Consider the following 70578-nt stretch of genomic DNA (forward strand, 5'->3'; position numbering starts at 1 on the left):
ACTAGTCCTTGCTGTGGGGAAGGGGAAAAACACAGCAAGGAATAAACTTCTACAGAAAACCGAAGTAGGGCAGGATGCATTTTATTTCAGTGTTGGGAAATCAAGGAGAAATTCCTTGGATGAGAGGTGCTGTGAAAGGTGGGCAGAGGAGAGAAAACAGCAAAGACAAGAGCCCAGGATAGTGGTTGATCCTCCCAGATGACCTAGGTGAGAGTCACAGATTGCACTTCAACATGAGAAAGTTGTTAAAGATGCTGGTGAGTTTTGAACGAGGAAAATAAGTGGTACTCATGTCAAGTTGGTAAATTTAGGTGGCTGAAGGGGTTTAGTCCTTGATTATTTTCAGTGTGAAATGTTGTCAGCAGATAAAACTGTCCTTTTGGTTACAGTTATGAAATTTCTGTTTGTGAATGATACTACTCACACACCTGGACCCTACTCTTCTGGCTGCAGTATATTGGCACAGTCATTGAAATAAACAGAGTGATGATTTGGCCAATATCTGTCCCCTTGCATGTATATAGTGCTTCCCACTCAGGGATCGAGGTGTACCAAAGAGAAATGCTTTTTTCAGGCCTCTCTTGTTGATCTAATGTAAGGCAAATTTAGCCTTTTAGTTAATTTATTAATAACAATCGCTGGCTGTCATGAGTCTTTCCCATCACCAGGTGATCCTGTTGTGACAAATCCAGGGAGTGTATTTGTGCTCTAGTCTCAGGCTCTATATTTAGCTGTGTGATACTGGGAAAGCTTTCTGTGATTAAGTTATGTTGACCGATACTGAAAGTAATTACAGCCACGACATGCAGCAGGTGAGGTGTGTTACCAGAACCGGATATCGCTATGTCCAAAAAAGGGTCTGGGATACAAGAATGAATTATGAAAGTGTACATGAATCACCAGTGCTGTTCTTTTGGGGGAAACAAGGAAAATGGGGTAACCATTTAATGTTTAAACCAGAGGACTGTTGGTGAGACACAGGGCATTATCTTTTCCCTGTTAGGTGTTTTCTTTTCAACACTATTTTTCATGAACGATGTGTAACACACGTTGGTATTAGGCATAAAATTTTAAGAATTGATTTTTGAGACTCTGAAATAAATTATCTCGAGTTAGAGTGATATCTCCCTCACAGATGCTCTCAGATGGCAGGTCAGAGCTTTATGAGAAGTAAAGTGGCTCTGCTTTGGATGTGGGAATGGACTGGATGACTTTCCAAGCTCCCTTCCAGCTTGCTTGGTTCTCTCAAAAAGGCAGAAATGAAATAATCCCTAGGAGCCAACCACTCTGTTCACAAAAGAGGTTAGATCTTCTTCAGAAGCAGCTTCACAGGGAAGCCCATCTACACACGAGACCCAGCATCTGGGAGAGACCGAATGGTCCTTGAACAAAGGTGAATGTAGCCAGATGATAGTGACGCACTTCTTCATGCTCCCTGATGACCTTCCACTTCTACCACCTAAATGTCACCCCACCAGGCTCCATTTCTTCTGACGGTCCTTCCGGGACCCTCCACATGCTATGTGTGAGTTTGGCACTGCCAAAACAGGTCTCCTCATCTCCTCCCTCCCATGGAGAGCATCTCTCCAGCGACATCCCCCTCTCCAACTGCAAACAGGTTGCCACCAGTAGAAAACTGGACTAGGAAGGAAGTGGTGAGGGATGTAGCAGAGAGGGCAAAAAAAGACACTACCCAGCAAAGTGATTTTCTGCGATAAGGTCTCTTTGTGCTTTTGTCTTAGTAATACATAGCAGCATGTCTGCCTTGCCCTCATTTGTTGTCCTTCCAAACAAGTCACATTAATATATGGATGAGGGAAATAAAGCAATAGCGAATGAGGATCTACTTCTGTTTCTATTTATTTTTTTCCTTGCTCTGCCTGCCAGACTTGGTCCTCACACAGCAAACTGCAGGCTCACACCATTCACTTCTCAGAACTGCTGCCTTTTCTGTGGGCTCCCAGCTTGACCTCACCCAGCAAAAAGGTCCATCTGAACATCAGTGCATGGTCCTTTGCTATATGCTATCCTCTTTTATCCACTATCCTTTGCTTAAATGTGTTGGTTGAGCAAACATCCCCAGATATAGGCATGCTAATTAATGCTCAAAAGCATCGTCCCTGCCAGGAAATTATTTGGCTCTCCATAATTTTTATGTTTCATCCAATTTAAACATCTCTGTGCTTAGTCTCCTGGAGCGCAGAGTTTTTTTCTGCAGAAGATCTCCACTGTCTGTTTCAGAGGTACCTGCTGGTCACTCTCTGCCCTGTGCTGGCTGCACCTCTGCCTGGAGGGAATAAGGTAAACAAAGAGCAAGGCGTTCACGCCGTGCGTAACAAACGGCTCTTGGTACTGAGCAAGGAAAATTATCTCACCGAGACAAATAAAGGGAAAGGGTAGGTTTGTATGGTGAAGACCAGACCTCTCCTGACTCCCGTCCGTGACGTAGGCTGTGCCTCCAGCTAAAAGTCCCTTCTGTCCTGGCTGCCTGCCGCAGACGTGGCTTGTGGAGGCTTGTGTGTGCCGAGGACCTGCCTACCGAGCGCTTGGCGCCATGTCTGTGACGATATGCCAGTCCATGGGCTTTGTGGTGTCTGCTCTAGGAATAGGAGGCATCATCGCGTCAACATGCATGGACCAGTGGAGCACCCAAGACCTGTACAATAACCCGGTGACGGCAGTGTTCAACTACCAGGGCCTCTGGCGCACATGTGTCCGGGAGAGCTCCGGCTTCACCGAATGCCGCAGCTACTTCACCATCCTGGGGCTGCCAGGTAGGGCTTGCTGGGTGCGAGGGCAGAGCCATGGGCATGTGCCAGGAGCTGTGCTTGAAAGGTGGTGATGGGTAAGTTTTAGTGCAGAGTGGGGAACCCAAATTTTAGCCAAAAGGGGTCTGAGGTGCTCACCCTGTTTGGATGATAGGTCCCTTGGAGGGGGACCTATCTGAAGCTGATCCCCCTCCCATGGCCGAGCTGAGGTTCACCAAAACTCATGACAGCTGATTATGCATCAGGTTCCTGAGGTGTTCTCCAGGCAATACACCTGGAGCAGTGTCTGCTCCATGGGGTGATTCATCCCCCATACCATGGGTGGCTTGCGTATATGCTTCTACCCCAGCTGCATGGCTGTGCGTGGCTTCCCACCAGAAACCACTAATATTCTTGGCATCAGAGAAGATTCTTTTCTAAGAGGATATGTCACAGTTCAGCTCACTCTATTTCTGTACAGGCTAACATCACCAAGCTGGATTTCTCCCTAATTCTTCTTTGGTTCCAGTTTTTTCTTCCTCGGGTATCATTCCTGTCCTGGTTGTGCCCAGAGTATCTAGGGGTGCAAACAATTAGGTTACAACAGGATTATCTGTGTTTTCTTCTTGCCTTAATACAGTGAGAATAAAAGGCACTTAGACTATTATATTCATCTAGCGTCTGTGCTTTGACACAGCAAGAATGGGTGGAAGAAGCCAATTATATCAGCGAATCATTGCAGAACTTCTGCGAAATGGCATTTTGAAAACACACAGAAATAAGCACTGTGCACAAAAATGGTCTCTTTCACAAGTAGTCTATCTTTGTGCAAATCAAACCAGTATGACCCAATGCAGTTGTGGCCTCAGACACCAGTAGGAGAGATGCTTCATTCCTTGAGCTGTATTTCCATGTCATCCGTCTCTGGATCCTGGTTCCCAGCTGGTGCCTGGCGTTAGCTGTGCTGCTGCGTCCCCATGCCTGTGAGCATCTTCTTCCTGCTGGAGTCATGGCTTTGAATGCCTCTGTTGTCCACACAGGCTCTGGGGTGCAGACATACATTTTTTGTAGAAGGACATGGGCCTGATCCTGCCTGGGCATCCAGTTGTGCTGCCCCTAGCAAAAGCTGCGTGCGGTGGCAGGTATGAGCGAATGAAGGTGACATCCAAAGAAGGATGTTTGTGCAGGGCTATCGCAGTCAGCAAAGCTGAGCAGTTTCACCAAGGGAAAATGCGTGCAGCAAGGGGCAGGACAGGTTGGTAAAACTTGACTCCCGCAGGCTAATTGCTTGTAGGTAAAGAGATTAAAGTTGCCATATAGGGAACAAATAGAGGTGTAAAAAGCAAATCCTCCCCACGCACGCAGTACACCCATAACACTCAGTTCTTCAGCTCTAAAAGCTTAAAATTACAGAAAATGTAAGTCTATAGCAGAAGCAATTAAACTTTTCAAGTGTTCAGCTCTGGGAACTACTTTAATCTTTGAAGAAACCAGAGTACTTGAGATCTGGGGGGTTTTGTTCTTTCAGAATGCCTCCATCATAAAAACAGTGGGTTTTTTTTTCAATTCCCAAGCTTCCAGACTGGTGTCTATAGCATGGGTATTAGTTTTCTAAAATAGAAATGCACAGCAATGTTGGGGGGATGGATTTCCTTCATTTAGCAGATGGGCTGTGGGAGACTGGTCCATTTCTACAGGTCCCAGCTACATCCAGCAGCCTCTGTGCCTCCCTCCCAGTTGCGGACAGAAACAAACATGTTATCCTAAATGTCAGGGTTTCTAATGAACCGGTCATCTTAGAGTGGAATTACCATGTGTGTTTGCTGGGCTTACTGCAGTCGCCCACAAAAAGGGATTTAAAAAAAAAAAAAAAATCCAAATAATAAAAACACAATCTTTAAAAATAAAGGTGGGTGGAACTCTGAACCCCCCAAAGTTGCTGTCCTCATCCTCAGTGGTGTTGGAGAGTCTGTATCTTCCCTGCCGGTGTGTAGGTATATGAATATTTATGTGCTTTTGTTCCAACAAGATCCTTTTAGTGACCGGAGCCATCAGCACTGTCCTACAAAGTGCGGTGGGTTTTTTTTCCTCTCCTTTCCTTTCTGTTTAATGAACAGGGCTTGCTCTTCTGAAGTCACTCCCTTGCTCTATCCCCCTGTCTCCCTGTTTTTCCCTCCTGTTATATATTGTCTGACACTTCCAGTCTCTGGAGAAGCTGGTGCAAAAACAAGTGCACCACTGCTGTGCTTTATAGATTGGCTCCGTCTCCTGAATTTATCTGCTCCTATGGGCATTTCTCCTCACCCACCACCAGCAAAGGTCATCTCTATCCCAACCAGAGTGGGGAGAAAACAATGCTAAAAGTCAAATTAGTAATTTGCTAAGATATTTAAATGGATCATCCCAGTGTTTATTTTAACTGCTGCACCTTGATCTCCATTAAACCCCCCTTGCTAACCACACCATAGTTAATGGTTTGTCAGCATTTCCATTATAAACCCCTATTTATTATTCTGACAATGGCAATTTATATTGGGAACAATAGTGCCGGAGTGAATAAAAATAATAGGACTCTAGCAAAGCAGTGAGGTGACCTGAGTACATCAATGAAGTTTTCGGTTCTGAGGACTCTTTTTTCTCAATCCCTTGCTCCCATAGCAAAGATTAAACTTGTCTTGCCCATCATCTATCTTCAATTTAGTTGAGAATTTTAATTTCAAATAGATTGAGGAAATATCAAGATAATAGATGAAAATGAGAAATAACACAGGTAGTTTATGGCTCTCACGCTCGCTGCTCAGCTATAAACATTCTCTGGTGAAATATGTCACTTGAGAACTAAGCCTGTTTGTTCTTATTTTGCTTTCTCTTATTATTTTTTGCCACTTGCTTTGGTGTGTCGGCAGACCTTACTGTGATTGTCTGGAGGACACGATCTGAATTTGAACACACCGATAATAGACAAATAGCAGGAGCTGAGCTCTGGCAAGGCTGGTAGATTCACCTAGTGCAGAAGTCACAAGGCACTTTCTGCTAAAAGGAACATTTCTCAGTTGCTTACAAGTTTGTTAAAACACAGTAACATGGGCAGTAATTTTCCTGTTGTATGGCTCGGTCCCTTTTCCCCAGACCACTTCAGGTAGACCGGTTCAGCCATTTTTTAAAGGACATTTTGTTCTCAAGTTAAAACCCCTTTTGACCCTTTCAGAAGGCTGAGGCAGCTCTCTGCTCTGGACCAAAAGGCTGGTGACTTGAAAAATAAGAATATTTTTGCTTTTCCAGCAGCAAACTTTGAAAGTCTGAGAACATCCTGTAAAACTTCTCCAACTAATAAAAGGGTATGTGTTGCTAGAGAGGTCAGAGTAAAAACAGCCCATGGGAACGTAACCATGACTGTCCAGACTTTGGCATAAAACAACTACTTTCAGTTTTACTGGTGCAGAGTAACAGAGATGTGTAGCTGTTCCCTGAAGAGAATTCATGTCTGGTAAGTCTTAATGTTGGTGTCTCTGTTTTTTTTCTTCTATATTGATGTCCTGACAAGGTTTTCTTTTATTTCATAGAACCAACACACATTTTGTAACATAACCTTAGTAAAACCCTTGGTCTAGAAATTTTGGAGACAGGGAAGCTCGCTGGCCAAGGAAACAGCATCTCTGCTCCCTGGAACCATTTCACGCCCAAAGTTTGTAAGGATTGGGACTGCTGATTGCTGTGTCATGATCCTCTGCTGGTCATGGCCACCACAAAATCTCTTCCAAGCTCTGCTTGCTATTTAAAATCCTTTAACCTAGTCCGTTCAGATCAAAATTTTGAAATGTCTGCAGGAAACTGCTGTAACCTGCTTAAAGTCTTTTGGGACCAAGTTTCATGCACCAAAGGGCTGTGCACAGGTGGCTCAAGTGGGATGGAGACTTGATATAACCTACCAAGGGCGTGTGTGAGGCTGCCGTGGATTTGTGCTCACAGCAGGAGCTGAAGGAGGTGTGGGGATGGGGAAAGCGCTAATGTGAGACTCAGAGAGTTCTCGAGCACCCTGATCCCCAGTGAGTCTCAGGGTGAGGAGAGGTGGCAAAGGGCCCTGCAGGGGATATTAGAAAGCTAGATGCATGCATCGCATCCTTGCTACTGTCTCATGCCTTTACACCACAAAAGGATGAGACACATGAAAAATAATCCTAAAGGATCTTGGCTGAGGGACAGAAGAGGAACAAGGCAAGAGGCTGTGGAGATGTGGGGATGGCTCACAGGCATGTAGGGAAGGACGCAGCTTTATGCACCCCAGCTCTGCTGAGGGACCTCGAAGGCCCCTCTGGACTACCTGAAGACCAATGGGGTAGAGTGGGTCTGAGATGGGACGGGGGCCTTCCATGACACCCTTTCCCTGTTGAGTTTCAGAAAGGTCGGTCAGCCCTTCTCATGCTATGGACTGGTGGACCATACACTCCTGGAGGCTGTGGCCATTACAGCATGGGAGGGACAGAAAGAAAAGGGTGGCTTTGCTTTGTTTCAGTCTGAACAAGCTGGAATTGACTGGCAGGGTGTGAGCTATATTTGCAAATTTTAAAGTAAACATGAGCTGTAGGTGATTTTTATGGGAGAGGCAGTGATAACATTCAGGTGTTGCAATGGGCCCAGTGAACAGTTTTGAGATAATATAGAGTCAATGCCTGGATAGATAAAGCAAGTATGAGCTGAAATAAAGGTTGCAGAGGGGAGCAGTCACAAAGTACCCTTCCTTTTCCTAGTTTGGGTAAGCCCCTGGAGATCTCCTAATACTCAAAGTGGAAGCCTGTTCTCTGCTCCTTGGTGAGGAAGCTTGGCCTTTGCAAGAGCTGTATCCCCACCATGTCCCCTCCTTAGGTACTACTCAGCATTACCATGTGGTGTGGCAAGCCCCTTGGCCCAAGTCTTCAACCACCTTGCTGGAGACTGAGCAAGCGGCACGTGCTTGGAGAGAGATCCCCATCCTTCAACCACTCCTGGCTGTAGACATCTCCCAGGAGTGGCTGGAGATGAACATCAGGTGTGGTAAAGATGCTTAGACATGCTCAACAGCTATCCTATCACCCAACTACTTTTCAGGTTGTGCTCTGAGCTAAGAGTTCAGGTAAAACTCCCGGTGATCTGCTGTTATTGGACTGGGTGCTGGGAAAATGGGGTGATGAGGTTTTTTTTCAAGGAGAAATGTATTTTCCCCTATCATAAGTGGCTCAGAAACAGCCATTGAAAATAAGCTTAGAATAAGAACATTTCAGAAAGGCAGAGAAAATGCGCTAGGGGAAAGGTTGGGATGGACACAAGTTTGAGTTTTTTCTCCAAGAACTTTGCTTCAACCGACCACTGAGGAAGATATTTGTGGAAGCTTTGAGTTCTCAGTGTTTACAAGTGTGATGCTAGTCAGGGCATGAGAAATAGCAAGCAGCTAATGCTAGAATAGCTGGATAGCACCTTAGGCAATATTTTTAGAGATGAGCAAACAGAAACCCCACAAAACACAATAATCCTTCAAAGATGACAACATCTGGAGTGCTGAGCATGGTTGGGTGTTTGCTTACCTCTTAGCTAAGGACTGCAGCATGACCCTTGCTGCTGAAGCTGCTCTCTCAGCTCCATTTTTTGGAGACCACACATGAGGTTTCAGGGGAGAATATGCAACCCTGTGCTGGTTTATCCTCTTCAGAGACATGACTTAATCTGGCCCTCAAAATCAAAGACAGACTGGTTCACTCGAACTTTCTTGCATATCTGGGGTCTGTTGATGGTTTTTTGATTCCTCCACCATTGCTCTGGGGTTATGATGCCTCTGAGTAAGAGGGATGATGAGAAGCAGGATCCCCCATTGGCAGGAGGAAACTGTATCCCCAAGGAAAGGTTGGTGAGGCAGCACTGCCTGGGTGCAGGCTCCAGCTCAGGGCACAATTAGAGGCAATCCAGAGGATGATCATTTTTCCAGTAGGTGTGTTGGGGGGAGCAATGGGGCTTGGGGGTGTGAAATGGTGGAGGGGAGAGGAGAAGAGATCACTGTTGACTTGAAGAGCTGCTCCAGCTGCACGCAACCAAAACCAGAAGAAAGAGTTAGAGGAAGGAGTGGTGGCTCCCCTCCCAGCAAAGCAAACACACGGGCATGGTGCCTGGGAGGTCCACCTCCACTGGTATTCATGCAACCACACAGATGTTCAATTTATCAGAAAAAAAAAAAAAACAGTAGCTGAAAAAGTGGTAGAGGGTTTTGGAAAAAAAAAGTATGGAAAAAAATGTTTGCCTTTTGTATTCTCCCCCACTTTTGTTTTTCCTCCCAGTGGGTATTTTTTCTGTGACTGATCCATGGGTCCATTTTTCTGTGCAGCCCTGCAAGCTGCTGCACACTAATGATACAGGGTGACACCACTCCTGGGAATAGGAGGAGTATGTGTCCCTGGGACATAGTTTGAAGTGGTCTAGGCTGGAAAAAGTGATGTGGTCTCCTACCATTAGATGGCAAGGAGACCAAGTCCTGGGGCATGAAGGAGAAGAGTCCTGGAAAGCTGATGAGGACCATAAGGACTTGCTTGGGTGGGGTGCAGCCAGATCTTTTGGACTGGGACACAATTCGCTGTGAGACAATGAAGGATGGGCTGGAGAGCTGGCCAAGTTACTTGTTTTAGCACTTAATTGTCCTCCCAGCTTCTTGTTCCTCCCCAACCCTTGTTGTCCTCCTAGATTCTAGGTCCTATCTAGCCCTGATTTATCACAAAGCATTATCCAAGATGAGGAATGTTAGTCAGCATGCTCTCTTCCTCACTGAGGATGAGCAGCTCTTACCACCTCTGGTTCTCGAGGGCTCATTTTCAATGTTTTTTGTTCATGCTATTATTTTTGCTGGCAACTTCTGACCTTTACACATGTTGGAGCTAGCCCTTCCTCTGATATAAACTTGCCAAAGTCAGTGAAAATGACTAAATTTTATTCAAATTGCTGGAAGCAAAGACATCTTGTGCCTGACCCAGAAGGTCTTTGGTGGCTGTGATTTGTCGCCCTTAGAGGTGTAAACTGTGCTCTGGCTGCTACAGCAGAGTCCAGTGCAAAAACAACTCTGTCTGCTGCCCACCAACTTGCTGCACAGCCACGGAAGCAAAAGGGGTGTCCTGGGTGGTCATTCTCCAGAAGGCAGAAGCAATAGGCAACATGTAATAACTCCATTGTAACTCATCCATCCACAGAAATCAGTCTCTCCACTCTTCCTGGTGCCTTTCACATGACTTCACAAACAGGCGATGGTAATGACGGTGCCTGTGGCACAGAGTGGTATCGGGACTGGTTAAAGCGGGAATTTGTTTCTAGGTCAGGGCTGAAGTAAATCAGTCGGAGCAGGGTATTAGATGAGAATGGATGAGCGTGAAGTCCGGAAGGTCCTTGTAACTCACTGCGCTCTGTCGGCAGAGTGGCATGGTGAATTTATATGGCTCCCCTGAGCCCAGCACTTCTCCACTGTGCAAAGAGATAATTAATTTTGAATTTTTATATCCTCCACCCCTTTTATCAGGACCATCCCCCCAGCCACAGGCAGATAAGCACTTGTAAAAAAGCACTTTCCAAACAGTCCCTGCACTCTCCCTCTCCTCCCCACACGGGTGTCAGTGGGACCAAGTGGTGGCCAATGGGGATGTGGGTGGGAGGAGAACAGGGTTGCAGGAGCTTTGATGGATCAGCTTGGGACTCTTGGCTTGGTGCCCTGGGTTGTGCCCTGGTCAGCATCCAAGGCAACCTCAGTGGCCACAAGGACCAGCCATATGCCTGTTTGTTCCCTGGATTGAGCTGGTGGCCCCGCATCCTCCTGGACTGCTCCCCGTTGGCATCCCTCTCTTGTGCAGAGGCCTGCATGGGTGGCCGGGTGTAGAGAAGTCCCTATCTTGGTCGGATGGCAGATCTCCTCCCACTCTGCATAAGCAGAGGGCCGGGGAGGCGGTAAGCTGGGCTAGGTGCTGAGTTCCCCTGGGAACTTTCCTCTGCCCTTCTGAGCACATGTGCACTGTGCCAAGCACACAGAAAAAGCCCAATGGAGAGCAAAGGGTTTCAGTGGGGGGACGACACATGTTCCAAGTGGGTTGCCTAACACTTGACGGAGCATGGCTGCTTAGCTGGGGAAGGACAAGCACTTCTAAAGGACAAAAGCTCATATCTCTGGCCCTGCCAGCACAAACCTACCCAGCGAGAGTGAAACTGGACTATCTTGCAAAAACACTTTGAGCAAACACACTGCTCAATGGAAAGCATCTGATAAGGGCTGCTGTATTTCTGGTGGCTCAGTCAAGAGGACTTCGGCGCTCCCATTAGGTCTGCGGCTCCATCAGGGCTGTCTCACATCCTCTCTCCGGGGGAGACAACATGTCCACAACCATCTGTCAGGTGATGGGGTTCATCGTTTCATCACTGGGTGTTGCGGGGTGCATTGTGTCCACTGCCATGGATATGTGGAGCACGCAGGACTTGTATGACAACCCGGTCACGGCCGTCTTCCAATATCAGGGACTGTGGAGGAGCTGCGTGCGGCAGAGCTCTGGCTTTACAGAATGTCGACCATATTTCACCATTCTTGGGCTGCCAGGTAGGGGCAAAAGATGTACCAGGTTTAACCCAGGAGCTCTCCTGTAGCTCTGCATCATTTTCATCCAAAAGCAGGAGCAGATATCTTAAAGCACTTTGCGAGGAATAAAATTTCAGGCTAGTCAGTGTATGAGCATAAAAATATGTGCATATTTATTACCAAAATAATACCTTTACTCAATGGAGGCTACAACTTGGAGCATGTGTAGGTGATCTCTGGATGAGCATCATGGGTTCAGCTCTGTTGCTGGCATAAATCAGCACAGCTCCACTGATGTGAGGAGGGTGACAATGTTTAAACCCACAGATATTATCTCCCTTTGAATCAAAATACAAGGAAAACAGTTGTGTGTAATTTTGCATTGTTATTAGAATAATGGTTTCTATGGAAAACCACTGATTTTTTATTTTTTTTTTCCAAAGAGAAAACTGGAATTAAAGAAATCTGCCTGTGAGCAGCGTGTGTAGGAAGGGTGAGAAGGGGAAAGGTGTGCTCAGTTGCTTTACATTACCTGGGGAGTTTTAGCGGTTGCAGAAGTAGATTCCAGAGGGGTATTACTTTCTCATTTGCTTACTTACTTTACAAATAGAGCTGTTTTTCCCACCCCACTGCATGCAAGAGTATTCCAGTGGTCTCGAGCTAGCTGGACCCATGGGAGGGTAGCAGCCAGCCTGGCTTGCCATGCCTCCCTTTGACCTGTCGTGCCCATGCCTTGCCAGCTAACAATAAATATGACCCTGGGAGTGTTTTTCACTCTTGGCGCACAATTGCAAATAGGTACAAGCAGGCACTAATGTACATAGGCCTTTTGCCTCTGTTGATTGGTGTAGAAAAGAGTATGATGTAGGCTCTCAGCCCTGCATCCTCAGGGATGCCAACCTTACTTCCCTACTGTGAGGCAGGAGGGAGTGCTTTGCTGAAGACCGGTGCGTTGGCTGTGGTGTTTGCTTGAGAAAAACCTGTGACCGTTACGAGGGGTGTGATGGAATAAATGTGTTTCTGTGTACTTCAGGATTACTATGCGACTTCTTTTTCATTTGGAAGAGCAAAACTGATGTTTGAAGTCACTTCTTCTATGGGACCATTTGTTTTAAAGAATAAAAAGATGCATATATTAAACTACATATACAAATGTGGCTTAATAGCTATACATATCCTTATAATGCCATGAGTAGGTGATTGTGTTTTTAAAAGAGCAATGAAGCAATGGCAACCATCATTTTGATGCAAATTTATCATAATGAAGATTTTACTTTTTATGTTATTTCTAGGTAATATAGCAATAAGGGAGCATGCAAAGCTATCACAGACATTTTCTGTTGTGTCTTAGAGATATTCTATTAGTTTTGTTCTCTTTATGTGTCCGTTTAGTTGATGAGTACCTTAAAGCATGAAGAAGGAATGTCCCTACTTCAATTTGGTTAACTCAAACCCCAGATTTTTCCCCTAAACTTTCTATATTCCATTAATCTTAACTAGTCATAAAGTTAGATTTCCACCTTTGTATTTTGTATTAGTAACAGAAATGCAGGTGATGTTAGTTTAGATGACTTTAAGTTGTTTGACTTCACTCACCTCTCACTACTTATAGCAACGCTGCGGAAAGAACTCTCCAGTTTCACTTACATCTGAAAAACAGTGATGAAAACTGTGCTTTCAGATCACCGACATTTATTTTGGTGAATAAGTTTGCATTTTTATTATTTTCTGTGTGCACCATCCCTTTGTATGAAAATCAGATGTGCAAAATGAGCAACCGTATGTGTGCAGGTATGAAGCAGAGTTATCTGACCTCATGCAAAATGTCTATGTAAAACAGCAGATAGTTTCTGTGCTTTACTTTAACTATAGGGTTGTTTGCTACCTAGTGCTCCTGATGCAATTTTTTTCCTTAGTCTCCTTGTTTGTCTAAGCCCTTCCACTCCTTCTTTCTAGGTGAGGTCATTCACCTTTGGAAAGCAGCTTTATTGAGAGGACTTTTGATGGATGCCCAAATTCACTTGAAACTGCAGTGCTCTTGTTCCAATCAGCTCTCACTTTCAGTCCCATGAGCCAAGTGAAGAGGCTTTCATGCCACAGCAGACCTGGGAGCACTTTCTTCTCCTTTCTGTCCCTTTGTGGAGATGGTGCATAAGTCAGCCTCATGGAGAGAGAAATTGCTGGTGGCTATTTTGTATTTTTTCTGTTGTGCCCTGCTGTGCTCCTCTCTCTCCTCTTTCCAACAGCTGCAGATTACTCCTTTTCAATGGAGATTCACCACACTGGCACACAGTGCTCCAGCAGAGGTGCAACATCCCAGGAGCTGTTTGGCTTGGCCTGCCTGTAGTGTCCTTCCATGGGCACCCAAGCCACTGTGAACATCTCTCCTGGGAACCCACAAAAACTCTGTGAGATCTTAGCTTAGGGTCTCTGCTTGAAGGGTTGAGACCACCGCAGTGATGGCATCTAGGAACCATAAGATTTGTAGGAAGCATCCCAGGGATGACTGTCTTGGGGACAAGGACCTTCTATCAAGATCTGTAGTGTCTTATGCTACCCTGGAGTATCAGCCTCTCCTGCCTGCCATGAAACAAGAGCAGTTGCAAAGAAACTTAAGTGACTGTAAAGACAAATGAGTATTGTGATATTCTTCTCTTTGCAGCTTTCTGCTTTGCATCAGGTGCTGCACGAACAACCTTTGAGGGCTGATAAGGCGTATCCGCCAGCTTCTTGTTCTCTGATGAATAATAACTAATGAGCTTGCACCTGGGGTCTGATGAATGGGAGATTGAAAATCCCAGACTCGTTAGCACTTGTTATCAACTGATAAGGGCAAATTGAGTCATAAGAGTAGCAGCCCCAGTGGGATTGCCACATGGGAGAAGGTGATGTATTTCCAGCCTCTAGGATGGCAGATCGCTGGCTTCCTTGTGTGTGGTGGTGCCAGGCAGTTCTGCTTGGGGTTGTGATACTCCACAAACAAGGAGACCCACATGGGCACCCCAACATTCATCCTTGTCCTCCTGTAGAGGGTTTATAAACCCTTCTCCCAACCTGTGCAAGGCCAGCAAGGTCTGGTCTCTGCTCTCTTGCTCCAGTCAGGCCCTATGGGATCCTTGGGCACTATGGTCATCCTGGCCAGCCCAGGAAAAGGGGTGACAGGCAGGCTGAGTGAAGTCCCTGGGGCTGTAGGATATGTTGCCTGCCCTTCTCAGTTGGTCATGAGCCCACATCATTTTCCCTGAAGCATCAAAGCCAAACCCAGGGCTGCAAGAGCTCATGGCAGGCCAAGAAGACCAGCCCTTGAAATACTTTTGACCACCCCCTCCCAGTGTTCTGCCAGCGCTGCCACCTTCCTGTCTCTGCCAGGGACATGTGCAAGAAGGGATATGTGCTACCTTATTGGAAAATCACCCTGATATTCAAATGCATGGCCTTTTCCATTTACTTCTCCATTTTAAATGGTGCAAGTTTCCCTTTGCTTTTCTATCTCCCTTTCTACTCCAGGCAAAAGGAGTCTGGAGGGCTTTTTGTTGCCTTCAGCTGATTGAGAGCAGTGCTCAGCTTCCACAGGCATGTCCCACCAGCATCACAGCCTGCCTCGAGCCAAGCATTCCCACCTTGAAAGCAGTCTGCTAAACAAATTCAGTGCTAGGGTATTTGTGTGTTGTATTAATGAATGTGGACAGATTTATACAGGACTGATATCACAATTAACCATGGAAAGGATATGCTGGGGGAGGTCATTGCCAAAGCTTTGTTGCTCTCAGTGTATGCATAATATTTGTCAAGGTGCTTTTAGTCTTCTCCTGTGATATGAGTCTTAGTGTAGAGCAGGAACATACAGAACTCCATTTTTGAGTCACACAGTAGTTGGAAATACCACGAATAATTGGGTGGAGCTGTCTGCTTTCATTGCCTCTTGGGGAGGAAAAAAAAAACTTTCTCAATCAATTAAGTTATGAAACATTTCATGCTTATCCAAGCTGTACACCAACTCCTCTCCATGAATTCCAGCTGAATAAATTGTGACTAGTGCAAATTTACAAAAAATTATGTCTAAGCCATCAAACTCTGTGGGAAGATGAGGCAACGAGCCACATTTCCAGAAGTGTCCCAGGTAATGTTGAGAGTAGATCAGGTGCCCATTTTCCAAAGTTTTCTTCTTTAATAGTTTTATTTTTAGGCAGAAACAATCTTTAAAAACCTCCCATGCTCTGATGAATCTCATTTCGGTCACTCATCATGCCTCTTGTCAATTTGTTTTGCAGCAATGTTCCAGGCTGTGAGGGCCCTCATGATTGTGGGTATTGTCCTGGGCATCCTTGGCCTCCTTGTGTGCATTTTCGCTCTGAAATGCATCCGTATTGGCAGCATGGAGGATTCTGCAAAAGCCAACATGACCCTGACCTCTGGCATCATGTTTATTGTTGCTGGTAAGTGGGTGGTATCGTGTCTTTCATGTGTGAAGCACTGCAATTGCCTGGAATTGAGGACTGGGCATGTCTTCGTGCAGTTCTGGTCATAGGTAGCAGATACTCTGGAGCAATCCAAAATGTTGATGCTTCCATGAAGTTACCGGCATTTGACTTCCAGTCTGGTCTCCTGGGGTCAAGTGGTTTCTAACTGCTTGGTAAAAGAAAACTAAAAGTTTGTATGGGATACAACATTGAAGGCTGAAAAAACAGCCCAGATATAAAAAAGAAAGCGTATGTTTTAATGTTATATGTATACTGTTGTTATGTATTATTATATCCTTTATTTATACATAATAGGTTTTTTGAAGAGTCTCAGGCTTTATACATAATTATTTTATGAAGACTCTCAGGACTGCGATAGCCTAGCTTGTGGGTTATCAGGAAGGCTGTAGGAATGCCTAGTGTTGCCCATCTACCTCAAAACTGCAAATGCTTAATACATCACTCAAAGGTTTTTCCACATTTTTTTGCAGATGACTAATCAAATCCATGTCCTAATGAAGGGAAGGAGAATGCCCCTATTTAAAATCCTTATAGTCGAACAGCATTTCACTTTTGTTGGGATATGAGACATATGACACAACTTAAAGATGTACAATAGTTGTGTCGTATGTCTCATATCACAACTTTCCTCTCTCCAACTTAGATGTACAAATACATCTAAGTTGGAAAGGGGAAATCACCTTCTGCAACACAGCTTTAATTTTGCACTTAAAATCTAACGCTTGACCCATTTGAGTCAGTGGTTTGAGAATTTGGCCAATGAGGATATTCTAAAAGACCACTCATGCATTGTCTAAGACAACGATGTGACTGACTCTTGGGATGGGTCATCCCTTGGTTGTGTTCACCCATTTCAAAATAAGGTCCCTAGTCTGAGCTAGCTGAAGAGTTGGGTACCCATGTGCCATGGTGGACCTGGCCCTTGGTCACACCTCTGTGATACGGAGGTAGTGTTTCTTCCTAAAATAAGGGCTGCTCTCAGGACAGAAGTGCTAAAGACTGACACGAGTACCATGCTAGTGAAGCAGCCTGATGGGGACCTGAAGCAGAAGCACCACTGATTGCTCAGACCCTCCCCAGTGTTGTGAGTATTTGGGTTTCAGGAAAAATACAGAGGTCTTGGTGGGTGTAGCAAGAACCAATAGGACTTGGGATGCCCAGAAAAGCTGGAGTCCATATCTTTTGGCAACAAACACTGATATGACCTTAATCCGTGTTTTTTACCCCTTCCACAGTGGTGTACGGTACAATAATGACCTTCGTTATCATGAATCACTCTGCTAAGGAGAGCACTGGTTGATCTTCAAGATCTTTTCCAACCTAGACAATTCTGTGATTCTGTGATAATGCCATTGCTGTCAGGCTCGTCACAGACAGGCATCACAGTGATAGCCTGTGCAGATGAATGGAAGCTCCTACCTCTTGAGTCTGGTCTTCCAGGCTACCTGCAGAGTCAGGCAGGCATCACTACCTGGTGATGAACAGGTTGTGAACCAAATGTATTTCCTCTTTCACATGGCAGAGAGTGTTTTCCCACTAAAACAAACAAACAAACAAACAAGAAAACCCCCACAAATTTCTGATAGGGAATCTTTTGTCCATGTTTCTCACTGTAAAAAAAAATCTTTAAAACTGAACTACTGGATATTTTCAGCATCTAAAATGATCTGTTTCTTAAACTCATTTTCTGTGAGAAAACACATCAGTAGAAAGATGGTATGACTTGGGATTTTGTAGTGTGACATTGTGTTCTTGCTGCTGGATTGTAAATATGTAGAAAACCTGGCAAAAATGTGTAACCCATTTGAGGTCCCCACTTCTGCTGAAGGTACATGCCAGGACACAAAACAGTGTCTCACCCACCTTTCCAGAGCTGTAAGGTGCTTTCCCAAGGCCAAAGGTGACTGCTTGTACTCTTGTGGGTCTCAGTCTGTCCTTCTGTCTCATCTCAGGCCTGTGTGCCATCACTGGAGTGTCTGTGTTTGCCAACATGCTGGTCACAAACTTCTGGATGTCCACAGCCAACATGTACCAGGGAATACAGAATGTCCAGAACAGGTAGGTGGTCAAGGGCCAGGGTGTGCTGTGGCTGATGGAAAGGCAAACTCTGGGTGCATATTAGTCTGGTTCCAGGACTTGGAAAATTTATTGTCTTTTTCTTATCTGCGCTGGAGATAATTTGTCCAAGCAAATCATCTGGGATGTCTGTGTTCACGTGGCTCAGGAATGATATTGAGAGGATAAGCTTGTATGTGGGATGGCGTTCATGGGAACTTCTGCAGGGCCAGAGGGAGAATGACAATGTTCAGTGTGTTTCAGAAGAAGCAGACCAGACCACTGTCACAGTACTAACCAGCCACTTCTCTGTGTTTTGTAGGTACACCTTTGGCTCAGCCCTCTTTGTTGGTTGGGTGGCAGGTGGCCTGGCCCTCGTAGGAGGCATCATGATGTGCCTTGCTTGCAGAGGGCTGATTCCAGAAGAATCCCGGTAAGCCTATACATGTCAGAAATGGGAAGGTATTGCATGAAACCTTGGGTGTTGGGTTAGCATAGAGCCACCGCACCACAAGGTATGTCTAGTTTAATACCCCTCTTGCAAGAGTTATCATGATGATACACCTGTTTTGACCTGTATCATGGGCCAACAGTGACCATTTACCTTCCCTGTCTACATGACTTGCAAACAGAGGGCAGGAGAGATCAACCTTAAAATCTAAAATTTGCAGTGTGCTGGCTAAGTCAGGCCCATTAATTGCAACTTTGATTTCAAATTGCAGAGCAGATCATCAGCAGGTGTAGATTGCATCAGCTGAGCTATGATTTATACCAGGTAGGGCTTTGTATGCCTATGCAGCTGGTTATTGTAGGTGGGTCCTTCACTCAGCCAAGGATTTACTCTGGGGAAAGAAAGTACAAGTTTATGAAAAAACATAAAAGAGACTTGCAGCCTTTCCATGGACAGTTGGCTCTGAGCTCATATTGTGTCTCCAAGTGATAAAACAGTAAGAAGCTGCCTAAAATCCAACAGCAAACAGGAACACAGTGTGCAACATTGGGTAGTCACAGACCCTCCACAGGCTGATGCCATCTTTCATGTCTCTTTCAGTTACAAAGCGGTGTCCTACAATGCATCAGGACGGAATATCTCCTACAGAACGGGGCCGTATAAGGTTGGTTCAGGCTATGAACCTGAAACGAAGACTAGGAAGGGTGCGGGATATGAAGAAGCTCCTCGAAGTGAGGATGGAAGACGCTCATACCCTTCGAAATACGATTATGTCTAGTAGACTTTCTGGGCTTGAGTTGTGCTATCTTTTATAAAATATTCTTAACTTCAGAAGCAAAAAGTATATGCAAACAAAGCAGTCTATAAATAGGGCTGTGTTTTCTATCATGTTTCCCCTACTCTGAAGTTGTATCCTAGTTTGTTATGAACATCAGTTTTATTGGACTGCCTGTTAGTATGCCTACCATAAGGAGGTCTATAACAAAAGTGATGCCTTTTTATGCTCTCAGAGTAGAACAGTTTGCTCATATTTTATATATAAACTCTGATATCCAGGACCAGGATTGTGCCTTGTGCCCTTTTCTAATTCTTCTAATAGGTTGAAATTCCTGTTTAATAATGGTCCATTTGTAAAAGAGATGCTACCCCATTGCCTTCTTCCCTTTGAACAGGCTTTCATGAAATTAGCCAATGTCATCCCCTTCTTTCTCAGAGTCTGGAGAGAACAGTATCCTGTGACCTTGACATCCTCTGTTCATCAGAAAAAGTGTTTTGCTGAAATGATATTTTATCTTTGCTCTGGTTTTGCCACCCAATATTGTTTTGGAGCAGGATGAAAAGCAAAAACTGTAATCTAGTAGTCTCCTGTATTATTTTACTGTGTATTTTAAGTAAATTCAGTTGTGTCCCGTTGGCTGTGGCCAATGCATACAGACCCCATAGTCATGGCATTTCCCTCTCTGGTGACTGTTTCTACTCAGATATACCTCTGCTTTGCTGGTGGTACTACAATGTTGATCTGCTGTGACATTTAATCTGATTTATGTTACTTAGGCATTTGCTATAACCCATGATACCAAAGTGTATTTATTTCTTCTGATGTCTACAGGGAACATGTATAATCCATTGTTATTGCTATGCGAGATATTTGCTGTAATAGCTGAAAACCTCTGTGTGTGACCGGTGTTCCTGCAGATGTCTTTTTTTAATGAAGCCAGAAGAATTTCTCATTTAGAATTAATTAGTTACATTTGGAGCAGAAATCCCAGGGAGCATTAGATGTGTAACTTCATACTGACATCAGGAATTTCTTGTGTTAATTCTTCCCATAATGATGTGAAGATTAACTCCTTAGTGGGCCATTGCTTCTTCTAGCCAGTCTATCAGAGAGAAAATTTGTTTGAAGGAGTCAGAGGAAGAGACACAAGAGCTTACGTGGGAGGGGAGAACTGTGTGCCGTTAGCAGGTCCTCCCATCTGGCTCCAGAGCACATCCTAGCAAAGCTCTGGAAAGTGCCTATGAACAGAGCAAAGGGTACTGAGGGACAAGTTAGAGAGAAAAAAAGAGTCCAAAACCTCCAAAGCAGCCATTTTGACAGGTACCTGCAACAGGTTTTAGCTCTGCTTGTAATGATTATAAATTCTCTGCAGTTCACTGGCAGAATTCTTTTGGTGAAATACTGATGTTACATTGAGTGGTTTCATGTTCTGGAGGGATCAAAGGTAGAGCTGAATATTTCTTCAGTTGTACCTTTGGCAGGTCAAGCTACTAGTCTAGCTGGCATCCCCAGAGGCTTGTATGAATACGGAGCAGGCTGTCTCATTGAACATAGTGATCCCAGTGAGCACAAACACCAGATCTCCATAACCATCAGCTCTCTATAACCATCAGCTCTCCACCACCACATGGAGGTACCTCTCCTGCACATTTCCAGGAGATGTGGAGACGTTGCACCTCAAGCAGGTCAGTGAGAGGAGGAGGGAATGCCTGGCAGGGTGTGGCACCAGGGGCTGATGGCTGGAGGAGATGGCCACCTTGCAGAGAGGTGGGGAGAGCTTCCATCCAGCAGAAGTTCTTGGTCCTACCTCAGGCTGGACGTTGTCCTCTTCTGCCACCTGGGTGAGATCTCTACCTCTGCTGGATGGCAGTGCTGACTCTTCCTTTGGTACTAGTGAAGGACTTGTTCTAAGGATCTGTTTTTAAAGGAGAACAATTTAGTTTTGCAGAGGTAAATTCTGTCCTATTTTAAAAATATCAATATTCTCTACTATGGTTTTATCCCCATCTCTCAGTATAGACTTAGCTTTTCTGTCTTTTTTTTTTTGCATACTGGGTTTATATTTTTTTGTTTGTTTTGTTGTTTGATGGGCAGGTTTTTTGTTTTTACATGAATATTAAAAAATAAAAAGTCTTTAATACCAAAATCACTGTTTTCACTTGTTGTTTCCTTGTCATGAAAAGCAGCTACCAACTTCCTGCTCAGCTAAACTCACCCCAGCTTTGGGTTTTGCAGGTTCTTGGGAGCAATATAGACAACTATGTGTAGTTGAGGGGAAAAAATGAAAGGTGAGGCTTTTTTATTTCCTTTGTAAGATATACTTAGTTATATGCTGAGAGGAAATATGAGAAAAGCAGATGAATAAGCATCAGGGGTCCCCACTGCACTGACGCAATGAAATCAGAGGTCCTTGCTAGGACTCTGGGCATGCTGAGGAGCACAGTCCTTGCAAGCACATGGCTCTTTTTGGGTTTGAGGCCACTTTGGTCAGGCCAGCATCTGCCCAACTTTCAAGGTAGCAGTTAAACACTTCTAAATACTTCACTGCTCTTAGGAGGGCAGAAAAATGACTGGTATGCTCTCAGTCCTGCCAGCCCCCACTGGAAAGGGGCTGAAAAGAACAGGAATGTTTAATTTAGATAGGAAACACATTAAGTGGGGGTTAGGTAAAAGTACACAGGGTAATGAAAAATACAGAAAAATGCCCAGAAAAATTTGAAATACAAGTTTCCAAGTGCATTAGAACAAAATAAGGTGCACGCATAAAATCATAAGGAAGCGCCTTTCAAAGTTACATTTTATTTTTATGAAACACAAATACTCTGACAAACTCACTGAGCCAGATATCTCTTGGTTTGACTCTGATGTGTGCCAGTGTGTGGATTCCTAATCTTCCAAAATCAGTTTTCATTTCCTTACCTCAGCTGAAAACTTGCAGTATGGAAAATTTTAATGCAGCGAAATTTACTGGAAAAAAAAAAATCTCATTCTGAAGCAGAGAGTCATTCATTTATGTGCCTGTTTGTGGTGTAATAACACCTGATATTACAGCTGCTCCCCTCTGTTTCTGGCCATAATGGACCTTTATCTCGTGGTGGGCACCATGGTGAGTGATGAACATTGTGCATCAGGGGCATGGCAGCATGGAGAGAACCAGCACCTGCGGCCACAGAGCTGTGGTTCCTGCTGTAGAAAGCACACGGTGTTTCCCTGTCTTGAGACGTGGACCCAAATATCCCCTTTTCAGCTGAACCGATCTGTCTCCTGAAAGTCCTGCGGCTGAAACCACTTGCTTAGGGAAAGCTCTAGGTATTTACTGAGAGCAAATTTCCCATTTCCAGGCTTTCCTCTGCAGCCCCACAGGTTAAAAAAATGAGGATACCCTAATTATTTCTGGGATTTTGAGAAAAAAATGAGATCCAAGCCCCTCCCAGGATGTCCCATCATTGCCTTGGTGGCAGATCATCGTGTCCCAGTGCTCTTATATCCCAAGGACATGAACACTGTGCCACATCCACAGTCCGTGGTGCTGAGTGCCAGCCGCAGGGGAAGGGGTGATGCCTGGGGAGCACCCTGGGAGCCACCCACCCAAAACAGAGCCTCTGCACGCCACGCTGTGCCGGGTTCCCCAGCACTGCAGGGAGGCACTTTACCCTCTAAAAGGTGTGAATTTAGGCTCTGAAACTCAGTGTAACTGTTCGAAGGAGCACACTCAGCTCTCACCCGGTCACCCTGCAGGCAGAAACTTGCGGAGGGTAGGGTGTCGTACCAAGGCATGCAGAGCAAAGCCTCACCATCTTGCCCGACTGCTGTTTGGGAGGAGCAGTTAAATATTTGCTGGGCTGAACTGAGCTTGCTGGTTTGACCTATTGCACAGCAACAAGGAGGTTTGTGCCTCTACTCAGCGTCTTTGGCTGAGTAAAGCCTGGAAATAACTAGAACGCAGATACTGCAGATCTCTTGGCCCCATAAATAAATCCAGTGTTTCCTCCTGCCATTTTTACTGTGAGAGAGGGAAGACACCCCCCACCCTCCCCTGATTATTTTGCCTTTATTGACAATAAACTGCAGGGAAAAGGATGCATTTGGTAGGACCTGCAGAGCTGAGGGAGATGAGTCAAGGAAATTGTGACTGGTGATGTGTGTGGGTGCACATGTGCCTGCACTCAAACATGGTTTTGTTTCCATAAATTTGACCGCCCTCTAAAAATGCATATCCCGTTTCAGAGGAGCTAATTAAATATAGGCTTGTCTAATAAAGCAAACGCTGAAAAGGCTGTGTGTATTATCTGCCAGAAGAGCTCTATATAGTTTCTTTCTGAGCTTCTGCAACATTTATAAGTATGTGAGAGCACGGCGGATTTGCATGGACTCTGACCAAGCGAAGCAAAGACGCATATCTGAAGCTACAAATTGGACTATGAGATAAGAACTCTCCTGAAATCTATATGCAATTAAAAGCCCAATCTTCCTTCCTATAGTGACAAGGTTATTGCTTTTATATAGCTGAACAGAGATGAATGAGTCTACGGATTAATAGCACTAAGATTTATGACACTGTGCTTGCCCCAAATATTATGGGAGAATAGCTCTCTGGGTGAGATATTCCAGTTGAATACATTTGATAGGATTTTTCTTTTCCTTTATTTTTTTCAGCTTGGTACTATTTGCGACTGTTGTGCTGCATTCAGAGATTGTTAGTGTTGTGGTTTAAATATCTACTAATTGTCCCATGCATATTCATGCTTTATGAAAGTATTACCAATAACTGGAGCCCCACAAAGACAAAAGTCATTGAGAAAAACTCAAAATATATTATTTTGAAGAGCATGAGACTCCAATGGGATTAAAATCTTGGCAAGGGCCTGACCACTGATTTCAGTGTAGCTGGGCTGCTTTGCCCCTGTGGGAAGGGGGTCCTGCCTATGGCCATTTGGTGTCCTAAATGGTATGGCTGTTACAGTACCTGCAAGCTGGAAGCTGGTTGTGCAGGCATCCGCTGGGGTGGTGTTTGTGAAAACCAACCCTTTAATTTGTCATAGTAGTACAAAGGTCCCCTTTTCACAGAGAATCCCAGATTTGCATGGTTTCTCCTTCATTAAATTGGCTAGTTCTTTATATTGTTGCCTCTGAACTCGTTTTAGTCTTCCCAGAGACTCCAGATGGGAGAAAGCCAAAGGAGTCACTTCTGGCTGACAGGAGAAACAAGGTGTCAACAATTAGTGCAGACCATGGAAAACCCTCCAAGACAAGGTTGAAAAATTAGGTGGAAAATAAAAGCCCTTGGGAAATTTCAGGGTAGCAGTTTGGGTATGGGGGGATGGGGTTACAGGCCTGGGTGGGGGACGTAGGTCAGAGCATAGGGGTGAGGACTGGGCTGCTTGCACTGAAGGAAAGGTAAAACCATGCCCAGGAAAAGGCATGGATGCTGGACAGGCCCTGCTCCTCCACATCACGTCATGATGCTAGGGTTGCATCTTCCATCATTTCACAAAACTTAAGGGGTTTTCTTAGCTTTTTAGGAAAAGCCTCGGGGTGTTAGGCAGCATGGACAGGCACATATGCTTCACATCATGGCCTGAATCTGCTCCACCACTCTGTTCACTGCTTGGCAGTGCACAGCCACAGCATGCTGGTGGGCAGGATTTGACCTGAGGAGCTGGTCCGGAGGCTTGAGAGGGAAGAGATGTGGTGTCAGGCTCTGAGAAGTGCTGGCAGCATGAGGCAAGATGCCTGGGGTTTGCATGGGTCATCTCTGCCTGAAGTAGCCTCCCCACTGCTTTTGCTCCTAACAAAGTCACATTGTCTCATGGCGCTGCAGCATCGCATCTTTACAGGGCGAGGAAAACGAATCTGACAAGAGGGAATGGCCTCAAGCTGCGCCAGGACAGGGTCAGGCTGGCTCTGAGGCAGTATTTCTTTGCAGAAGGGGTTGTTGGGCGTTGGAATGGGCTGCCCAGGGCAGGGGGGGAGTCCCCATCCCTGGAGGGGTTGGAGAGTCGGGCTGACCCAGCACTGAGGGATCTAGTGGGGTTGGGAACGGTCAGGGTGAGGGTCATGGTTGGACTGGAGGAGCTTCAAGGTCTACAACCACGATGATTCTGTGATTCTGTGAATTTTGGAGGTGGCTCTTGTTCTATTGTTGTTCTTCTGTAGGAGAAGCTGAATTTGTTTCCTTAATGCAGACACAAATCTTTGTGCAAAGGAAATATCAGGACACCTGTCTGCCTACTTAACCTCAGCTGTGAGCAAGAGATCCTGCTTGCAGTTCTGATTTTCTTTTCCACTGTGTGCTTTCTTCTGGCTTTGTTTTGTTTTGCATTCCCCTGGCTGCAATAATCTGCTTGCACTGGGACCATTCTTGCTCCTCTCAGTGCCAATGCACGCAGGACTCGTGCCACATACCCAGCAATGTGGCCCAATTTGGTGTCATCAAAAAAAGGACAGTACTCTAAAAAGAGGTAAACAAGCAGTTGCTTTATCTGAGGAAAGAGTTCATACAACAACATGAAAAAAAAACGAGTAAAATTTCTTTTTTGGACAAGATACACTGATGGAGCTGTTATCGTTGGAGTCACTTCTCCCCCTCCTCTTCTCTTCTCTGGAGACAGAGCCCATCACCTGTGATAACCCAAGGTGAATCTTCATGGCTCTTCCATGCCGACCACGCATCCTCTGCTGTGTGTCTCAGCACGCAGGGAACAACTTCCCATGGAACATGCTGGCTCAAAATGTACAGTCTGAAATAAAAATGCTCTTTCTGTATCTGTATTTATTTATTTGTCAGAGTATAAGCGTTACCTTTCTCTTAGGCTGTCAGCTATTTTTGGAGTTTCCTAAACTTAGGGGAAGTTTTTCCCTCACCTTTCTGACACCATCTGGACTTGGAGCTCACTGCAAAGCTCAGTGCTTGAAAGCCCCTCAGGCAGAACAGCTGCTGGGAAAACGAATGTAAGTGATTCTTGCACTTGTCATCAGGTGAATATGCGCAGGAGCAGCCAGAGCAGCCAGACCTGGACCTGGCAGGGTTTGGTCAGCAGCTGGCAGAATGGGTGTGATTCAGATTTTAGTGCCAGGCAAGGCACCTGCCTTGGCACAGAGCTTGCCACGTAGTCAACATGAAACAGTTTCTGCTTTCTGCCCTGTTTGCTCTTTTGAGCAGAAAATTATTTCCCCATTGGTTTTGGACCATGCCAGCACCAGAGCCCAGCCCAGGGCTGCTGTAAGGTAGACAGCGAGGGCAGAGGTGTGTGAGCCAGGACAGGTTTCCTATCACCCCTCTCCCAAAAGCAAATGCTCACTGCTACCTCCACCTGTAGTTTTTACAGGTAAAAAGCTCATTTCTTTTTCCTGGTTACCAATACCAGTGCTCTGAAAGGGGTGAAAAGATCCCTTCTTTATTTAATTTATTAAAAGAGCATTTGTTATGATCAACACTCACCAAAAAGAACAACAGTTGTTAAACAGCATGAAGTAACACATCCGGCAATAGCACTGTAAGCTATGAATAACTCAAGCCAGATATCCTTAAACTTGAATGATTAAAATGTAAAAAATCCTTTTCAAGGTATGCAGCTATAGAGCCACACCATGGGGTGGGTATAAGCATGCAGGTGAATGTGCATATATCAGAGGACATGGGGATTTGCAAGATATGAGGGGTTTTCTGCAGGTTTGTGAACAGTTATCTGAAAGGCACTTTTGCTCTTCAGTGAAATTAAATTAATTCATCTTGTTCTGCTCAGCCCTGCTTGGGCTTTCTGCTCCCTAGCATTAAAACCCACATGTAAATTTTAGAAATAAGGAATTGTAGAAGTCTGAACCAGTGATGGAGTGGTTGGAAAAAACCCCTGAAATTAAGAACTGACAGGTTTTCCTGTTGCATTTTCTAAAATTTCATGCTTTTAAGGGATCAAGATCATAAATGCACTGCTGCAAATGTACAAAATACAGAGAGAATTAGGAAAGTGAACTTAATTTACACAGATAAGCAGTATCTGCAGAGTCAGGCTTATGTGGTCATGTTTACAGTGCAAAAAATCATTCTTTGGGCTGGAGTTTCCACTGATTCAAGGAGGAAAGGAGGGAGACAGAAGCTGTGGTCTGCTACTTTGTCCAAGTGCATTCAGACCAGGTTCCTCCTGGAGCAGAAAATGAGACCTTTTCCATTACCCTCGGGAGCACCGGCAAAGAGATGCAACAAGAAGGAAAGCTGCTTTCTCTCCTCCGTGACTTTGTTTTCTGGACTTCTTAAAGAATAAAAAAGCCACACACAAGTGCCAGACTGTGTCTGGTACAGAGCTGGACCCAGCCTGTGGGATGCAAAGTCCAGGGAGCGCTGCTGGGGCTCCAAAAGCTCATGGTACCATCGGACATTGTGTTATTGCTCACGTGCATGATGAAGGGAGAGCAGAAATCACTTCTTTTCAGACCATGAGCATTTATCCTCGGTGGTGCAGTTCACAGCGGCTGGCCAGGGAGGACCCAACACCCTTGTGCTGTCTGGGAGAGCCCCAATATTGGGATCTTCCCCAAAAGAGGGGCAGCCAGAGCCCGGGAGCAGCCCTGGGAAGGCTGCAGAGCGGTTGCTGCCCGTTTCTGGTCTTGTGGCACCATCCAGTGGCTGCTGGCAGAGGACTGTCACTTCCCAATCACCAACACGTGTGTCCTCGCAGCTCAGCTCCCCAGGGCTCTGGGGACCGAGGTGGTCCCCTCAGCATCAGTGGTGGCTCGGCCAGGTCCTGCAGGGAGGAGGTCTCCAGGTCACTGTTGTCACCTGCAAACTGGGGAGGAGCACAGAGAAGGGGAAGGGGAGGGACAGGGACAGACCCACAACCCACATTTGCACCCTGTTCCCCCCACTACAAATCAACAGGGACTCCTCCATCAGGGAGATGCAAAAATTAGAGCAAAGAGGACCAAATGCAGTTGCATCAGGACACCACCCAAGAGACCCCTTTTCTATTTCCCTGGCTTGCAAGTTGTCCCATAAACCTTATGCTTCACATTTTAATTTTTTTTTTACTCTGCCGGATGAAGGCCTAGAATTTCATTGTCATTGAATCAAGAAAAAAAAAAATCTTCCCCGTATTTATACTGGGCCTTCCTTGGGTAATTTTTTTTTTTTTTCTAAAAAAGCAATTTGATTCTGACACTGCCACCATTTTAATTACAGCAGCTCTCTCCCATAAATTGAAGTTATGTTTAAGTCCCATTTCAGTAATTTAATAATTTTGCCATTGCATCACTCCAATTATCTCTGGATTTGTTCCAGAGACCTTTTCTGATTTTGATTCTCTGGTGCTTATTGTTTTGTTCTCAACTGCATGAATACTGATTTTTTTTGCCCCCAAGGAGGGTGCATGGACAAACATTAGGGGAATGACAGATGTCTGCAGCTGGATGAAGCTGCCAAGGGCCAAGCCTCTGCTGCTGTAACTCCCTGCACACAGACTATGCCCTGTGGCAGTGCTGATGGGTAGGAATGAGGAGAGGGTATGACATGGCGCTTTTTTTTAAATGGAAATTATGTCAGAAAACATCCCTGTGGCCATTTGCACAAGATACCTGGATTTTCTTGGTAGGTTGGCTGGTTTGGGGTGATGCTGAGCTCACAGCTGGGAAGAGTTTCGGCCTGCCAGGCTGTCTCTGTGTCATTGCATCCAGGCGTCTCTCCAAGAGCCTCACCATCGTGGATGTGGCTGTCCCTGTGCAGGGCAGATCAGGTTGAACAGGGAGCCCCAAGGCACGGTGATGTCACAGCTGGGTGAGAAGGGAGGGGACCACCAGCCACCCCACGGAGAGTTGGCTTCTAAATAGCTTAAACTCACTAGTGCTGGCTGGACCCAATGCCAACAGAGCTGTTTCAGAAAGCAAATGTTTTGTGTGTAGAATAAACCACGGGGATTTCCCTCCCCGAGCAAACATTGGGTGGGCAATGTTCTGGTGCATGCAAGGATGCTGGAGGAAACCTCCATCTGCACACACAGCCCAAGTCAGCAGTGGGTGACCAGCACCAGAAGCTATTTTTTGGCATGGCAGACATCACAGTCATGTGCAAGGAGTACTTTTTGCTGTCTGCAGTTAATGCATAGGTGAGAGGTGGCTCCCACTGTCCCCCAACTTTCTGACGGGCTATGGGTCAGTCCCCATACCATCCTCTGACACACGGTTCACACTGGGTTTTACAGTTAAAACAAGCTTTCCTCCTTGTGTCTGACAGCCCTCTGGGTCCTGTAGGCAGTCTGGTTTCCCCCTGCACAAAGGCAGGGCTGCAGGATTTATTGTACTCTAGGAAATTTCCCGGGTAGCATCAGGCACACAAGTTGCCAATGAATAAAGCCACCAGTGCCCCATTGCCCCATCTGGGGATGGGAGATGGCGGGGTAAGACTCAGCCCACCTCAGCCCCAGGAAGAAGGTGACACAGAGGCAGTGACAGTGCTAGCTGACTGTCCCCACCACTGCGCTGACCCACAGCAGTTGCTACATGAACAGGTGGTACCTGAACCAGCCGTTTCCTCCAGTGAGTCCAGGTCTGGCCTGTTGGAGTCGGTCTCTTCCCCCAGCACCACTGCGGGGAGTGCTGGCTCTTGCTTAGGACTGAGCCTCACCAGGGCCAGGGTGGGCTGCTTCCCTCCCAGCATCACTTCTGAGCTGGTGCACAGAGAGGTGGGTCAGGCGTGGGGTTGCTCTTGTGTCCCCCTTCCCCACTCCTGAGGCAGATGCAGGGAAGCCCTGTGGTGCTCTGGGCTGTGCCCTATCCCAGAGCAGAGCAGCCCATGGAGAAGCCTGCGTTCCCCATGGACAGATCTATCACATCCACTGACTGCAAACACCTCGCTGCTAACATCGCCAACAAATACTCACATTCATACCTTGCCTGATATTGCTTTGCTTAAGTTTAAAACCTAGATCTGGCTTTCTCTTGCTCCTGGAGCAAAAAAGGCACTCCTTTTCCTCACCTGCTCTTGGTCACAGGTAAGCTCCTCTTCCTCTCTTCTGCCACCTCACACCCTCTCTACATTGTTTCTTCTCTTCGCAGTCTGCACAGTTTCTCCAAGCTTTTATTTTACATCTTTAATACTTTTGCTCCAAAACCCCAAGAGAACTCCATCTCCTTGCAGAACCTCTGCAAGGGGAAGAAGGAGCCAGACACCAGTGGGAAATGCCCCATATTTGTCTCCAGCACCACATGGTGGGTACAAGCCCTCAGGTCGGTCTTTGCTGAGTTATTTGAGTCAGCCCATACAGGCAGGGACAAGACAACCCAGGAAATTCCTTTTCCAAAACAAACCCCTCTGGGGTGCCACATCACCCACAACCAATTGCTGTTTCCACAGGTGCTGGTGGCAGCACTCAGCATACTCAGGGCCAGGTTGTTGCTGAGGGTCCTGGGCACTGTCCGCCTGCCTGGAGACTGAAAGGAGATGATGGGACTCACTTCTGCCATGGGACAAGTCCTTGGTGGGGACTGATGGCTTTGGAGGTCCGCAGGGTGCCCCAGGGAGTCCTCGTGGTGCTGTGGGTGGAGCGGGATCTGCTCCGAGGAGCAGGCTGCGGGATCACCGAGGCTTCAGGCTCTACTGCAGCTGGCATTGCCATGGGTTGTGACCCATGAAGGGACCTGGGGTTCTTTGGGCTTTGAGCTGGAAGGCAGTATTGAGAGCAAAGACAATTACCACCCACCCACCTCCTGGTAGCTGGGGAAGCCACGCAGCCCAGCTGACATGGGATTGTGTAGATAAAGGGGGAAAGGGATTTGAAAGCACTGCCAACCCTGTATTTAACTCTGCTGGGGCTTTTGGGGACAGCTGATGTTTTTCCTGAATATGTCAGGCCAACCCACGTAAGGTCAATATGCAGAGAGAAATCTCAGAGACTTGCATCACCCTAAATGCCCTTTCCTGCTCTTCTCTGTCTTGTTGCCCCAGTGGTAAGGGGACAGCATCCTGTGGCCATCAGTGGGTGGCCACAGGTCCCCATGGTCAGTAGCTAGAGAGGACAGGAGGTCACTTCACCTGGAATAATGGAGAGCTGTCGAGGCAAAGCACTGCTGGGCTTCTTGCATCGCCTTACTTTCCCCATGACTGCTTGGACCAACTCATCCCTCAGATGGAGGAGACCAGGAAATTTCTCAGCCTTTTGTTGCTGCTGAAGCCTGACCAGAGCCTGGAGGCTTTTGTAGGTCCGAGTGGAGATCCCCTTCACAACCTAAAGCAGAGGGCAGCTGAGGAGCCTGACATTGTCCTGACAGCACTGGCTGGGAAAACAAGTGCTTGGCAGCACTACCCGTATCTCGAGAGCATCCTGCAAGCTCAAAGCCCTGCTCAAAGCCCAAGGAAGCTCTCACCAGCCCTGACACCCATCATTTCCCCAGTATGATGTTTCCCATGCAAACAGCCCACACCTGCAAAGCCGTCATCTGATTTGGTAAATGACTGCTGAAGGGTAAATATCAGGTATTTTTGGCAATATCTAGGCTACAGGTTAAGTGCAGGATTTTCTCTTGGGAGGTATTTACATCTCGAGGAAGTTTTGCAACCACGAATGTCCTGTGCTTGTAAAGATATAAAAGAAGTGAAGGTGAGTGTATGCCTGTGGGTCTGGACTTGGGTACCTCTGCTGCTTTTGACACCACCTTAGTGTTCGTGAATAACATGCTGGGGAAAGGGGGGACATGCCAGGGCTCCAGTCTATGTGAAATGAAGACACAAGGGCTCCTCAGGAAACAATCACGTGAGAAGTCATTCAGTCACTGCTTTCCCTCTGTGCCTTCGGACCCGAAACAGAAATGCTGCCATGCTCAGAAATGTGGTTCCCTGGAGCAATGTGGGTCCCCAGCACCTGTGTCAGCTGCCTGCCTGCTCACTGCCCTTGCACCAGCTCTGCAAGGTGCTAGGTGGTGGTGTTACATTGCCCAGAGCTCAGGAAGACTTGCAGGAAGTACTATTTAATATGCTTGGCATGTAAAGGACTTGGACAGTGAAAGTCCCCTTGAAATTCCCATGACAGGGGCTTCTGTGCCCTCAAACACCCTCCTTCCCTAGAAGAGAGGGAGCCCTGAGTAATTTAGCATATGAAAGGCTGCTTGTGAGAAAGATTTGCTGGAGAGATTCTAATGACCATCCTCAGAGATGGGAGTATAGCAGTTTATTCCCTGTGCTGCTGTGCAATTCTGCCTCCACCTTCCCATTTGCCTCTCAGGATGTGATTGCTCCAGGTGGGGATTTTTTTACTGCCTGTTAGTGTTTCGGTTGCCACCCCCCAAAAAAACAGACAGTTCAGAGCAGTCTTTGTGTCCCTGCACTGGCTTGGGGCTGGCATTGCAGATGCTGGCACTGAAAGGACAGACTTACCCTCCTGACCCCCATACTCTCCAGCTTTTCTTCCAGCACTTCCTCCAGGATGGGGCGAAACTGCTTCAGGAGGTCTGGGTTTCTCCGCAGAGCTTCCAGCAGCCTCTGCTTCCCACTCAGCGTGGCCTCCTTCCTGTCTGGAGTAGAGGTGGGTGCTGGTACCAGTGCAGCGACATACGGGCTGTGCCCTGGGAGGGGCTGGTGGGACCATTCTCCTCTCTGAGGACATGGGTCTGATCAGTCCCAGAGCAAGCAACTGGTTGCTCTCAGCAACTACATCTCTCTGTGAAGGGGCAACTTCCACCTCTAATTTGATCAATTCCTTCCCACAAAAATTACTTTGCAAAATCCCACCCACAGCCCAGGAGCTGCCTGGAGCAGCTTTCTCTGGTAACGTGTTGGCAGCAGGGCTGGTCATGGTGCTGTTGTACTCTTCACAGCTGAGAGGGGACCAATGAGCCCACCACCTCATCACCACCAGCTTTGCCCAGCACCCCCTCGTCCTCACTGAACAACACCCCAAGCCAAACACCAGCTTCATCCTGCTGTTTTGGGGATCAGGACGGTCACAACTCTGGCACCCACCTGATGACTCTTCATCAGCCACCGCTTTAGTCACCTCCTGGGTCACTGCAGGGCAGAAAGGAGCCTGTGAGGGTCAAAGAGAAGCCAAGGCCCCAGTACAGAAACAAGCACTGATCATCACCTGGTTTTCCTATATGGAAAGTATGGACACACCTGTCCCTTTGGGGATCCGAGGCTGTCCCAGGTCTGGCACCAGCCCTTAGAGAACATCCCTGAGGGAAACCCTGAGGTGCTCGCCTGCCAAGGCCACCAACTGGAGGATGTCAGGGGGTAAACATCTACTCCTCAGGACTGAGGTCAACGATGTACCCCTTGGGCATTTGCTAATAGCCATCCCTGCTTTATGGCCTTTTTTTTTGTTTTCTGAGCAGCAGCACCTGGCTGGGTCTGTGACTGCGCCACAGAAAAGTCTCCTTCCTTTCCTTGGCACTTGATTATAGAAAACCCAGACTATAAAGAAGAAACCAAAGCATGCCTCAGCTCCTTATTTTTATGCAAATAACCACTGGCATCACTTTGGAGAAGGCAAGGTCATCCATTTGCTGTGAGTGCTTGACTGAAATCCCATTACTTTGGGGAATGGCTACAACTCAAAACCCACCCAAGGGACACATTAGTCTTGTGCCAGCGACCAGAACTGGTCGCTGTTGTTGCATCAGATAGTCAAGGTACTGGAAGGTGTCCACTCCATGGCTTCATGTGAGAGGACGTACAGCCAGCTCCCTGGAGAGGCTTTTCCTGAAGAGGCTTTTTCATGGCACTCTTTTGTAGGGGGATGCAGAGAAGACGTTTTGCTCTGAAGGGCTGTTAGCTATGAAAAATTTATCTAGACTCGAATTGATTCACTTTAAAAATGCAGTCATTACCTTCAGGTTTGCTTGCAGAGACCAGATTGATCTGTAATGAAACAGACAAGGCATCATTCAAAGATCATTTCTTTGTCTCTAATTTTTGGTAATTTTTCCTCTCTCTGCAGAGTATTATTATTAAATGCATTCAAAAAAGGAGCAGAAAATAGCAAGAGCCTTAAGTGGACACATACACTCCCCAAGTGTGTAAGCAGACCATACTTGCAAGGGGCCATCTTAGGGGCTTTCCTTTCCATAATAAGATCACTAGCACATCAGATGCCATCCTGTTATACCTCATGTGCTATTCATGGATCTCATAACAAGTAAAAGATGATCCAAACTGCAATGCAAAGTGTTGCTCTGATGATTTACATCTTAGTGGGCATGGTTTGTGCTGATGGTATTTATGTAATGCTTTGTGTTTAATGAGTGTAAAAAAGAGCCAAAAGCACTACAGAATGGGCTTGAAATTAGGCTTAGTCTTAACTCAGCAAATATTTTAATGATGCTTAAACCCTCTTAATGAACCAAGGCCCCTTTTTTTATTTCACTTGCCGCTTTCTCCTGCGACTTTAAGACCCTGGGCTGCTCCCCGAGATGGGTGCTGAGGGCATCCATCTGCTGATGGACATGGTCCAAAAATGCCCACTGGTCCTGGGATAGGGTGACATGGAGTGTCTTGTTCTCTTTCTTCGACAGAAAGGGGCAAAAAAGGAACAAGAAGACTTGAACACTGTAAAAATGGATTTGGAGTCACCTCTTCCCTTCACCATCAAGGGCAGCTCTCTGGACTTCCATTCATTATTGAGATGTCCTCCAAAGGGCAGATCTGGCCTTGCAGGAGATGTACAGCCAGCTTCAAAGTTTGCTGGTGGCAAGCTTGTGTCTTCTCATCAGCCATGATAAGACACAGCTTTGGTTGCTGCATTTCCTTTATTCTTTCTGTAATAACATAATAACTACACTCTCTTGCCCTGGGCTTTGAAGTCCAGTCAAGGCTCATTTAAAGTGTGTAGTCCTGCTCTTTCTGCCTACCACTTGCCAGACTGATCTGCAGAGAGGGCATCCTCGGTTCTTCTGAAGAGACCTAACATCTCTGGGTTTTGAATCATAAAGGAAACAAGGCCTTTTTCTGAATGAAGTGCCTGGGAGCTGCCAAGGACATCTAGCACCTACCTGAAGCTCCTGTGTGTGGTTCTTCCTCCACAGGTCCTTCAGTGCCTGCCTCCATTCTGCCCTCTGTCAAATGAAACACAGACATTTCCCTCCCTGGGTTGTAAATTGGGGTTTTTTCGTGGGTATGGGCACCCAATTGCATCCATGCTCAGTGAAATTCAACTTCCCTTTGGGTCCCAAAAGAAAGTCGGCACCGTAATGGCAGTGTCGTTCCCAACTCACTTCCATGCTCAGAGGTACCATGCACAGTAAAGCATTCTTCAGATGCTTTTAGTTGTGGAGGAGGTTGATGCATGGGTAAATAAATTCCCTTTGCTTATTTAAATGCTTTTCTATATGGTGACCATCTGCAGTGCTCTGGTGAAGACAGGTTTCCCTGCAGTAAGCAGGGCTGACCTGGGACTGTGACATGCCCTCTGCAGCCCCCCAGGTCCCATTTCTGGACTGGTACTGTCAGTGCTCTACACCAGCAGCAGCCCATTGATACCTGAACCTGAGCTGAGACCAGACAAACATAAATCAGGTGCATCCAGAGGTGTGTGGGTCAATCTCCACCCAAACGCACGTCCTGGGATGCACAGTAGGGGTAAGGACATGGGTACCGCAATGCTCACCTGCACTGACACCGTCTCCTGCTTGCCCCGCAGCTCTGCCCGGACTGGTGCCCACCTCTGTGCCTCCTCGGTGTCATCGTCCTGCAGGGTCCCCAGGTTGGACTCCGCCACCTCGCTGGCCTGAAGCTCCTGCAGTTTCTGGAGTGGGGAGAGAAGGAGCTGTGTGTTCCTCAGGAGGTTCCACTTTCCTCCCGGGGAGCCTAACCTTGTCCAGTCACTGCTTCTGACCCCCAAAAGTGGCCTCTTTGGGCTGTGAACCTGTGATGCCACTTGGTCCATCTCCTTGGACATCTCCTTGCCTGCCTTGAGGAGCATATGGGATACTTGCTCACCCTCTCCACGGCACTGCTCCTGCTGGCCAGGTCCTTGAACGCTGTGAGGAAGAGCTGCCTCAGGCCATCTATCTCTTCATGCAGCTTTGTCCTCTCCTCTTTCCACCTTTCCAAATCTCTCCTACCCTCCTCTTCTCGCTGGCGAGCTCTCTCCATTTCCTAAAGAGAGTGGAAAAATTGGGACTGGAGACATCTTGGCTGCAGAGCAGAAGCACCAAGGGCTGGAGCTTCTGTCCTGGTGCCATGGGGATGAGTGCTAACGCTCTCTTCCCACCATCACTGCTCAGAGCCTGTGGGCACACCATGGGGTGGCTGAGGCAGCACAGCCTCCTGGGCAAGCACACTTACACAGTCCTTATTTCCATGTGACATTTCCCATGGGAATTTTTGGAGGCAAATTTTCTGAAGAAATAAACACAAGTCCCACCATAAAATATTTTTCAGCACCTTTTTCACCTGTGCTTTAAAAACACCCCATGTTTCATGGCTTCTTCTCCCCATTTTTTCCAAACAGGCAGTGGTGCCCTCGCACCATACCTGCTCCCTGCGCATCTTCTCTGCTTCCCTCTCCACTTCCAGCTGCTGCTGCGTCTCCTGCAGTTTCACCTTCAGCTCCTCCACCTCGTGCTCCATTTGCTGCACCTGCTTTGTCTTCTGCCTCTCTGCAAATCTCAGGGGAACAGAGGTGCTGTAAGCAAGAGTAGTGATCTGACAGCTCCTACTAGTATTTTGCTTTGGGTGGGGTGCAGAATCCTACTAAAGCATCAAGCAAAACCACTCTAGGTTTCAGGGTGGAGAAGTAAGTAGCTGAGCTGCAGGAAAAACCATGATAAATGTGGCCTCTGATATTTTTAAAAATTATTTTTAATTTTTGTGAACTTGGAGGGATTAGCAGCTCCTGGAGCAGTGTGACTCTGCACAGGGCTTGCTCTCTCCAGCAGCCAAAGTGCCCTGCTTGGACATTTCAGGCTGCACAGGGAAAGGTGCCTCTGGAGCAAAGCTCAACCTGTTGCATTGCATCAGCCCTGGGCTGGGGTTTCAACCTTCCAGCAAACAGCAAAAGCTTTGATCTGCCAAGTTCAAGAGTTGGGTGCAAGGGAAGCTGTAACGAGGCTCCGCAGCTCTCACGCAGCACGCTACACCTGCAGCTTTCAAAGTGTTTTGCAAAGGAGCATCATTTCTTTCCCAAAGAAGGGGCATGGGGAAGGTGAATCCCTCTTCCACACTAGCAAAAGACGCTCCAAAACTCCTCAGTGTAGATCCATCCCCATAGTCACATGGAATATTTAGGTGAAGAAGATCCTTAGGGAAACTGAGGCACAGAGATGAGCTGTAAATGCACATGCAGTCGCGACTGTATGTCCTACCTATGCTTGAGGGAAAGGCAGCAAGCAGAAAGAATTCAGTCAATATTCACAGAAATGGAGAAGAACAAGGAATTTATAAGCAGTTGTCTTTAACCTCTTATGGTCACTCTGGTTTGAAGCATCTACATCCAGTGGGGGAAAACCTGCCTGGGAAAGTGAAGGGAGAAATTGTCCCAGTGCTCACCTGCCTCGGTGACCTCTGCGTGCCGGCGCTGCATGTGGGCTTGCAGGAAGGAGTCGTTCATGAAGGCTTTATCACAGAGGTGGCACTGGAGAGGGTGCAAAAGTCAGCAGAGGAACCAGCATGTGTAGAAAGGGGCACTCCCCACGTCCCCTGCCTGGCAGACAAAGCTTTGCTGCTTTAAAGCAAAAAGGGAGACATCAAGAGATGTGGCTGTCATGTTGAAGATACATAGGCAAAGGGTATTAGGAGTTTCTTCTGTCTGAAGCCAAAGAAAAAACCTTTCAGGGGTCGGGAGAAGGCAGAAGCCAAGATGACGTAGGGATACTCTTGGTGAAAAAAAAATTACGGCTTTCCCCAGCAATAAGGTGCCCAAAGCAGCAATGAGCTTATAACAGGGTCCTGTTCTGGGTCTGGAGGAAGGGATAACTGCACTTGTGGGGATGACTAGGCTACATGCACCTGAATCACCTGGTTTGGGTGGCTTTTACTCTCCAGGAGTAAGTCAGCAGGTTGATTCAGTGATGGAGAAACAGCAGACAAAAAGGCACAGCCAGTAGGCTTCCTCTGAATGGGTGGGAAAATCTTGGAGGCCTTGAAAAGCAAAATAAGCACCAAATTCAGGAGCATCCAGAAATCTTTCACTGGTCTGGAGGATGTTTAAAGTCTCCCTGGCATGAAGTGTCCCCGCAGAACACAGGCATCCTGTGAGACCTCCCCAGCCAGCCCTCTACAGACCCTCTGTCTCTCTCACACTCTGTGCAGCTCTGACTACCTGTAGTTAGCACAAAAAAGGGAGCTTCCCTAGGAAGGGTTTTGCATCTCCATGGAGGTGATGAACCAGTGCCAGGGAAAGCGGCAGGGCTTGCCAGCACCTTTTCCGGGGCCAAGGTGTAACCACAGCAAGGCTACAATGGCAGGGTGCTGCAGCAAAGAGCATCCTGCACGGGGATGTGCTTTGCACCTCTTACACCTTTCCACCACGCACCTTGCAGTAGGTGTGGGGGCCAGCTTGCAGGAGGAGCTGCTGCATGGCAATCAGCTTCTTCCACCTCCTGTTCTCCTCCTGCACCCCCCGGAGCTGCACCTCCTGCTCTGCCGCCTGCTGCTGGGTGTACGCCAGCTCGGCGTGGGCAGCTTGCAGGCGCCGGGCGTGCGTGGCCAGGCTGGTCCCCAGCCGCTCCTGGCAGTGCAGCAGGTACTCGATGCTCAGCTGGGCCATCCTCAGCACCTTCAGCAGGACCGGGTCTGCTGGCTGCCCGCAGTGGGGGCACCGCTCCCCATCGAGGTCACAGAAGGTGACACCGGTGATGTGCTCCTGGAGCGCGGCCACGTCCACCTCCCGGGCCACCCGCTCCACATCGATGGCACTGAAGCGACGCCAGTCCACGCTGACCCGGCGGGTCTGGAAGTGGAAGGGGGGGATGTCCACTGGGATGGTGAGTCCTGGGAATGCCCCTGGCATCGCTGCAGCCCCAGGCACAGGCTGGTGCAGTGAGCCTGCAGAAAAGTGCTGGAAGGCAAAAGGGATGCGTCAGGGCTGACCCCACAGCCATCCTCTGGCTCAGCTGCAGCCCCCAACAGCCTGCACACGCCACGGGCACAGGGGAGCGGATCAGAGCTTATCTTACATGGCAGCAAATAAAAACCCCTTCCTTTCCCCTTCCCATCCAGAACTGCTAGCTACTGCTTTGCCAAATTCTGCAAAAAGAAAAATTCTGCCAGTTTATTCACCATCTGCTTTTGGTAAGGGAGACTTCTAAAAGTGTCGCATTGGAACGCTTTGCAATAACCCATTCTGAATGAACTTGTAAATCCCTCCTGAGTGTACCTGTTTTAGGGAAACAGAATTAGCCTGTTTTGAAAACAATACACAGTAAACACTGGACATGTTTTAATAGAATAGTGTGCTGCCTTCCGTGGTGCCCTGCTCTGAGCTAAACCTCGAGCACTTCCAAAAGTGGTGTTTGCTTTTTTTCCTAGCTGTATCCTGAACAATAATTAAACATAGTTTAAATACATAGTTTTAAATCTATGAAATAGACCTATGTTATTCTTAGTCTCCAGCTAGGGATTTACTGCTGCCCCACGTTATAATTTCTCCTCTTCTACACCCACTCACCACCTTTAAGATACTTCATTTTTAAAAAAACGCTCTTTGCTGAAAGGTCACTTACCATATTTTTGGATGCAGATTGGGCTCCCCCCCAGGCTGGGCGCCCTGGGACACAGAGCAGATCAGCCAGAGCAGTGTTGGTGTGTTGCTGGGTGTGCTGTGTACAGTGGTAACACGAGTGACAGCCAGCCCGCTGCCCCGCACACGCCTGTGCCTCCTGCAGAGCCTGCAGCTCCTTCTGTGCTCCCGAGATGAGGACAAGCGGGGTCAGGCAACTCAGGGAGATGCTGAATAACTGTGTGCATGGTGCAAGAAAGCAAAGCTTTCCTAGGCTTTCCTCCACTGACTCAGAGGAACAGGGGGCAGTGGTTATCACTGCCTGTTTGCAGCAGAAGAGTGTCCAAATCAGGGTTTTTTCTCTAATTTCTGTCCTCAAAAAGCTCCAAAGCTCCCACTTGCATTTCTCCAGGGCAAGGCCCTACCAGACACACAGGGTGATGGTGGCGTGGGCAGAGCAAGGGCAAGGGGCTGCTGGGCTGCGCCAGCTCTGCATGCAGGGGTTTTCCAACTGAGAGCCTAGCAAAGACACTTCTCATGGTGCCTGCATGTGTTGGGGGATAAAATGATCCTGTCCTCATCTTTTTTTGATGCTGGAGCAATCACAGGGTTTCCCAGGGATTATTGGGCGTTGCACAGGGTGGAGCTGGTTAATGCAGCCGGTCGGGTCTGCAAGCCTGTGGGCATTTTCTAGCCCATGGGACTGTTTTTCTACCCCTATCCCCTACCTTCACTGCCAGGGTTGCTTCATCTGCATGGTGCTTCTTGTCTCCTTGGAAGGATGGTTTGCTCTCAGTCCAGTTCAGCAGCATTTGGACCCACTGCCAACTCTGCAGTCTCCTCCTGGTCTCAGAGACAGAGGGTCTGCTCCTCCCCTGCTAATAACTGCCCTGTGTAAGTCCCTAAACATCTCTGCCTCTCTCTGGTCTGCTTAAAACATCATCAGGCACCTAAATACCTTTTTTGCCTGTAGTTCCATCTCTCACCAGGGCCTCTCTGTGTTGCATTTAAATACTAGGGGTCCACAACTGCTTTGAAGCAGTCTGGATCAACCTAGGTGGCTCTTTTAAGCACTTTTTAGCTCTACACCAGTTTTACCTGACCCTCCTTTCTTTCTCACCCTTTTCTGTCTTATTCCACTGCCTCAGTACATCAGGAAACAGGAAAACCTTGAGTCAGGGCTGCAGCTAACCTAGGAGGAGGTCACACACTGCCACAGACAAGGCATGAAAGCCTCTGGGAATGGCTGTGGATCAGTGTGACATTGTAGTTAAGCAGTTTCCCTCTAGGGTTTGCTAATTTTTTATCTTTTTTGGTGCCTATCAGATCAGCAAGCCCCTTGCCTTCCAGGCTTGTATGGCCAGCAATGATCATTACTGTTGTTACTGCTCTGATATATATATATATATACATATATATATATACTGTTAGCAGCACTGTAATGCCAAACAACCCAGTTCATTGCATCAAGCAAAGCACATATATACAGATGCATACATATATATATACACGTATGTGTATATACAGGTGTAAATACAGCCCTGACTCATAGTTGCATGTTACGTAGACCTGCTGGGTAATGGTGCGTGGTCCCTGCAGGTGAGCTTTTGTTGTATGGAATAACCACTCCTAAAGAGGAGGGGTTTGGAGGGACCACTAATTAAAATCCCCTATCTACTGCCTACCCCAGGGGGTAGGCTGTGTGTACAACCTGGTTAATATTAACAAGGTTTTCACGCACCAAAGCCAGCCATATCTCACCCGGCCGTCAATGCTGCCCTGTGATTGCCCCATCGCCTGCTTCAGGAGTGCCTGTGGGTGTTGGAGCCTGCTGGGTTTTCCCCTCCATTTCTTACAAAATGCTATATATAAGTCTCCAGTTGTGCAGCCATAGCTTCAGTGGGATATTGGTACAGTAAAACCACCGCAATAGGTAACCTGGAAACCTCTGAAGATTTATTTCTTCTCTTCCGTTCTTACTTGCATTTGCCTAGGATGGGTCCTCAACTGGTGTAAAGCAGTAAAAGTATTTTGACTTCCATGTTGCAATGCAATAGGAGCTGATGTGATGGAGCTGCTGGCAAAAGCCATCTTTATCACCCAGAAGGGAAATGTTGGTATTCCTTCATCAGGACTGAGATTTTTCCCACTGGGTGATGAGGACATCAGTCTTAAGAGGTGCAGGTCTGTCACAGAGGTAGCAGTTAGTACCACCCAGCAGAGCCTAGAGCTGAAGGTGGTCACTGGCACCATTTCCACTCCACTGCACAAAAAACAACTCCACTGAAGTGCTGGTAGAGCTGCTTTCAGAAAGCGTGATGGGCTTTCATTTCCCAGGCTGGCAGACAGTGTCCCAGCTCACAGTTGCTGGGTCAGGCTGTTGCATGGTCCTTTTCCCGGCAATCCTCAGCCTTTGGCAGGGAAATCTTTCTTTGCTTCCTCCTACCCCACCGCCACTCTGGGGCCCTCCTCACCTTCCTGGACTCCTCAAGGCTTCTTCACTCCCTACAAGGTCTAAGGATGCCTCAGGTGCCAGCATCCCTCTGCTCCCCTGCCAGTCCAGGAGCCTGTAAACTTTGGGGGGTGCCTTACCACAAAGCAGAGAGGAGTCAGGAGTCCCAGACGCTGCTCATGACCTGCTAGAGCCGCTTCCCCACCTCCTCCAGACCCTTCCCAAAAACAGCCACCACATCCCTCCCCTTCTCAGCTTCTCTTCTCACTGAAACATAAGCTCCTGGGACTCACACAGGGTGGGCGCAGGAGAAACCCCCCATGCGAGACCTTCGGAGAGGTTGTCTGTGCTTGCTGCCATCAGCCCTGCTTTGCTAAAAGTCCCAGCTGTGCATGCAGGCAAGAGAGAAGCTAGACAGGGTCAGACCTCATCTGCAGAGGAGCTGTAATGCAGCAGAGCCTCGGAAATGTTTCTTGCCTGAGCTCGTCTGCAAAGGGAGCTCGAGTGGGTCAAATCTCTGCCCGTCCTTCAGCCCCGTCCCTCCCTTCCATGGACACAGCCATTGCCCAGAGAGGGGAGCCTGGAGAGTCGAGCTACGGGGCAGAAAAAGGCAAATACTCACTTGTTGCCAGAGACAGAAACTGAAGAGAGGGGACGAGGATGGGAGCGGAGTGACGAATGTGGGCAGAGAGAGGCAGCGGGGGCTGTCCGAAGCTGTGCAGGAAAAAGGAAGGACTTCCAGGGCTGTAACCCTGCACTCCTGCCCTGCCTCCCCACAGCCCGGGAAAGCCCAAGTCGTGGAGGAAAAGCAGCTCCTGCAGCCACAGACAAGGAAAACCCACTGTGACGGCGTGGGAAGCAAAACTAAACCAGTGTGGATGGCACTGGGGTGTGAAACTCATGGCCCCGGGTTGAGCCATAAGAGTTTCACCCTGAGGGAGGAACATGGGGCTGGAAGGAGCCTTGAGGCCCGTGTCCGAACACGGCACGCAGCACACGTAAACCCTGTGCGCAGAGGGCTGTCTTCCCCCGATTAATCCTGCTGCGATTTCTAGATGCAGAAACCGGGCTGCGGATTGCAGCATGCTCATTAGCTGCTGTGTTTACAGAAGATAGCATTGGTGCAGATGGCAAACATTCGATGACGGGCGACCGATCCACCCCCGCCTTTCTGCTCCCAAGTTAGAAACAGCTGTTCAGACAGACTCAGAAGAGATTTGCAAGCTGGGCTTCTTTTCAGGGTGTTGGGTAGATTGGCATTACCCTGGAAAAAAAGTAAATTCAAGGGGATGCATTGCTCTATGGCAGAAAAAAAAGTAACTGAGTGCCCTGTTGCGGTCAAATGGGGATTTTCACACATCTAGACACAAGTGACCAGAGCTGCTGCACCTCATTTCCAAGGTAGTTGAACTCCATTTATTTGCAAGGGATCTGGGAGCCCTGGAGAGCCATCCCTATAATTTCTTGGTGCTTCAGCACCTCCTTTCCAGGGGGAAGTGTGACTGTGCAGCCAGAACTGACCTTGGAGTATGGGGCAGTGAAGCCCCTTCCTGAAAGGAGCCAAAGTAAAAGTGCAGGAGCACAAGCATTTGAAAAATGGGACTCATTTTCCAAGGGTGTGCAGGAGAAAGCAAGCTCAGAGGAGTGGTGGTTTATTAACCATTTTATTTTCACTTGCACTGGTAAGGTCCTTTCCAAAAACACAGGGTGTAAATTCGTGTGAGAAAACCACAGATTATTAAAAAGACAGTTGTTTGGGCTTCTCTCCATTAGCAATTACTGTCATCCATCCTCTGCTATACATTTGCACTACACTTGCCTCAGAGGCTTCAGCCCAGTCCAAAGCCTGTTGCGTTTGCAACTTTTCTGACATGGATAGCTGTCAATAGCGCCAAGAGATGCAGAGATGAAATTCCTCCCAGGAAGCCATGCATCTCTTTAGGAACTTTTCCCTTGGAAAAGCTCACTAGTAAGGCCTGTAAGTCTGTTTGATTCAGGGAAGTTTGGTTCATGAGCACCTATAAGGAAACAGAACTGAGGCAAAGGTGTCCATAGTGTCACTGCCAGCTCCATCCAAAGGATACTCACTATTCTGCACATGGTCCTTCGCATCCCAAGGGAGTAGGGACGGTGGGCATGAAAAGGTCATTCTTTCTGCTACAAAGTCAGCCACTGACACCAGTGGTGACTGTGTTTTGGGCCCAGGATGGGGAGGGCTGGAAGGATCACCCTCCTTCTCCTTACACTGTGTCATGCAGCATCCTCAGAGAGTGTGAAATCCCTCAGCTCTGCATTTTGGATCAGGTTCTTATACGTGGTGGGGCAGTAGGCTCTGTACAGTTTTTCAGCCAGAGTGTTGCTGCCCGCGACCACGGCTTTCCGGTTGTGGTTCATGAAGTTCCACAAGTGCAGCGCATAGGAGTGGTTGAAACTGGGGCTTTTGTCCCACACTCTGTAGTACCGGTGCCAAGCTGGGTACGGTATGGGGTAGAAACGCTGAGGGTTGAGGAAGGAAATGTTCTGGCAGCTGTGGTCTTCTGTGCCTTTGAAATCTGTGAGATTGCAGATGGTTTTGAGCATCCTTGTCATTAAAAGGGGCCCTTGGTTCCCCCAGATGTTCCCATTGTACTTGAGAACAAAGTTCTCCATGCAGTCCCAAATAAATTTGTGGTGGGCAGGGAAGCCAAAGATGCCGTTGCTGGAGAAACGTGACTTCTGTGCTGCTAGGAAGCTTTCCTCAGGGATGGGCCTGATGGAGATGACATCTGTGTCCATGTAGATGCCCCCATACTTCCAAATAAGTGCCAGTCTGCTGGCATCGGAGCTGACGTGGACCCAGTTCTTCTCCTGCTCCGGGACCACCTGCAGAGTTGGAAAGGTGAGACAGTGATGCTGCTGGCATAGAACTGACCATTGGATACAAATAGCAGCATAAAACCGCACCTGCAGGCCTGCAAGTGTCGCTGACTGCCTTTTCTTCCTCCAGCTATTGAGTTTTATTGGAATAAGGTAAGGGGGCAATGCAGAGCAATGCTTTCTTAACATAAATGAATGCAGGAACATTTAATGGGAGTTTTGATGGAACCAAAAATGTTAAATCAATGATACCATGAATCACTGCTTGCTATTTCAGTAGGACACAACCCACTTAGCACACTCAATGATCACTCCCAGCTCTCTGAAGCCGGAGGGTTTTCGTTGTCACTGTTAGTTGAAGTCATTTTTTCTCAGAAGAAAGAGTTTGGAGGAAACATTCCTGCCCTGCACTGAGTTGGAGCCAAGTAAATTTGACAAAAGCTTCTTGTAACCAATTTGCCAGGAACTTATTTGCAAGCTGGAGCTCACAAGATCCCACCTCGGTTTTGCATATTGCTGTTACAATACAATGCTGAAATCTCTCCTGCATCTTATCTACTGCGGGCTCCGTCAGTGTGTGGCAGCATTAACAAGCGCTCAGATGACTTGGGCAGCACATTTTGTTCAACCAGCTTCTGTTGATAAAGATTATTAAGCAATGTTTTATCAAAACATGTATGCAATCTATTTTTACAACATTTCGTTTGCCAAAAAATCTGATTCTCCAGATAGGGGGGAAAATGCTTATAATGTGTTCAATAAACAGATAGATGAATACAGTGCAAAACATGGCAAAAATGAATCTATTCTGAACCAAAAATATAAAACCTACTAATTACACATAGCTAGTCCTACATTCTTCCATTAATTTTAAGCAACCTTTGGACCTCTTTCCCCCCCTATTTATAATTATTTTCTCCTTATTATAATGCTCACCTGGCTGTACCACTGGAGCAGAGGGGTCTCCTGGAAGATTGTTTCCATCTGGAGAGGAAAAATGAAGACATTCTTCATAGAAGACAAAAGCGAGAAAGCTGCATAGCTGGAGTTCAAGTCCAACGCTGTGTCATTTGTAAGTCCTTTCATGAAGAGGATGATGGGCCGGTCCTGGTAAATCCTGGCAGCAGACTCTACAGAGCAGGACACCAGTGGAGGTGGCTCTAGGCGCTCTGTTGTCTCCAGAAAGATGATGCTTTTTCCAAGGTTCAAGACTTGCTCAGGTGTCAGGAAGTGCTTGGGCATAGGCATATAGGAGAAGAAGCAGCCAGACAGGAGGGAGATCTCGTACAAAATGCCCGAGACAAGGAAAAAGCAGAAGCATATCTGGATTTTCTTCAACATTCTTGCTTTCCCTGGGCCTTTGGGGTCATGCCTTGGACATAGATGCTAAGGAGAGACAAGGAACAGAAAAAATATATTATCAGTGTTATTACTTAGCATGACTGGGAAATAGTAGGACACGAATTTGGACAGTGTTGCATGAGGGCAGTTCGGTGAAGTTCATTCATGCCTTTTCCCGAGGACAAGCCTGGCAAGATGTCTTACAGTGCAGAGTGCTCTGCCCTGTGGGGTGAAGTGCTGGGGTCCCACCTCCTCATCCCCAGCCAGGCAGAGGGGACCAGGAGAGGTCTTGGCACATGCAGAAGGGACATGCAGCTGTGTCTGATGGCACAGCTATGCATTCATTGAGCTAGCAGAGAGGCAAAGACCAAGGGAGAAGGCAGGGAGAGCAAGGTGAGAAGGATCACCTCATCCCATGCCAAGGCAGAGACCCCAAGTCCATCCCCCAGGGCAGGCTGGTGAGACCAACTCTTCCCAAGCACTGCAGCATCATGCCAACACGTGTGTCCACAAGCAGATGTCCAGGGGATCTGAGGAGCAAAATGTGCCAGTGGAATTAGGTGGACAAGGGGGCTGTGAGTACCAGTGAGGGGAAGAAAGGTGATGATTACACTTTGGGATTGTCAGCCAAAGCTAAAACATTAGTATGCAAGCACCAAAATCTTTTTCCCACTCTGGCCCTTCTGCTCACCCATCAACCCTGAAGGTCATGAGGGACTCAGGTCCTGCAGGGATGGGGTCTGCAGAAGGACCAGAGAGAGGCAGATGTAAGGATAGAAAGCAGATGGTTTTTGTACAACCAAGGAACTAGTACCTACCTGGATTATAGTTCTGACAAATCCACATTTCCAGCTTGTTTGTTTGCCATCACAGGCTCCCTTAAAGCCCAGCTCCCTGATGAAGACACCCAAATTGCCTGGAGCATGCAAAAAGATTTCTGAAGGCAGGAGACTGACACACAGAGGAAAACCGGCTCTGCTGCAGGCTGAATCTCAGTCCCAGGAATGGTTTGGGGCCAACGGGACCCTCCTAAAAGGACAAAGAAGGGGCAGGTTTTAGGTGAGACCCATCTGATACCTATATCAGCCTGGCCCAGCTCCTCATTCCTGGTCTCACCACAACACAAGCTCATACCGCACCAGGGAGTTTCTGCCCGTCAGAAGTGGGGTTGAATCTTATCTGCACTGCACTGACAGGCTTGTGACGCAAGGAAGTTCCCTCCGGAAATGCCACCTGGATGCTTCTGAGAGCCCACATTCGCTCTGCCATGGTCCAACAGAGGGGGGACACTTTGAATGACAACCCCATGTCCAGGCTGACCCCTGGAAGTGTTTAAAAATTGACTAATTAAAGGGAATGGGAGGAAACACAGCACTGTGTGCTCAGATAATTAATGAGACACATTACCATGTCACACAGCCAGAATATAGATAAGTCCGTGGCATAGCAAACGCATGGAAATTCCCCTGCAAGCGCTGAGCACATGCTTGAAGTTGTGGCAGCTCCTGATCTATTTCTCAGAGCTGGATCTCATTGAATTAAATATTAAAGCGAGGATTGTTCCCATCAGTACAGCTTTCCATGCCGCATAGCAGATTTTGTTGTTTCCACTGCCACTGCAGTTTCTCATTACACCCTGGGTTCCCATGACAGCATGGGATGAGATGCCAGGAGTGAAGTGGGTGACAGTGCTATAGCTACCAGGCACCAGTGTGGCTGTGGGTACGATCTGCTGGACAAAGCAGCCTGCAGAGGAAGGAATGCTGCTTTTTTTTTTTTATTTTTTTTTTCCTGTCCTTTTCCCACTTTCTCTCATTGCCCCAGCCCTCTGCAGAGGAGCCCCTGCTGTGAGAGGCAGCACCCCATGCCCAGACCCTCCCTGCAGATATCGAATTTGGACGGAAGGCAGGGAATGGAGAGCAAATACAAGCGGTTTGGAAACAAGCTGTTCCCAAGTCTGCAGATAAAGGAGCCTGTACGGCAGAGCACCACAGCCCCAGCGATGTTTTCCTGCTGAGCCCAGCATGAGGGGGCTTGGGAAACTCCAGCAGAAGCGGGACTAAAGTAAATTACATTACTTGAACTACAAAATTTCCTTCCACATTCCCCTCCTGCTTCTTTCTCAGACACGTGCTTCTGACTTGCTCCAGACATTTGAAAACAAAACAGAAAGAAAAATTTGCCCCAATCTCAGCTTGGCCAGATTTTCAGGTTTTATTTCTTTTTTACCAGGCCCAGCTCTGATCTAAACCCTGCCTGCTGCTTGTTTCTGTGCTGCTGCTCCAGTGCAGTCCAGGTACTGGAGCTCCCTCCCTCTGTTCCTTGCAATTTTTTTAAAATCTTGATGCCACTCTCTTGGCAATGTTTGCTTGAAGCAGAAAACCCAGGCTTTGCTTTGATTAGAAATGGGACCATCAGGACATTCCCATTACCAGATTAATATTTCTTCTTTGATGGCCTAAAGATCCGATGTCTCAGGTCTTTATGAGCAGCCTAGCAAAGCTGTGCTCGCAATAGTTGTTCAAATTTAAAATAGTCCGGGAGGCATTTTATTTGCAAATTGTGGGGAGAGAATAAGTAGACACTCCAACAGATACCGGCTCTGTGTATGACATTGTGAAGAGAAACACGAATCTTCATCGTCTCATTCTGGAAAATTGTTTTGCTTGGTTGGTTTTCCAAAACCCCTATGTGGCGAGTTATGAATTCTCATCACATTTGACCTGGAGGCTGCTGTTATCAAAATGTTCACTTTCCTGCTCAAGTTAAAAGGACTGCAGAACCGAATGTTAAAAATAAATCCCAGCCATTGAATAGATTACCCTGCTGAGTGGGTTGCTTTTTTGGATGCAGCAGACAGCATGCTGGTTTGATGGCCCATCTTGTAAAGATATTTCTTTTCTCGGGGCAATTTCAGTATTTCAAGTGCAGGATGAAAACGGGTGGGAGACTACAAGAGAGATTACTACAAATGCCAGTGCACTACAGCACTGTTACTGCTGTGTGATAATTCCTCTGAGGTGTCCGTGAGACATGTGCGGCAGGAAGGTACAGCAGCATTTTTCAGTAAATGACACTGAAGGGAGTAAAAACTGCTGGGGTGCTGGCAGCCGTGCACACCCCCTGCCCATCACAGCCTGACCCCACAAACGCTGGGGTCCCTGCAGTGGCAGCCTGGCCGAAGGGCAGCCCACAGGGCACGACCAGCCCCAAAGGGACTCATAACACAGGCTCAGCTTGCACATGGACTAAGGCTTCTCATTTACCAAAATAATATTTTTAAACAAAAAAATAACAGCACCTGCTGCTTTCAGTTTGCACAGCCATTTGGCTCAAAACTGATTTGAGTTTTCAAATCTGATTTGAGTTTTAGACTGTCTGAAGCGAGTCACCTGCATTAGGAATTACAGTTTATGCACCACAGGTAAATAATACACATATCACAGCCCTCCGGCAATGCCAAACTCCGATGTCACTGAATCCTCATTCTCATGGCTCCTGGGCATCCCTTGCAATTCAAAAGAGAGACTCCCATCCTCTTGTCTATCCCCAATACTGCAGCTTTCCTCTAAGAACCAGTGGGTTTTGCATTTGGGTCTCCACCATCCAACTGGGTGTCTGTCCTTATTTCTCCTGGCAGAGAGTAACCTGAAGGCAGTCCCTGTTTGTAGCACACACAGTGTTACTTTGAACATACACCGGGTTTTTTTTCATGTTTTTACAGAATCTGCTCAAGTAAATTACAGCTACAATCAAGTTAGCCCACATGCGTGTGCTTCAAAGCCAACTGCCTCACAGATTTAACATCAGGCACATTTGGAAACCTCTTTCAAATGGAAAACTTGTAGAAGAATATATCATATTCATTGCAGACTGTAATTGATGCAGTTGTTCCGACCTCCAGCAATGCAGGCAAATGAAGGGGCTTCTTACTACACAACTTCTCATCCACTTTCTGATTCTACAACCTGACATGTTTAGAGACAAGGCAAAACTCACCTCTTGGCTGAAAAAAGTGGGCAAAACGTGCAGTCTGTTGGGAAGCGAAGCCAAGCTGAACCACACTGGAGGGTATCCACAGCCGGTGCAGAGCCCTTGGCCTGTGCTACAGGAGCTGCACGGCCTCTTCACCACCTTCTGCCCTGCCAGGGCTCGGAGCAGCCTCATGGCTTGCTCTCCACCAGCTCTGGTGTTTGCATTCTTGGTGTGCTGAGATAAGACTGAGCAAGGAGCTAGGGCTGTGTTTTCAAGGGTGCAGGCACACAGGAGCGTGCAGTGAGAGGTCCTTCGGGCAGCCAAACATGAGCCCCACTGGTCTGTGAGGGTCACAGGGGGATGGGTGGGACTGAGGAAAGTGGGTGCCAAAAGGCAGACCACTTGCACCTTTTGGGGTGGTTTGCAGCGTATTTAGCCTTTTCTCTGTATCTAGAACCATGCTTATGGAGGCTACTTTACCATTCTTTGCCCTGTAGCAAAGAACAGCTCTGCTGAAGTGTCATTGATTCTCTGAATACTTCCAAGGAAGGCAACAGGGCCTCCTACACAGACACATCACAAATTACACCATGCATCCTGAACTGTCTGCCTGACAACCTCCGTATTAGGTATCAGGCAGGTGGGAAGATTTGCTGATCAGTCAGAGACTCTTCTTGTCCCCACAACCTGTGCCCAGAAGGATGCCTTGAGGGGTACAGGAGCACCATCAGGTGCCCCCAGGGTTGGGATGACCCACCTCATGTTGGAAGGATTCCCCAGAGCTTTCCTGGCCCTCGGGTCTAACTTCAGGGGCCATCCTGTGCTGGGACAGTAGAATTTGTAAGGGAGAGGTGGAGCTGTAGCGTCAAAAAGAACTCCCCGCACATCCCTCCTGCAACCCTGACCTGGGCTGGACCAGTGCCAGCCTGTGTGAGGACACCAGAGCATCCTGCTGGGATGCAACCCCTGGCTTCCAGTCACGCACAGCAACAAGGCTCTTTGCAGCTCCCTTCCTGCTCTTCTTCCCTTCTTCTGATTTTTGGCAAAACTGTCTATGCAGGGTAGATTTACTAGCGGGCCAGAAGCTTTGTTCAGCCAAAAAATGCCAGCAGCCCCGCATGTTGTGTACATGTAAGTATGGCAAAAACACTCATTTGCCACTCAAAATACCACCAGCAGCAGCCACTTAGTGCCACCAAAAAGTGCTCATCTCATCCCCTCCACAGCTTGTGACGGCAGCAAAAAGCCAGCCTGCCTGCTTTTCAAAATTAGCCACCGAATACGCCAGGGCGTGCCCGTTTGCTCCTCAGGGCACCCCACCTCGCCCTACCACAGGGTGAAAAGGGCCTGCCCCCAGCTTTGTTTGCGCTCCCGCTTACGTATTTCCCACTTTGGAGAGCTGGCGGAGGATGCAAGAGCAGCTAATGTTGCCACAGCCAGGCAGAGCAAACAGTCACCATGGAAAGCTATTGAGATAGTCCGGGCTTAATCAGCACCCTGGGTGAAAGTGCCAGGAGGGCTCCAATTCTGAAGTCATCCCTTGAGCAATGATGTAGGTGAGGAGCCCTTTGGCAAACATTCACTCAGGTCCATCATTTGCCATCTGACCTGCAAGGAAATTGGATGGCCAGTGTCCAGCTCCACAGCTGGGAGCTCCTCCAGATATAAACATATCCATCCATCCGTCTGTCTGTCCATCCCTTCCCAGTGCACATATATTGTGCCTGCTGAGCCTAGAGGATGCATTAACACAGGGGAATGCATGGAAGCAGGTGGCAGCTGTTATTAAAAGTTTCAGCCCAGCTTTTATCTTGCACAATGTGAGAGCATTTCCCTCCTGCACCGGCTCCCGCTGTTGCCTTGATGTGCTACAGAGACCCTTGTCCTGGAGTTAGGAGGGAATTTTCTATGCAACTACTCCTGCAGAAGGGGCGCTGTAATGTTACAGCCTGGAGCAGCCTGTATCACTGGCAGATGAAACTACCAGCCAAAATGCACAAGCTCAACACACAGCATTAATGCAGGCTGACCACAGCCTTGGATGCTTGGTGGGAGCATTTGGGAAAACACTTTAGGGCAGAAATGAGGTTATTTATCTTAGAGGATTCTTCTGTCTACCCCTGCACCTCTACAGTCAGACCGCCAGGATCTGGCTGGGCTCTGGTCTCCTAAATAAGAGTATTTGCCTCAGAAACATGCCATTGAGGGCTGGATTCATCCTGTCTCTCAATATGTCAGACAAACTGAAGCAAACCTTCTCAGCCCCCTGCATCCGGATGCTGTGAACTGCCAGCATCTCACCAGGACCCTGCCCCATTCTCCTGGTTCATGGTGTGATGGGCCAGATGCCACTGCCACGGCCTTGCCTGTGCCCTGCCAACCCAGCACAGGAGTTTGGGTCCCTGAAAGCCTGCTGGAAAGGCATGTGGGGGATGACAAGCAGGCTCACACACACCAGTGAGCCCAGTCTGCATGGAGCTGGGGGCTGTGCTGGTGGATGGAGCACTGCCAATTTACTTGTACTGAGACTGCTGCATGCTTCACACCCCCACAAAAATAATCCCACATGGAGCAGCCAAAATGCTGGTGCTGCTCTGCATTGCCCTCTATGGGAGCCCGTTTTCTGCTTCACTGAATTGGGAGCCCAGAAAAATGTGAGTCTGCAGTCAGAGTCAGTGCCAGGCCCCCTGCAACCCCAAGAGCTTGGTGGCATGGCCAAAGGAGGCAAAAATCACAGTGCTGTGTCACACAGGCAGTCTGCAGCAGGCCGAGGCCCCAGCTCCTATCAAGGTGACTAGTGACAGAGCCCTTCACCTCTCCACGCTGCTGCACAACCAACAGGCACAGAGAAGTATGTCAGCCTTGAACACCACGGGATGCTCACCGTAGTTATGGGGAAGGAGTTGCACGAGCTTTGGCCCTGCTCTGCCTGCTCAGGTTTGGTTCACAGGCAGTGTTGGCTGCTTCTAGGGGCACATCCAGTGTATTGGGCTGCAAGATACTCAACTGTTTTGTCTGATGCTGTGCAGCAGGAACAGTTGTCACTGGCACAGCCTGGCTTTCTGCAAGAGCCCACCCAAGCCTTCATCTTCTCCATAGCAGAGACCCTGTGGAGATTTCTCTTTATACAGAGTAACCTTAGAGACAGTAGTCCTACAAAATCACCCTTGCTCCACTCAGAGATGAGTTATGTTTTATTTGTGAGCTTGGAAATCTTCAGTTTCGCTCCATGAAAGGATGAACACACCTGCTCTGGAGATCTCCTCCAAAAATGGAGGTGCATATATGTGGCTGCCTGAGGATGATCCAGCAATGGTTGAGGATTGCTCTCCATGAGCCCAACCAGTTGCTGGTCTGAATTTGGCTGCAGTAGCACTCAAAAGGATGTTTTCTCACCCATTCAGAAGAAAAGCCAGGGCCTGAAGGCAAGCATCCCACGCAGGCACTTATGTTCCCCTAGAAACATAACACATTATATTTCCATATATACTCTCAGCATCACCCAAAAAAGGCTGTTAAATAGTATTAAACAATACCTCATTTTCTAAACCTTACCAAAGGCCTGCTCAAGTCTGTGCCTGTGATCATTGCCAAGTGCTGACGATAAATAAGTTCCTCAGGGCTTATCACCCTCACACACTTCCTGTATCTCCCTTCTGAAACACAGACATTTGTCCCAAATGAGCCAGCTGATGCTGTTGTTTGCCGAAGTAGCTCCAAAGGCCTCTTTCTAGAAAGTTTCAGCCCATCTGACAGCCATCTTGGGAAGTACAGCATTCAAACTCGAGTGCCCATCTCTCAGGGGCTGTGGTCAGTGCCCTGTGCACAGTCCATCTCTTTGCCATCACCTTTCACTGTCTTGCTGTGCACTTCCAAAAGTCTGGCTCAGCCTTCCCTATAAACTCTTAAATAGGGAGATAAAGCAACTAGACCTCTCTTCTGGGTTGAGCAAATGCAGGTCCCTCAGCGTCTCCTTGCACATCCTCCATAACCATGCTGGTGACCTTCCACTCCACCTTCTCTGGTTTTCCAATGTCTGTCTTATATTGGGGGCCTAAAGTTGGATGCAGTAGCCAGCTGTGGTCTCTTAAGTGTCAATGCAAGGGGAGTAAACCCTTCCTCACCCCACAGTGCTCAGTTTTGAGTCAGACCTCTAGAAGACCAGTCTTAACATTCACAACAAGAGGAAGGAACATGACTGGTTTTGCTCCCTTCATGCGCTAATCCCTTTAGGCATCCTACTTGCTGTTGTTAACTGCCAGAATGTATATCTTTTGGTATTTACTGAAAGCTTGTGTCTTTTTTAGAGTTATGTTGATATGGTGGAAAGCTGATTTGCTCCTTTTGAGCAACGGAGAAGTTATAAAATAATGCTTTGTTAGTTATTTTACCAAAAATAAATAGCTGTCGCTTGGGCAACAGTAAACCACTTTTACCTTACATGCGTATGGACAGAAATTAAGTTCATATCACTTTGTTATAAGCAGAGGGACCCATCTCTCAAAGGCAAGCTTGTCAGAGGAAGGCAGGGCTATAGGCACTAATGTACAGAGGAAAAAATATCAGAGGAAGGAATGCAAGGGGTTGAATTGTGCCAAATGTCAAGCAATTGTAAAGCAATATATTTGTGCTTAAAGGTTTCCATATTTATATTTCTAACACTTGCAGTGTCAACACAGCTTTAGAGATAAAGCAAGTATAATGACTTCAAAGGCAGCCACCATATCTGCAGTACGAGGAGAGTTTACTTTTAGATGTCTAATTTTACTTCGTTAAACTTTTTTGCAACTTCTCAGTTTGTGATGGCATCACTCCCTGCAAACACATATATTATTATGTTTCCTCTGCTTCAAATTAGGCAGCCTTTGCAATATTAATTTATACATCGTCATATCAGGACTTTGGGGAATTAACTGATTTTAAGTTTTTTCTGCATTGGACAGCCTTCATTTTTTTATGAGGCGCTGATAACTGAAGACTTGTTGCTGGTACAGTATAGAGGGAGATGGTTTAGTTGTGGGTGCTTCTAAATCTGCCTTTACATCACAAAGGCTTTTTGTGCTGGTATATCAGAGTGCAAACACTATTAGACCTTGGAGGCCTCACTTGGAAAACCACTTTCTAAAAATCTCCTCCCATTAGAAACAGCTCTGTTTCCTCTGACCAGAGCCAGTGTAAACTACCAGTTTACATGCTACAGATTATATTTCAGCTGCTGAGATTCAGGCTGTGTCAATCCTGCAGTCCCTGCAAGGCAAAAAACCTCCACCAAGCAGAGCCCATCAGCAATCTGCAGGCTGTTTGCATGTGACCAGGGTAGTCCAGAGCAAATCCACCCAGGTCCTACCCACTGCTGCAAGCCCAGTTTTGCCAGACCCTACAGAGCTCTCATGCCCTAAGAAAGAGAAATGCTAGAGAATGGTAAAACTCCAGACAAGTGGTTGCTTTGCCTCCAAGAAAAGGTGTTTTTATAACACAACAAACATTTGCAAATGCTCTGTAGCACAGTGCCCTGAGCAGATTGATCTGTCCCATGTTGATTCTTGCCCTCCCCGTGCTCTGTAAAATGGGAACAGAGACATGATGCCATGCCCTGAATAATACCAGAAGGAAAACGTTGCCTGCACCACCAGGTGAGCAGGTGTGCCCGATCCCACCACTGTCACTGTGAGAAGGTGGATCCAAACACACAGCAGGGCCAGGAATCAGGCGCTGAGCAGTGGTGGGTGCACGTCTGGAGCAAGGGCATTAGAAATCTACAGGAAAAGTCTATCAGAAAATCATGCTTGATTTTATTACCATTTTATGCAAAGACAGCAACAAGAGCTTTTCTATATTCATGAATTCATCAGATTCATATTTCAAAAATAATAAATGTTGTTATTACTATTATTGAAATGAATTTCTCTATTATGTACTGAGTGATTGTAACTACTTACTGCCTCCAGCACAGGAACCACCTAAAGAATAATACAAGCAAATAGTATTTGTGTAGTGGTTGCTACAGGGTTGTGTTAATTTTTTTTAAGTGAGAAAGGTATTAACCAGAACAACAGCAACAATCATAACAGAAATAAAATCATTATAAGGTTGTGTATAACACTAACGTGTTTTTTTCATGTAAATCTAGTTTGAGGCACATGACTCATGCTTCTGTGAGATTTTTCTTGATTTCTTGAAGCTCTGCCTCTAATAACAGCTGCACACTTTCTGCCTGCTTTATCCTATGTACAGAGGAAGGAAAGCAAAACAAATCTCAGCAGAATGACTTCCTGATCCAAAGACTGCAAAGGAGGACTGGAGGGAAATTGATGAAGGAAAATGGTCATACAGTATTGCTAGACAAGTTGGACAATCCTGACTGTCTTGCTGAACTGCAGTTGTCCTTGAAGTCACCTTTGAAGCCATATGAGGCGAAACCCTCAGTAAACAACAGTGTTAGCAGCATGTAGAACGGGATGCTGCAGCCACAGCGGGGGAGTGCACTCAGACGAAGTTGCCTCGTGGGACGCTTGCACTGTGCCAGTGAGGAGTCAGCTGTGGCGCGTGAACCAAACTCGGGGACCAATCACGAGTTGTTATTGCGCGCGTGATCATCGTGTGTTCTACCTTTATGTTCTATATACTGGCCAGTTGCCTAATAAGTTTGTAAATCATACTGGTGTGCCCGCTCGTTACCCGGGCTCTACCCCTACCGCGACAGAGGACGATGAGGCTGTTTGCTTCAAACCCCTTATCGACACCTCTGAGCCCGTTTGTTCCCATGGCCCACGTGTGCCTCCTTGGCTCATGTACTTTGGATGTGGGGCTTTCCCTATTCCTGGGTACCTTCAGTTCTGCAGATTTTATTCTCACGAGCTCATCCATAAAATGCTGTGCATTGACAAAGAGCAGAGAAGATGAACCAACTGACAATAAATTATGCACTTGCAAGTGAAATCTAAATAACTAGTGGCTAGAGCGGATCAGCTGTGATCGATGGCTTTCCTCCAGCTAGCTGACAGCCTGGGAGTGGAAAAAAAGGCAGAAGGGGCTGCAGAGCTGCCTGGGAGGCACTCCAGTGGCTATGCTAGCATGGACCAGTCTCCTCTGCCATCACAGAAGGGTTTATGGTAGAAGCAATGACTCCCTCTTCACCCTAGTTATTTTCTCCCCCATAGTGGTTAGCAAGTCCTCTCACTGCCTCTGTCAGGCTCCATCCTGACCTCCCTTTTCACATGATCACATTCACATGGGTTCCTGTGCCCAAAGAGCTGCCATGGCATTGTAATACAGAAAATTATCAAAACACAAGACTTTCCAAAAGGTTTCAGTTGTCAGCATATTTTGACGTGAGTCCAATAGGGTGGATTCAAAAAAGATGGGATCCCACCATGCCAAAATACAACATTTGGTTGAGCATCTGCCAAAACAAAACTAGCAGACTGCTGGAAAGACTGCATTTTCCAGGGGTTTTTTTTAGGCATGTACAACGGCAAAGAGGATCACTGTGAGCGTCTTCAGCTCCCCAGGCTATGTGAGCAAGTAGCCGTTGATAGCTGGGTCAGCAAGAGGGGACATTTATTACAAATGTCAGGCAAAATTTAAACTTATGGCCTCAGTGTGATGGCAAGTTGCTCTGCTGTCATACTATAATAATATCAGCACACCCCTAATAAAAATTCAGGATTTTTCTCCACAATAATCTGGAATAATTCTGCAACTGTATGGAGCTTTGGTCCATTGCAACAGAGTGGAGGAACAAATCACTTCCATTTTACCTTCATTTCAGTTATGCCATGTCATTATCTGATGAGAAAAATTAGAATTACATTTTGTTAGCTAAAATTCTTAAGGGAATTTACTCTCATTAGCTCTGCTGACTTGTGCATCCATGACATCAGAGAACGTGTGACACCTTCCCATGAGCAGCACTCAGCACAGGCATGTTTAGAGGAGGACCTCTTCTCTCCCAAAGGTAAGAAAAATTTTTGCAATTACTCTGAAGTTGCAGAGGTGTCTCTGGAGCCATGAAGATCTATCCTGCATGGACAACTTGTAGCCATCCCTTCTTGCCTTCTGGCCCCACTCATTGGAAATTTGTGCTGATATGAGGGATGGAGACAGGCTCCAGACATTAAAGGGGGTTTATAAGAAAGAAGGGGACAGACTTTTTAATAGGGCCTGTAGTGATAGGACAAGGAGCAATGGTTTTAAACTGAAAGAAGGTAGATTTAGACTTGATACAAGGAAGGAATTTTGTCTGTGAGGCTGGTGAAACACTGGCACAAGTTTCCCAGAGAGGTTGTAGATGCCCCATCCCTGGAAACATTCAGGGTCAGACTGGATGGGACTCTGAGCAACCTGATCTAGTTGAAGATGTCCCTGCCCATGGCAGGTGGGTTGAACTAGATGACCTTTAAAGGTCCCTTCCAACCCAAGCCGTTCTATGACTCTATCATCTCCAGAGAGTGGACAGAGAGATGACAGGGATGGATAAAAATGTCAGAACAAGAGAAAGGTACATCTTCAAATGGCGGAGAATGCTAGACCCAGACTGAGTGTGACCATGCACGTGTAAGGGAAAAAGAAAATCATTGAAAGTTTCCTTAGTGAAATATATAAATGTAGGCAGCACAGGGGTATAATTCCCTCCAAATTAAACAAATAACTAGTTTTTGATGGTAAAGGTGATGTGGATTAGGGAGCGAAGGCAGACAGTTACTTGGAATAAGAAGTAGGAAATGAAAGCAGCCACATCTACAGTGAAAGCAGGACCATGGAGGGGACCCCAACGAAGCCTGAGGGGTTGGGGAAATCTCCATCCCACTTGGGGAGAAGCAGCACATGCTGTGCAGAGGGGAGAGCAGAGATTTCTAATGAGTTTTGTGGGTCAAATGGCACTGATTGAACCCCCACAAGCAAATGGATTATAAGGAAAGTAAAGGAAGATAAGGAAAATGAAAAGCATGAACTAGCCAGCTACGGCTGTGTTAACCCGTTTATAGTTATACACAAGATTGTAGGACAAAATCTGAAGGAAACATTAATTAAAGGCACTGAGAAAAATGAGATAAAGTGCAACACAGGTTTACCAAAGGCAGTTTGTGCCAGACTGTGCTGACATCTTCCTTTGATAAGATAATTGGTTTTCCAGACAAGGGAAATTTGGTAGATCTAATCTATCTAGAGTTCAATAAAGCATTTGATATGGTGCCGCATGGGAAATTATTAGTGAAGCTTGAGAAAATGAGAATTAACAGAAGAACTCTGAAGTGGAGGCTGGTGCAGAGGCAACATCAGGACTGTCATGGGGAAAACTGGACTGGTGAGAGGTTGCTGGTGGGTGTCCGAAAACCCTGTCTTGAACCTGATCCCGGTAAAGGTCCTCCATCTCTAAGGCCGGGAGGAGACTGGTGAAGTTTGCTTACTTACCTGGATTTTCTGCAGTGGGACTCAAGTGAGCTCAGAGCTTATGACCTTGAATGCTGTGGATGGGAGCATCGCTACAGACTTTGTAGGGATTCACCTGCACCATGAGATGGCAATGTTGTTCCACCAAAGAGCATCCCTCTCTCATCTTCCAGCTCTAGCTTTCACTGTCTAGACATATTTCAGTATGTACTCCAAGAAATATCAGTGACTGCAACTGTGAAATGATGATGATGGTGGAAGCTAAATCAGTTCCTGTGTGGCTCAAGAAATGTGGCTCTGGACAATCAGCCTTCGTATCTCAAGACCGAGAAGGCGCTGGTGACATGGGAAGGGACCATGTTTAAATACGTCAGATGAGAAACAAGGCAGCACTATCTTCACTGCAGATCCAGCCCAAATAACCTTTCCCAGTGTACAAAAAAACTCCCCCAAACCAGGCAATGTTGCTCAGGGTAAGTGCGAATGCGTACGCATGTGTGCATGGCAGAGAAAGAGGGAGAGGAGGAGACAATTTAATATAGAAATAAAATCTGCTTATTCCTTCCCTGTATTTTTAGCTTAAATCACACCCAAATGCCATCTGATCAATTCAGCTGAAATGAGCCCTTAATCCTAATAAGTCTTGATCACCTTTCTAAACCTTGGGAAACATCAGGGAGTATGTTTGCATTAAGTATTAACACCTTGAATCAAATTTCTTTGGCATGTATCTAACTTACATAAGCACAAAATGCTCCCATTAGTATTAAACAAGAAATTGGAGAGGGCCAAAGAAATGCTTTGGGATGCTTATTCTCCCCACACATCAAGTCTGATCACTCGAGCTCCTTCCTCAAATGGGAAGGTATGGAAGGTACGTTAAGTCTTTATGAATTCACCAGTTAAGGCAGCAGTGGGTTGCTCTGCCTGGGCTGAGCTAAATACAACCCATTTGGGTCCCTTCTGTGAACTAGGGGTGTTTTAATCTAATGTAAAGCGGAGAAGATCAAGCAAACAAGAGGCTTCTGAAGACACCTAATAGGAAAATAACTGATGCTGAGTTTCACCTGTGCTGTAACAAATTTAGTGAAGGATAGGACTCATGATTTTCTTTAATTCTTTGAAAAAAAATCTTGGAGCTCATTATTCCTCAAACCTAGAACAACTTTGTTAGCCTTAATAAGTCTTCAGGGGGACTTTTAAATATTGAAATTGCCAAAGGATGCTGTTTCAGAGAAACGTGGGTGTTAGCAGTCACTGTAACCCTTCATTCAATCATTATCCATTATGATGCCTCCTGAATGTTGAAATTCATGCGGTATTATTGCTACTTTCTAGATTTCTTACCTTTATTTGGCACTGCTGCAATCAATTCTTTACCAGTGGTAGCCTACACAATAAAATAGTTCCATTCTCCCTCTTATTTTACAGCTACCCAGGAATTTCTTTAGGTCATCTATCACTTACTAAATTATGGGTTAGAGCTGTAAGAGAAGAAGGGCTGGTAGGCAGAATCTCTTTTTACAGTAGTCTTGCACAAGCCCAGCCCCAGCTGATCCAAATTAGTGTGGACCCAGTGGTGTAAATCAAGATGTGTTTATCTGAATGCAGTCATGATTATTTTTCCCAGCTGAATGTTTGATGGGGGGGGGCTTTTTCTGGTAACCTTTTCAACACCCTTTGGGCTCATCATTAGACCTGGTGCTGAGAGTCCTTGTGGTGTGTGAGTGTCCTTGGAACTGATGGAGAGGAAAGGTGTGGGAGAATCCTGAAGGTGGTAGCATTTCCATTGCTAACCAAGAGCAAATTTACTGTCAGCAGCAGTGAGAGCATTCAAAAAATAAGCATGGTGCTGGAGGTGCCCTGTGGAGATGGAGTGAGCTGTACCAGGGAAGGTGATGGGAGGCACCTTGCAAATGGGTGTGAGGATGAGGATGGAATGAGCAGTGCAAAACTGCCTGTACTAGGAAATAATGCAGTGAGAAGAGAGCAAAGGTTATTATTGCAGCCTGCTTCACAGCTCAGTTCTCGAAGGTGTAGGTCAGCTGGGTGGGAGACCACACTCACGTCTCCTGCCCAGCTCTCTTCTGAGAAGACTGAATATAACCCATAGGGAGTGCGTGTTACCCTGCGGGTTCACTTCCAGAACAGGTGGAGGTAAAACTTTAGCAGGATCTCAGTTTCTAAGGGATAGACAAAAATGGGGCTCCCCGCCTGGGATCGCCCACATGGATCTCACACCCTTGGCAATGTGAGTCTGAGTATTTGGTCTCCACTTTCCACACACTCTCCTGTAGGAGCAAACACTGGCTTTGTAAATCCTTTGGAGGTACATCCTACGGCACGTCCTTACATCCGGAGCACTGTGCAGATCCTGAACGTGGCTGTGCAGATATTCCTCCTCTTGTCAGCATTTTCCTCACTGGAGCCCTGCAATGACTGAACAGTTGTAGGGCTCCCCTCCCATTTAGCTATAAATAAAAGGATCAAGGTCTTGACCTCTGGAAGCTCACTGTGACCCCACCATTGTGTAGCCATGCCCAAAACACTGTATTAAACTGGCAGGGAACATAAATCTGGGAGGAACTAATGAAGACCCCTAAGGCCACCATTCTCCATAGCTGTCTTGTTAACATGATCTAGGAAAGACAGGGGGCCCTTTAAAAAAAAAAAAAAAAGCGGAGATAATAAGTGACTCATCAAAGTCAGGGAGAGACAGCATATTGTCAAGGAGGTGTTACAGTGCTGGATGAAGTATTGCAGAGCATTGCACCTGCAACCGAGTACCACTGCCAAGGGGACTGGGGGAGAGCAGTTATCCCTCCAAAACTTCAGTGACCTTCACGGCCCATCCAAAATCAGCATCATCATTAAAGGCAATGAAAGGTCCCATCCTGTGATTCATCCCTCTTCTCACTGTCAAAAGCAGAGCAGATGTGAAAGCCCTTTTGTTTTTGTCTTTATGCCAGTAGGGACTGAACAGCTTGTGGATGGTGTGATATTAGGGTCTCTCACTCATTTAAAGGCCTGAGATCAATATTTTACGAGAGGCAGGAGAACTTTCAAAGGCACCTAAGGTGGCTGGGGCAGAGGGCTGAGGTGTGAAAAGCTGCTTGGGGTATTTGTTTTCCCAGTGCTTGTTGAAGTGTTTGGAAATTTGAAATCAAATACAACAGGCAGCATCTTGCAGCTTGCACCGTCTTCCCAAATATTCAGGTGTTGGTACCCTCAGGGGCAATGACAACGGGCATGGGTTGTTCTGTTGGTAAAATTAGCCTCTGCCAAGTCCAAGATCCTTAAGCTGGAGATGGGACTCAAAGTCTTTTGGTGAGGAAGATGGCAATGACAATGGTTTTGGGTTCAACTGTCACCTCTGTGATGGCTGATGGGCAAGCCTGGTGTGCCCAGGCAATTGTCCTGGTGAGGATGGCCTGGTCAGGAAGCTTTAGTGGACAGGGCCACCCACCTGTGGATGATGGCAAACCAGAATTGGATGCAGCAGTGAGTCCCCAGACTTGCATGTCCTTGCTCTCGACCTTTCAAATTGACTGGCAGATGGATGGGAAAATTGTATGGGACAACAGAGAGTCAGATAATGATTTTTAAACTGTTTCCAAGCCGGCTGCTTTGACACAGTTCTCAGATGCTACAGGACAGAATTACACTGGCTTTCCAGGTACTGCAGGCGCTGATTTTCCCTAAAATTGTATTTTGGCCTCTCACAATGCCGTCACTGTCCCAGCTGCCACTGGGGATCCCAGTGGAACCAGGAATCAGGTGGGTTCCCGTTGTGTTCATCTGTCAGTGAGGACAACATGCCAAGAATGGATTAAACCTCGACACCAGAGACCTCAGGAGCCCTGGTACCAGCCTGTGTCCCTCACTAATCCTATTCTCTATTAATTTGTTATCCCATTAACACCTTGCACATTTCTTTCTCTTACTGCTGTGCTATCCTGAGAGACTTCTGGGGACCTTGTAATATGGTATTTTGTTGTTAAAAGTGTAAGCCAGCAAACTCTTCTCATCTGAGCCTAGAAATCCCTTGATAGAAAGAAAGAAAACCACTGCTTTGTTTCTTTCAATCAATACTATCCATTAAGATCTGTGTCTAACAGCTCCGAGTCCAAGTGAATAACTGAATGAGCTACCTCCTGCTCTCTTAAACCTTTGGAAATAGTAAATGCTCTTCTAAAAAGAACAATCTGATATCACAGCCCTGTCTGGACCAGGCAGGGGGGCAGCTTTCCATTTTGATGTATGAAAACAAAATCGCTCATGATTTTCAGAGAGCAACAGAGGACAGACAGAAACATGCCCCTGCTTCTCTGGAGAGCCCCAGAGCGGTGGGTGAAACACCAGCTGGGGTAGACCTCCCCTCCCCAGCACTTGTGCACTGGCATGTCAGAGACTGTAGGGAGCGTGAAGTGTAAAATCTCCAGCATCAAGCCATCAGTGGTGGAAATTGTGCAGTTTCATGTACTTTAGGGGTTGGCTGTGAGCTGAGCTTGGCCTTGCTGTGCTGGCCAGGTGTGGGCTGTGGCACAGCTGGGGATTGCAGGGAATATGTTCCCCCTGTATGTCCGGAGCACAGCTGACACGTGGTGGGCTATAGTGCACCCCAGCATGGGCAGGATCCTGCTGCTGTACCTGATCTGAAATTAAGAGGTTTCTCTCCCCAGAAGGGCTCAGCCTTAGGAGCCTCATGGTTAGAAACCTTCTTCTCATTCCTATCTTAAGCATGTTCAAGTCCAGCTTATACACAGTTGTCCTTGTGCCTATTAATACAGGTGTAATCAATATTATTGCAATTAAAAGTAGTACCCATGTTGGTGCCCCTCTTCTCTTGGGGACCCCGAAACAGACTTTCTGCTTTAAGCAGGGAACCTGACAGCAGAAGAGCAGGTTTACAGCCTAGGATGGCAAACCTTTCAGGTGATCCTGCCGTGAAACCATACATGCAGCTCTCAAATGTGTCAGCTGAGGGATTCCTGGAAGGTGTAGGCAAATACTCATATTGCACAGGCAGCTGGAACAGGGTATCTCTCCCTGTCAACATTTCAAGAGAGAAACTCCAGCTGGAAACAGGCCTGGAAAAGGCTAAGATGGTAATGACAGAAATGGAGAGCCCATAAGAGAAGTGCTTGGTGCCTGGAGAAACATATTCGTTAAGCAGTGCCTGCTGCAGTACTTTACAAAACATGTGGAGCTATGAAATGGCTTTCCCTTCCCACCTGCTATCCCACAGAGTGTGCCACTGAGTGAACAGTAACTGAATGTGCTATGGGAATGTGATCTGTGTTCATTATTGATTTGAAGGTTCATCGGTTAGCATCAACGTGATCAATACTTTATTATTCCACCAATCGATTCCTGCTTTGTTTGTGAACTTTACCCAATTGATATACATTAAAAAGTTTAGCAGCATTGATAAGGTTTAAATCACAAGCTCTAGGTGGAGAAGAAAAAGAAGGCGCTTACAACACATAGGTCCTGGCACTGCAATATCTCAGGTGCAGTGAGACCTTACAGGCAGAGACTGCTTGGATAACCTGAGGTGCTCTTCTCTCCAGGCTGGACAGGCTAATGACCTCTTGGTCTCATAAAGCCTAATCAGAGTTAGACCCTGCATTGGAATAAGGTGAACAGGTTCAGGAGAGTTTGTGAAAGCAAAGTTCCTGCGGCAAACAACAGTTAAGAGGATGTTGCTCCCTGACCATATTCCTTGTGGGCCCTTCTTGGCTATAGGGTGCTTCTTGTGGGATGGTGGTAGTGGGCATCATTCTCCTATGAGCAGCTGAGCTTGGGCTACCAGAGATCCCACTGGGCTGTGACAGTGATGGTAGTGCCCCTTGAGGAACTGTCTGCCAGTCCAGGCTCATTTCTCGACATCCTGGCATAGTTCTCCTATTTGAGTCCTAAACGTCCTCATCTCAGGATGATCCTGGCCAACACAGACTGACACAAGGAGTAAGAAGTCTCCTGACAAGCCGGGACTGAAATTCTCTGCAGTCCAAACCCAAACCTATGCAGCGGCCTTGGAAAGAGATCAAGGAGCTTCTGGCATGAGCAGGACAACACCTCACTGCCTGATGTTTCCCTGGTCATCTGCTGGCAGAAGAAAACTCTTGGAAAAGATGCAGATCTGAAGTGAAATCCAGTAGTTTGCCTTATGGTCAGATGCAAATGGAAAAAGGGCCTTACTCAATGAATTTCACTGTTGTAAGACAAGAAGTCCTCACACCCTGCCCAGAGAGATAAAACCAAAGTGGTGTTCAGGTTGTACACTGTGCATTTTCTCACCCCCTCTGCACACCCAGTGCAGTGCTTTGTTCTCAGGATTTCACACTGACTTCCCCTTCTTTCATGGCAGACTGAAATCGCTCTGGCTGCACATCTGCCTGCTGTCGGCTTGCAGTGTCCCCTCCTTTGTAAATACACGAGGGTGGTGAGCAGGAGAATTTCGGTGCTGAAGGCTGGCCATGGTGGTGTGGGGTATACAGCCACTGCGGGGTGTACGAACACTAAATACTCATCTACCATGCTGTTTTGCTGATTAAGAACCAATTAAACTCAGACACCAGAGTGAAAAGAGTGTTTTACTGGTGATAACCAAATAATGTAACAGTGTAATACAGAAGACACGCAGTAAGACAAGACAGAATAGTCCACTTAAAGCAACAAAGAGGAAAACACAGGGAAATGCATCAAATCATTCCTACCTGAGAGAGAGAACAGTGATTAAGAAAGATACATCACCACTTGCATACATTATCATCACCCAGCCCCGCAGTGGCTGGGCAGCCCCGGTCACAGCGAGGGTTTGCAGAGCCTGTCCCGGCAAGTGGGAAATCCTACGCTGTGCCTCCACCCGTAGCTGAGGCTGCCAAAGTCGCTGTGAGCGGGTCCAACCTTATAGACCAGAGATCGACAGGCCAGAATAGCTGACACCTTTGTTTTGAGCTGAAAATTTCTGGTTTCATTCTCCTGTTGGATTCCACCCAAAGTCTGGCCAGGGCTCGGTGGGGAGAAACCAAGGGAGTTTCTAACGAGGCCAGATACGTGGGTTCTCAGCCTTGAACAAGGTTAAAAAGGGAAGTTGGATACATTCTCTCAGCATTTTGTCCTCACTACTGATTATATTCTAAGCCGCATCTTTCACTAGTGAGCTTACATACTTTGTTAATGATACAGACTAAGTTAGCAGCTTTGGCTTGGGGCCTGTGGTTCAGGATGCAGTATTTCAATGCTTGAGCACTTTTTACATCAGTGTAAGTGTGTTGTTATAACTTAGTACAATACCTACCAGCATAATGGTTATCAGTTAGAAAATATGCAGGATTCATCTATAGGTCAACTCTGGCTTGGCCCAGTTGTCCAAGCCTTAGCACTTCACATGCCAACAAACCTGGGAGCTCTCTGCTTTAGCTGATGCCCTGCCAAACTCAGCGACCATGAGGGCTGCTTCCTACAGGTGCTGTTTCAAAACAGCTCTCCCACTTGATAACCAGGGGCCGGTTGTCTCTTGACTCCAATGAAGAGTCACATGCCCCTTCTGTACAGCCCTTTTCTGGCTTTGAAGGCACCACAGACATGCAGAGCCTGTCCTCAGAGCGTGGCATTCCCATCTGACCTGGCACTTCTTAAATCCTAGCCTGTGCATTCCTCCAGTGTCATCCTGGTAAGGACATCATCTTTTGGACTACCCCCCCTTCCCCTTTTCTCTAATGGTTATCAAGGCAGGGGTAAAAAATATCAAGCAGCTTTAGGAAAAATAAACCAGACACATACACACACACACATATATTACCAAAAGCATCCCGAATAAAACTGATTTTATAGCAGGATGCGAGCTGCAGCTGAAGTCAGCATCTGATTTGCTGGCCTCCTCTCTCACCAAACTACTTGTATATTATTCACAGTTGTAAATTGCTTTGAGATTTCTGGAAGACATTAGAGCGGATAAAACCCTATTTCTCTGCAGTCCTTTTAAACGTCCCATTGTAAAATCTATTAACATTCAGAGGGATGCATGGGGATGAAAGGCAGGGGAAAAAAAAAAATTGCTAAGAGTATGCAATGCCCCAAGCTTCATGCAATTTTACCTGAAAATGAAGCTTTTGTCAGTGTCTTTTCTCCATGGGGCTTTTCCATTCCCTGATGTAATCTGAACATTTTACTATTTGTGTCATTATTGAACAAAAGGGTGAAAATGTGATTTTTTTTTTTAAATTAAAGGGCTTTTTCCCCCCTATAGAAATGGTAAAAGAATATCAAATTATGGCCTGACAAGGTACACTTCTGAAAGAGAATCACCAGAGTACAGCAGATCTATATCTTATCTCTCTATGAAATTGCATGTCTATGCGGTAGCATTATAACGGATTTCAGCTGGGCATAAATTCGTAGCATTGCAGGGTCTAAATAGGAAGCTTATTGGACCCTAAATTGCAAGTGAACTATGTATGAACCAATTTCAATACTAATGAGCTGTTAGCCACACAGTCACAGAATATTAGCAAGAGGCTGTGGTTGAGATTGCGGGGAGCTATTCCTCCCTCCCTGCAAGACCCAAAATCACATTAGCTTTTGCCTGAAGCCAGGACAGGGATGAAAGTAGACATGGTTGTTCTTCTTCTCACCATGGCTGGAATCCTTCTTAGCCAGTGTGAGAAGCAGGAGGGGAGGTCCCTTGTGGCAAAGGGTAATCCAAGGTGCACAAAATGCTGTTTCTGCCTCCTCTTCACCTCATGAAGAAGCAACAGATCATGCTTTTTCATGTTTGGTTGTTTTTTTAATAAGAAATACTAACTTTCAACAGAAGGAAAGGGAGTTACTGTTCTGGCTGAAACATCATCAAAACTACTTTTGACAGAGTTTTTTTCTTTTGTCCGGACTTTATGGAGGATCCAAAAAGACTCAAACACCCACCTGAAGAGTGCAGTTAGCTAAGGGCGCTGCTTTTACTAAATACGAAATAAACGCTTCCTCCTCCTAACACCAGCTCCTTGAGCTGGAGCTCCTTGCATATTTTTAATTGCTGGGTTTTGTTTTTATTTTGCTTTCATGATCTATCCTTTGAGTAATTTGTTCAGATAGGAAATATTTTTAACAAATATTTTTGCAAACAATGGTTGGATTACTTGCTCTAGTGTTCATAAATAGCTTTTCTCGATAATAAGGTTGCATATATGGTTTAACGGTGAGAGCTGTTGATTTATGGTAACATTAAGCATGTACGTGAACTTACATTTGAGACTGATAAATATGAGTCTTTAATATGCGCATGCATCATTTTTATGTTTCTTTTACAAAGAGGCTTTGAGTTGTGTGCATATTATAAAATTACACCGAAAAGAATGCCTGCAGTCTGCATGGGAGCTAAGGCTGTTGAGGGGTAATGAAATATGCATTTTCTGGTATACTGTGTGCAGGTTTGCTATGGGAGCAGTATAAAATTTACGATATCCTGAGCTATTCGTTTTCATGGGTTTTGAGAACTTGGGTCTTGTAAATGTTGTTACGGATAACCATTGAAGCAGTTGTTCATTTGCGGCTTTAACTGCTTTTTTAATGACCGAGTTTTATTGTTATTGTAATTAGTAAATTAGCCGTTTTTTGATTTTGTGCTGTTTTTCCTCCACATTTTCAGCCTGGTTTCTTCAGGCAGTGAGGTTGGCATGCTGGCTGGCAGGCTCTCTCGTAACCCTTTCTAAACTGTGGCTTATTTTAACCAACATTTGGGTGTACAGATGATGTCTCCAAGATAATTAAGTTCCTGCAAGCCTTGTGAAAATTGCTAACTGAATAGAGGAGGGGAGAGACTTCAACCACTGCTGCCAGTAAGGGGAAGGGTGGAAGGATTTGGCAGTTGGCTTTGGCAACAGCTGTCTGCCCACACCAGCCTGGAGGAACTGGCCAGCCAAACTTATCCTGCAGCTGGATTCCTAACAAAAGCATTTAGGTGATAATAAATATGAAGTCTTCTCCCTTCAATTCATAGCAGAGTTGCAAATATTGTTAACTAGGAGAAGTGTGTTTTGGTATGCCGGAAGGTGGCTGTTAAGAGGCAATAACATGTTTTAAGTGCAGTCATTCTCTGCCCATCCACCCACTCCCCTCTGAAACATTAGTCTTGGGTTTTGGTTCCTTTCTATTTCTCTGTTTCTTCATTGTTTCTTTGCTTTCTTCTTTTTCTCTACCTTTTGTTCAGCCTAACAATGTGCAGTCCCTCCTCCCATTCTAATTCTCCTCTATCTCTCTCTGCATCACTTTTTTCAGTCTACCAAAAGGGGGGGAGGGGGGGGCATGTAAAGCCTCATCCTGCTTTAGAATCGATATTTCCAGGTGACTGATACAGATGGTTCACATCCCAGAGAGCTCAGTTTCAGGGTCTGCAAAATCAAAGATGTTACCTTGTCACAAATAGCTGCTGCCTACAGCTGGCAAGCTGGCATGGACCCATGGGCCACAGAAGGAGAAGCCAAAGGAAAGCTTGCAGCCCGAAAAGCTTGTCTATGCCATCACTGTATGACTTGTTCTGGGTACAGATCAGGTGACAAACATCCCGCTAAATGGTTTGGGGTTTTTTTTAAAGTAGTTCGTGGTGTTGCTGTATTATGAACCCACAGGTACAGGCCCACCAAGGTGAACCTCTTCCATCCCTGAAGGCCTCACTCAAAAAAAGAGCAAATGGCTTGTTTTCCCTCCCACACCTTGAGTCAAGGTACAGACAGACTCAAGAGCTCAAGACCTGGAGCTGAACCTCCTTAAGGAGACATTAAGGAGCCTGTTGACGTGGTCTGGTACTTCAAACCATCAACTTCATAAGCCCTCAGCATTTTCAT

General features: G+C 46.8%; 3 protein-coding genes across 4 annotated transcripts; 1 reads left to right on the forward strand and 2 right to left on the reverse strand.

Moving 5' to 3' along the window:
- Positions 1-2554: 2554 nt before the first annotated feature.
- On the forward strand, positions 2555-19078 carry CLDN18 (claudin 18). Of its 2 annotated transcripts, none has more exons than XM_074912382.1 (5): positions 2555-2774; positions 15585-15749; positions 17747-17852; positions 18172-18282; positions 18901-19078. In XM_074912382.1, exons 1-5 carry the CDS (start codon positions 2555-2557, stop codon positions 19076-19078), a joined length of 780 nt encoding a protein of 259 aa, XP_074768483.1. The 2 variants fall into 2 exon arrangements, with proteins under 2 accessions (XP_074768483.1, XP_074768482.1); XM_074912381.1 differs by lacking the exon at positions 2555-2774 and adding an exon at positions 11115-11334.
- Positions 19079-26926: 7848 nt separating this feature from the next.
- On the reverse strand, positions 26927-39006 carry DZIP1L (DAZ interacting zinc finger protein 1 like). Its single transcript, XM_074912140.1, has 14 exons — positions 38530-39006; positions 37545-37629; positions 36531-36655; positions 35994-36152; positions 35662-35799; positions 34427-34561; positions 33887-33917; positions 33021-33065; positions 32436-32572; positions 31098-31290; positions 30521-30725; positions 29582-29733; positions 28646-28785; positions 26927-27861 (listed from the first exon to the last, which is right to left on the reverse strand). The coding sequence occupies exons 1-14, from the start codon at positions 39004-39006 to the stop codon at positions 27730-27732; spliced, it is 2154 nt and encodes a 717-aa protein (XP_074768241.1). The 3' UTR covers positions 26927-27729.
- A 4816-nt stretch (positions 39007-43822) lies between these two features.
- Positions 43823-47466, reverse strand: A4GNT (alpha-1,4-N-acetylglucosaminyltransferase). Its single transcript, XM_074912257.1, is given in 4 exon segments — positions 43823-45028; positions 45959-46408; positions 47182-47232; positions 47235-47466. Coding segments are annotated over 4 exon segments (1167 nt in total). The 5' UTR covers positions 47289-47466; the 3' UTR covers positions 43823-44416.
- Positions 47467-70578: the final 23112 nt, after the last annotated feature.

The sequence above is a fragment of the Athene noctua genome, chromosome 8, assembly GCF_965140245.1.
Source record: "Athene noctua chromosome 8, bAthNoc1.hap1.1, whole genome shotgun sequence".
Classification (NCBI taxonomy): domain Eukaryota; kingdom Metazoa; phylum Chordata; class Aves; order Strigiformes; family Strigidae; genus Athene; species Athene noctua.

Bases quoted from the DNA above. Each gene is read 5' to 3' on its own strand.
- CLDN18 (XM_074912382.1), top strand. From the start codon at position 2,555: ATGTCTGTGACGATATGCCAGTCCATGGGCTTTGTGGTGTCTGCTCTA. The intron at 2,775-15,584 runs GTAGGGCTTGCT...TTTGTTTTGCAG, and splicing joins CACCATCCTGGGGCTGCCAG to CAATGTTCCAGGCTGTGAGG. The intron at 18,283-18,900 runs GTAAGCCTATAC...TGTCTCTTTCAG, and splicing joins CTGATTCCAGAAGAATCCCG to TTACAAAGCGGTGTCCTACA.
- DZIP1L (XM_074912140.1), bottom strand. From the start codon at position 39,006: ATGCCAGGGGCATTCCCAGGACTCACCATCCCAGTGGACATCCCCCCC. The intron at 35,800-35,993 runs GTGAGCAAGTAT...TCCCCACTCCAG, and splicing joins GGAGCAGTGCCGTGGAGAGG to AAACTGCAGGAGCTTCAGGC. The intron at 31,291-32,435 runs GTAAGTCTGTCC...CCTCTGCTTTAG, and splicing joins AGAGTATGGGGGTCAGGAGG to GTTGTGAAGGGGATCTCCAC.